This window comes from Salmo salar, chromosome 13, assembly GCF_965601325.2.
Source record: "Salmo salar chromosome 13, fSalSal1, whole genome shotgun sequence".
Taxonomy (NCBI): domain Eukaryota; kingdom Metazoa; phylum Chordata; class Actinopteri; order Salmoniformes; family Salmonidae; genus Salmo; species Salmo salar.
The window spans coordinates 37,988,747-38,059,725 of NC_138303.1; the positions used below are offsets into that span (position 1 = coordinate 37,988,747).

General features: G+C 42.7%; 4 protein-coding genes and 1 pseudogene across 8 annotated transcripts; 4 read left to right on the top strand and 1 right to left on the bottom strand.

The window, feature by feature from the left end:
* The first annotated feature begins 4,957 nt into the window (after positions 1–4,957).
* Positions 4,958–11,546, top strand: LOC106567225 (sterile alpha motif domain-containing protein 10). Its single transcript, XM_014136259.3, has 5 exons — positions 4,958–5,674; positions 8,115–8,293; positions 10,309–10,477; positions 10,758–10,898; positions 10,992–11,546. Exons 1-5 carry the CDS (start codon positions 5,662–5,664, stop codon positions 11,015–11,017), a joined length of 528 nt encoding a protein of 175 aa, XP_013991734.2. The 5' UTR covers positions 4,958–5,661; the 3' UTR covers positions 11,018–11,546.
* Positions 11,547–16,982: 5,436 nt separating this feature from the next.
* Positions 16,983–22,233, top strand: LOC106567311 (uridine-cytidine kinase-like 1; annotated as a pseudogene). Its single transcript, XR_014379939.1, has 11 exons — positions 16,983–17,044; positions 17,317–17,368; positions 17,554–17,677; positions 17,960–18,021; positions 18,354–18,521; positions 18,671–18,764; positions 18,878–18,943; positions 19,066–19,188; positions 19,384–19,491; positions 19,705–19,861; positions 20,009–22,233. The product of XR_014379939.1 is annotated as a uridine-cytidine kinase-like 1 (transcript).
* A 2,340-nt stretch (positions 22,234–24,573) lies between these two features.
* On the bottom strand, positions 24,574–39,384 carry LOC106567221 (uncharacterized). The gene is made up of 7 exons (XM_014136251.3): positions 39,085–39,384; positions 29,125–29,353; positions 28,980–29,037; positions 28,777–28,855; positions 28,057–28,616; positions 26,935–27,072; positions 24,574–26,689 (listed from the first exon to the last, which is right to left on the bottom strand). Exons 2-7 carry the CDS (start codon positions 29,256–29,258, stop codon positions 26,132–26,134), a joined length of 1,527 nt encoding a protein of 508 aa, XP_013991726.3. The 5' UTR covers positions 29,259–29,353; positions 39,085–39,384; the 3' UTR covers positions 24,574–26,131.
* Positions 39,385–39,460: 76 nt separating this feature from the next.
* LOC106567223 (sodium/potassium-transporting ATPase subunit beta-1-interacting protein 3) lies at positions 39,461–47,219 on the top strand. Its single transcript, XM_014136253.3, has 7 exons — positions 39,461–40,284; positions 41,201–41,338; positions 41,860–41,940; positions 42,115–42,312; positions 42,779–42,839; positions 43,414–43,483; positions 43,643–47,219. Exons 1-6 carry the CDS (start codon positions 40,231–40,233, stop codon positions 43,467–43,469), a joined length of 588 nt encoding a protein of 195 aa, XP_013991728.2. The 5' UTR covers positions 39,461–40,230; the 3' UTR covers positions 43,470–43,483; positions 43,643–47,219.
* Positions 47,220–47,888: 669 nt separating this feature from the next.
* Positions 47,889–55,662, top strand: LOC106567220 (YTH domain-containing family protein 1). 4 transcript variants are annotated; one of them, XR_014380068.1, is made up of 7 exons: positions 47,889–48,283; positions 48,836–48,860; positions 49,239–49,333; positions 49,657–51,252; positions 52,481–52,593; positions 53,890–53,934; positions 54,107–55,662. XR_014380068.1 is itself a non-coding variant. In XM_082960048.1 (7 exons), exons 5-7 carry the CDS (start codon positions 49,675–49,677, stop codon positions 54,134–54,136), a joined length of 1,653 nt encoding a protein of 550 aa, XP_082816174.1. In that variant the 5' UTR covers positions 47,889–48,283; positions 48,601–48,637; positions 48,836–48,860; positions 49,239–49,333; positions 49,657–49,674; the 3' UTR covers positions 54,137–55,662. The 4 variants fall into 4 exon arrangements, 2 of the variants coding, with proteins under 2 accessions (XP_082816174.1, XP_013991725.3); XM_082960048.1 differs by lacking the exon at positions 52,481–52,593 and adding an exon at positions 48,601–48,637; XR_014380069.1 differs by lacking the exons at positions 53,890–53,934; positions 54,107–55,662 and adding an exon at positions 53,154–53,307.
* The last annotated feature ends 15,317 nt before the right edge of the window (positions 55,663–70,979 follow it).

Sequence of the window (70,979 nt, forward strand, 5' to 3'; positions counted from 1 at the left end):
ATACCATGGCTCTGTAGTGTCTACACATCTGTAGACAGTCCACACAAGACCTGCCTACACATACAGAACACCTCCTGGTCAATTGGAACAAGCCATTGTCATGAAATGTTCCATTTCATAGCAGGACCTGCTGGGTGTGTAGCAGAGGAGGCTGGTGGGGGGGGGGTAGGACAGCACATTATAATGAGTGGACTGGTATCAAACACATGGAAAACCAGATGTTTGAAACCATGACATTTATTTTGTTCCAGCCATTGCTATGAGCCCATCCTCCCCATTTTTTTTTTTAAAGTGCCACCACTGGTGTACTGTAGCAATGAGTGTTTACCCTTTCCATACACAGTGAGAACCATGTTTGAGGCTGCCCCCTGGTGTAGCCTTCAGTGAAGTCCGTAGAGAGCAGCTTGATAGTGCCAGTGTATTATTTCTTCTTTAGGGAGGAAAAAGTTTGGCCATTCTCATTGTGTTGCTAAGCCTCTATTGGCTGAATGGCTTGCTAGTGGATGAGGTATTTTAATCATGTGCCCTTAATCTACCTATTGTTGGATAATGAATAATTCTCCACTGATACACCATGAGGAAAAATAACTTTTTCTCAGCAGAACCTCGAACTTATTGTTAATTTTCTATGCGCTTTGATGTTCCCTCCAGCAGAAATGTTCTCATTCTAGGGGTTCCTTTCATCTTTTAGCCCTCTAACGAGGCCAAATATGCCCATGCTAATATATCAGCCCCTATGTGCCCCCTAAAGTCTCTGCTGCTCCATAGATAGTTATGTTGTCATAGCAACAATTGTAGGCATACACCCCAGGAAGTGCCCATGCACCAGTAATTAGACCTAAAGGATTTGGCTGTTTGTTGTCACTGGGTCAGCATGTCCCACATGTGGTTTGTGGGACTGATTGATCCAGTATGTATTCTGGGATTTACCATCAAGTACTGCAGCTGATCCAACCACCAGACATGATTTCTATACCCAACTGTGAGAAAATAGGCCTATGGGTGGTACAGACTAAAAAATTCACATGATTTTCTTTGGTGTAACATGAAGCTTTGGTGTAACAGCTTTGAAGCTTTGGTGTAAAGCTATGAATGATTGTATACAGTTGGATAGAAAATTACTGATTAATTCAACTCTTGACACTCAGCAGCCTATTGGGTCAAACTTCTCATTTACAGTAGGCTCACACTCCTTAAAGCCTTAGGTTTCCACAGAGCTTGGGCTTCTGCCCTGGTTGTTTTTGGTCCAGCCCCGAACCTTTTGAGTTTCCATAACCACACATCATGCTATGCAGTATTTAAACCAAATGTTTTTCCTGACAAATTTTGATGACAAAAATAAACAATACAATATATTGCACTAGGAAGTAGTAGGGTAATGCGCTAGGCAGTAGTAGGGTTGTCACTAGTTAACACAGCAACAAAGTCATAATTGTGGTTAAACTTCGCCCATTTCTAAAATGTATCTTCTTAAAATCTGATTTTAAACCAAACCTTAAACACACTGCTAACCCTTCTTAACCCTAACCTTGAATTATGACCAAAAAACTCATTTTGATTTTAGGGAAGCCCCTGAATGAAGTGACGCGGTAGCTACTGGGATTGACCAAGATTTTACAACGCAGTGGACCGTTCACGTCCCCTACAACTATAGCACCGTTTAGATGGCATTAGCTTTCCATCCAATTGGTTACAGATTTACATGCCAATATTATAAAATCCGCATAAAGAAAATATGCGCATTTTCCCACGAGTTGTGTTTCCAAACGGACTTGTTGCAGATAATCAGTGCGTGACGATGAAGTGCAAACAAAAGTGGTCATGTACTACATAATAAGTTACATTTGTTTCCATTGCATTTTCAACTGTACAGATTAGTTTTGTCACAAACTGTTGCTTTTAAATGGCAAATGTGCGTACTCTGGTCTTGGCGCATGCACGCTAGCCAACACCTCGCAGATACAGTGGGGGTAGGCTGTGTGGGTAGACTAGTCTACATGATTAGATTATTATGGATAATATTTACATTTGTCAAACCGCAGTCAATCATCATGTCACCTGAATTTAGACCCTCGATATTTATTGAAAAGGTGCATCAATATCACCGTGCACTTCCACCAGCCAGTGAAGTTCATCATTTATGTCATCTGTAGCCTAATAAACTGCATGGTTTCCGGAGTCGTAGTGGGAGCACCACATGTCATCTCGTGCCTCCAAGTTTACTTCAATATGATGGTTGTTATATCAATATTTGCGCATAAAGGCGTTTCCACCGGCTTTTCTCTATTAATTTTTACCCAAACAAAAAGATCCCACCATGTCGAATGAAAAAATGATCTGTCAGCATTTATAAAATTGTACCGATACTTCCTTTCATCACAGCTTTCTGATTAAAAAAAAAAAAATGTTTTATATGGTATGACTTTACTCGCATAAAAACTGTGGCTGGAAACGTGGTTATTGTCATCATTCAGCAAAACGCCTGTCATTCAGTCAGTCTGCAGTTTAGCACAGCTCAGAGCAAATACGGATATTCTGAGTTTCTCAGGTTGAGCAGGCAGCAGTGAATGAGGTGGAAAGGGCAGAAGAGCCAGAAAGTAAAAGTGCAGCAGCAGAGTTAGCCACAGGTTTGTGCAGAGTTAGTGGTAGCTAACTAGCTAGTCTCCCTCAGAATAAGTGTTGGCAAACGCTAATGAGCTAACGTTTGCGTTAGCGCTCAGCATCAGTTATTTAAGCAACAAGGCCTGAGGGGGTGTGGTAAATGGCCAATATACCACGGCTAAGGGCGGAGTGCTAGAACATAGCGCGTAGCCATATACCACAAACCCCTGAGATGCCTTATTGCTATTATAAACTGGTTATCAATGTAATTAGAGCAGAAAAAATACGTGTTTTGTCATACCCGTGGTGTATTATAAACTGGGTGGTTCGAGCCCTGAATGCTGATTGGTTGAAAGCCATGGTATATCAAACCGTATACCATGGGTATGACAAAACATTTGTATTTTTACTGCTCTAATTACGTTGGTACCCAGTTTATAGCAATAAGGCACCTCAGGGGTTTGTGATATATGGCCAATATACGACGCTTAAGGGCTGTTCTTATGTACGACGCTACGCGGAGTGCTAGGACACAGCCCTTAGCCGTGGTATATTGGCCATATATCACAAACCCCCGCCAATATACCACGGCTAAGGGCTGTGTCCTAGCACTCCGCGTAGCGTCGTACATAAGAACAGCCCTTAACCGTCGTATATTGGCCATATACCACACCCCCTAGAGACATATTGTTTAAATATCCCACGTCTGTCAGCATTCAGAGCTCGACCCATAATTAACAGTATATTTAGTGGGCAAGTTAAGGATGTTATAAGTCATGATATTAGGAAAAGTGTTTATTTCCAGTGAGTGTGTTTCATTTCTGTAGCTACGGTACTTATTTATTTAACCTTTATTTAACCTGGCAAGTCAGTCAAGAACAAATTCTTATTTTCAATGACGGCCTAGGAACAGTGGGTTAACTGCCTTGTTCTGGGGCAGATTTTTACCTTGTCAGCTTGGGGATTCGATCTTGCAACCTTTCAGTTACAAATCCAATGCTCTAACCACTAGGCTACCTGCCGCCCCTTATAGTGTAGCCACGTTGCTAGCTAGCTCAGACTGAAGCGATTCGTTTGTTTTTCTGACTAAATCACATACTGTATCTTGTGACAGTGCCCCGCTGTAGACTGAAGCTGAACGTTACTACAGCTCGAAATAAACGAGGCCAAATCAGGAAGTGCTGTCGCCCTTTAAAACGAACTAGTGACATGTAACTCTACCTTGCAGATGAGCCAAGGAGGAAGACAGATGAGAACAACAGGCCAGTGGAACATTTAGAACAGCAGCAGCCAGGGGCAACTTCTAGGGATGAGGATGATTTAGGTGACCCAGACACCGGCCCAAAACAAGTTAAGCTACCCTAGTATCCCCTTGACCGTTTTGGATTGAAAAACTAAAGAGACACACCAGATACAGAGACAGCAACAGAAGACTAGATGATGGAAAGAGACACCAGACAAGACACAGAGACAGCAACAGAAGATAAGGATATGATGGAGGGACACACCAGATAAGACAAGACATAGACCAGAACAGAAGAATACGTGATGGAGAGACACACAAGACAGAGTAACCAACAGAAGAATATGATGGAGAGAGACAGCAGAAAAACAAAACAGGCCATAACAGAAGAGGATAGACAAAGGAGACACAAACAAACATGAGACAGCAACAGACAAGACGCAGACGGCAACAGACAAGACGCAGACGGCAACAGACAAGTGACGGAAGGGATGGAGAGAGAACAGTGGCGGGTTGAGCACACAGTAGACTGTATCACTTCAAGCTGCTCTATAGATTCTAATTAGTTGAATTTATTTGCACAAATTATAACAGGTGAAATACAGACCGTGAACAAGTAAAACATGGTTTACGAAGAATTTGCAGGTGAGGTGAAAAGGTCTGTAATTACTATTAAAACCATTTTACAACCAGGACAGGATGAGAGAGGAGGGTAGACAAAAGAGACCTCAACATAGAAAATGGGAGTTAAAAGGTATGGAGGCTTTTGGCAATACACTGGATGTATGCGTTTCAGAGTAGATAGTGTTCTGTGGTAGAGAGAACCACCATAGCTACTGTAATTGAGTATTGTCAGTGTCTGCTGTGCCAGGAGGGAAGGTGCAAGTTACCTGAAATATCTAGTCTCGCAATGTTCTCAAAATGCACCAAATTCATGCATTTAGCTGTTTAAATTATTTTTATTTATTTTTTGCAGGGGGAGGATTCCCCAGAACCACCCTATTGGCTTTGGGCTAAGCCCCGAATGTTTTTAAATCCTAGAAATGCCCCTGGGCTTTATAGCTCTGAGGCTCCACCACAGAACATGCCATCTTGGGAGCCCGCAAGCTCTGGCTCCATTGGGCAGGGGGAGTCCTTATGCTGAATGTTCTCGATTTTATTTCTTGGGCTGGCTTTTCATCAGCCCGTTTTCAGTAGCTCTCCACTGGCTGCGCTAATTACAGGGCTCCTGGCAGCACTTTGAGTCAGCTCATTCTGGCTCTTGAGAAAAAGCAGTGCGCCTGATTCTCACGACTAGATAAACCTCACGCATATAGTTCCGCACTGACAGAACCAGTCAGCCAACTTCATTGGGACATTCCGCATCGAAAGAGACATAACGTCACCCGGGACAAAACACTATGAGCAGCACCATCTGATTAGAGGTTGCTCAAGAGCGCATCCCTATTATGGATGTTTTTAAACTTTTTTTTTTACTTAGGCTACAGTCATGCTTCGTGTCAATTTAGGCAGTTGGTAGCCTGTACCATGTGGTTATTCCTCACCTCACCACTGCATATAACCGGGGAACTCACGATATAGTTGTTCACTGGCAGTGGCACCTGTGCGACGGTAAAGAGGAGCTAACTTGCGCTTCTGCAGTTCAAGTAGGCTATAATTGGTTGTCCGTACTGTCAAGTTTGGCGGAAAGGACTATGCTGTAGCAGAACGGAGAGGTGAGGAGAACGCAAACGGGGGATTACCGGTCAGTCAGCGGTTACCGGAGAGGATGGTATACTTTTACTAGTGCATTCACGGGAAAGGAAAGGAGACACGCCATGGCTGTGGACGGTAATAGAGATCCAATAGTTTTGCATGCGGACATGTCAAATATCATCTCCCATCTTCTTTTTGTCGGTAACTAGGCCTATTAACTACAGGCTATTTGGTGTGCAGGCTAAGCTAAACAAGTGTACATAAGTTTTGCTGAATTTGCCTGACCGGTTTTCTATCTTATTTACTTAGGCTTCAGCATTCAGTTGGAATTTTGTAGCCCAATAAGACACCGCTGTTCAGACCTTGTGGTGCTGAAATGGACAGCGACTTTAGGGTGACAGTGACCACTGACCATAGTCCATTTCTTTCCAGTAGTAGCCTATTTTGATCACTTATGACTGTCTTTAAGTGAAATCGAATTACATTAGGTACATTTTCTAAGTAGCATAATTTCTTAGTTGTGGAAATACATGACATGGCCAAAAGTATGTGGACACCTGCTCGTTGAACATCTCATTCCAAAATCATGTCCACTAGATGTTGGAACATTGCTTTGGGGACATTCTTCCATTAGAGCATTAGTGAGGTTGGGCACGCAGTCTGTGTTCCAATTCATCCCAAAGGTGTTCGATGGGGTTGAGGTCATGGCTCTGTGCAGGCCAGTCAAGCTCTTCCACACCGATCTCGACAAACCATTTCTGTATGAACCTCACTTTGTGCGTGGGGGCATTGTCATGCTGAAACAGGAAAGGGCCTTCTCCAAACTGTTGCCACAAAAGTTGGAAGCACAGAATCGTCTAGACTGTAATTGTATGCTGTACTGTTAAGATCTCCCTTAATTCGAACTAAGGAACTAGCCCGAACCATGAAAAACAGCTACAGACCAGTATTCCTCCTCCACAAAATGTTACAGTTGGCATTATGCACTGGGGCAGGTAGCGTTCTCCTGGCGTCTGCCAAAACCCAGATTCGTCCGTCGGACGGAAAGATGGTGAAGAATGATTTATCACTCCAGAGAACGCATTTCCACTGCTCCAGAGTCCAATGTCTGCGAGGTTTACACCACTCCAGCTGACGCTTGGCATTGTACATGGTGATCTTAGGCTTTTGTGCGGCAGCTCGGCCATTGAAACCCATTTCATGAAGCTCCCCATGAACAGTTATTGTGCTGTTGTTGCTTCCAGAGGCAGTTTGGAACTCTGTAATGAGTGTTGAAACCAAGGACAGATGATTTTGTGAGCTTGTGTTCTGTGAGCTTGTATGGCTTACCACTTCGCGGCAGAGTCGTTACGTTTAGACGTTTCCACTTCACATTAACAGCCTTTACAGGCCTATAGGCCTATTATTAAAGTGACTAAGTGTCTTATGAAGACATACACACATGCTCCATGCTGAAGAGGTTTGATATAAAAGGGTTGTGTTCATTATGGCAATGTTCTTCACCAGTGACATTGGTATGGCTTGGGTTGATAACAAGAGCTGCCTTTGCAGAGCCCAGCTCTGTTGGGGGTCTGGGATAAGGGGGATGCTGAATGATGCAGAGGAGGGGTACAAGCAGGGAACCAAAAAACGCACCCTTTCATCTCCTCTGTCTCTTATTCTGTCCTCATTTCAATTAAACCTTCGGTGTCAATTAGAGGAGAGACATTTTAATGAGCATCACGCACATGCACTCACACATGCGCACGCTCTGACACACACTCTGCTCAAAACATTGCCTCCAACACAGCCAGAAAATCAACCCAATCTGGCACAGAATCAGTAATGACCTGTGGCTGGTTGCCAGGTCCGGTTTCAGTAATGATGTGTTTACTCTAGCTAGCACCTTTTCCCTTCATTATGGTACTGAAGAGACACCTGCTGCCTGCAGAGTGGGATAGGGTGTGTGTCTGCCAGTAACTTACCATAATGATGAGCGAATGGCACATCTGTTGTATATACGTCCTATATGATTTCTATGCAGTAGTCAGTCATATGACGTTCCCATAATTACCTGGGAGCTATCTGGGTAAAAGTAGAAATCCCTTTGAACAACAGCTTGTAACGACTCAGTTTACTGGCTCAGTTATTATAACACGTGCCTGGGCTGCCTGGAGAAACACCTAGTAATGATGGCTGAGATCATCTCTCAATGAGAAGGCACCCATTGTAGTCCTTTGGTACACGCAGGGTTGGGTAGGTTACTTTCTAAATGTAATCTGTTACTAGTTACCTGTCAAATTGTAATCATTAACGTAACGTTTGGATTACCCAAACTCAGTAATGTAATCTGGTTACTTTTGGATTACTTACTCTTAAAAGGCATTCGATTTTGGCTGGTAACGTAACTGATTAGTTTTTTTCTTCTTCATGTAATCAGTTACTCCCCAACCCAAGGATATTTTTCCAGATCTCACATGCCTTTTTAGGGCAAATTACAGATGTTGAGGGTGTTTCAAGTAAGAACCACAAGCTTGTGTATTGGCTACTAGCACTGTTCACTCAAATCATTTCTCTCTCGCTTCTTATCTTCTAGCAGCCTCCAGTTTCAGTTTCTGCCGGCCTGCTGTGGAGTATAGGGCACTGCCTGAGGACTTCAAGCACCTGAGTCGACAGACGGGAGGGAACCCGACCTGGCATGACGGGCGTGGTCAGAAAACAGCAGGGGGCCGGACAGTGAAGCTGCTCCAACAGCCTGGGACAGAAAGCTACCAGGTAGAGTACCTCAACTACTCTGGATCTCTGTGATTTTTCTGCATATCATATCATGATCACAGATCAGATGCAAAATCAAATTGTATTGGTTGCGTACACATATTTAGCAGATGCTATTGGGGGTGTAGGGAAATCCATGTTACCCCATTTCTGTATTGCTTTTCAGCCATGATGATAATGGATGCCTTTTTGTGCTTTATCTGCTTCTCGTCATCCACCCCATCTCTCATCATTGTAGGTCTATTCTAGATGCAAATAAGAAAAGGAAAGAGCTTCCTAGGTTTTCATTCATCTCAGATCAGTCAAAGAAAGCCTTTGTTTTCCATTATTAATTGATGTGTACAGTATGTAAGCTTCTCTCTAGCCTTCTGTCATATACCAACATAAAGGCTTCTCTCTTCACAAAGAAAAAATATTTCAATTAGAATCTGACAAATGCAATGCGCTATCTGGTGACCATCCATTGTTCCCACATGAGCAGCACTTTGTTTGTGGAGAATGGAAGATGCTGTTAACCCAGAGGGCTATGAAGCACTCAGCCGGTCCAGCATTTTAGAATGGATTTAAATAGGACTGCTGGCCTTCCTATGTGCAGAAGCACCAGCACTTGTCTGTGGACTAAGAGCTTAAAGGGGCATTATAAACTGGGTGGTTCCAGCCCTGAATACTGATTGGCTGACAGCCGTGGTATATGAGACCGTATACCATGGGTATGACAAAACATTTACTTTTGCTGCTCTAATTACTTTAGTAACCAGTTTATAATAGCAATAAGGCACCTCAGGGGTTTGTGGTATGTGGCCAATATACCATGGCTAATGGCTGTATCTAGGCACTCTGTGATGCGTTGTGCCTAAGAACAGCCCTTAGCTGTGGTATATTGGCCATATACTACACCCTCTTATTGTTTAAATATACTGTATGAAATCTAATGGCTGTCGTGAACCTTACAGTATGTGCTTTTACGGATATGTTTTCTAACAAAGCATGTCTAGCTATTTCAATGAATGGTATCTGATATAATATGGTATCTCCTTCATGTGGTATTACAGCACAGTGCACCTTTTGTGTTCTAAATTTACTTTTAAATCCTGCTATTGCAATTTTGACATGCCTGGTTGTTGACCAATTTATGAAAGATTCTCACCTGTACATTGGGGTTTCCGAGTACCCTGCAAATTTGGGTTGATGACAGAGGTACATCGTTTTTTTGCTACCGTTTTTCAGTCCCCTTGCATGTATGCATGCATAGGCTTCATTCTGTGTCTTTCACGATCACTGCAATATGTTACAGAATTTTGTATCATGAATGTCTGTGCTAAAAAATGCAGGGAGGGCGGGGGCTAGCACTAGCATGTTGCGTTCCAACCTTTTGAACTTTACGTGGGGCTGCTCTACTCTGGAGAAGATCAGAGCAGAGGAGGGAACACTGCATTCATAGATTTTTTTTTTTTTTTAAGTGAATGAATGATCAAAGGCTTCATTTGATTCGTCACCCACATCCTGCTCAGATTCCAAAGGAATGAATTTGGTCTTTGGATAAGACTGACCCACATGCACCCTGGTCTGATGCTGATGCTTATTCCTCACAAAACTATGCTCCCTGGTCTTCAGGTTTCATAGGTATGCTTTGATCTGCAGGGGGACCTTTTTTATATGATAGTCCTTGTTAGTAATGGGTTTAGTGTCTGTGCTTTTGTCAGAAGTGCAGTGGTTGCAGAGAAAGTAGTATGTGACCATAAATAAAGGAAAGTCACTCACATCACTATATTCTTGGCAACTGCATTGACATGCATCACATCTGTGTGGCTAACATCATGAAAGTGGTCCCTGGTGACCTACATAATTAACATTTAAGGAAGGACCTCTGGGTGTCTGAACAGATTCCTTGATGGATGTGCTTATGTCTGACTGGAGTGGTCATCCCTTGGGGTACTCAAGGTTAAAACACTGTGCGTGCAAGCAGTAGTGGGCCATAACGGAAACTTTCTCTGTGTGCGTGCTCATGTTTTCAGCATCGTTCAGGTGACTCCTATGGAATCTACCACACCAGCCCCACCCAGTCCAGTCTGATCCAACCTGTGGTGTTATGGACTCAGCAGGACGTCTGCCGATGGTTGAAGAAACACTGTCCTCACAACTACCTGACCTACGTAGAAGCCTTCTCTCATCACGCCATCACAGGTATCAACCAGGAAAAGTACACTAGCACAAATCATCATTTACAGTCCTAAAATGAGAGTGGAATACAGTTGACGTGAGTGGCTGGCAGAGTAGTGTCAGTTGAATCAATAGGCTTGCTGGGATTTACCCTTCATGCCATCACAGGTATCATCTACTGCACTAGCACACAAAAAACATAATTCATAATATTAAAATGCAAGTAAAATACACAATACAGCGGGTGTGGATGAGTGAATTACTAAGCTTTTAATGGCAGCCTCCTCTCTCTGCTCCGTGTCAGGCCGTGCTCTGTTGCGTCTGAATGGAGATAAGTTGGAGAGGATGGGCTTGGTGCAGGAGTTGCTGAGGCAGGAGCTCCTACATCAGGTGCTTCAACTGCAGGTGCAAGAGGAGGAACGTCATTTGCAGCTCCTTAGCAGAGGTGAAAACTGATTTTATTTTATTTGTACTGTGTTAAGTTTGGATGCAGTTCTAACAGTTACTGTTTTTTCCCCCTCATATTTTATTTTCCTAGGTGGCTCTTTTGGGAACCTGTCGTAACATGGATATTATTTTCCTAACTGGGCTGTTTACACTGAACACTGGAAAAATGTATTCAACGGTGTGCATGCAGGGAGACTACTGTATAATGGTCAGAATTCATATGAACCACATGGAAACCATGAACTTTAAAGAGGACACATGGGATGATCACATGCAGCATCAAACTTGGATGGGACAATCAATAGAGCACAGCCCCAAGTTTACAAATGTGGGTATCTGTTTTCCATCAACCAAATCTGTCTGGACTGAAGTCTATAATCATGATTATAGACTCTGTCAGGATTGGTTGTGTCTTGTAGCCCATTTGTATGTTATTCTATGTTTTACCCTAACAGTTGCAAGGTTGTGAATGATTCCTTTTTGTCTCACTGTTTCTTTAGAAGTATGCTATAGATCCAGTGTCTAATTGTGAATACACTCTAATCTGGATTTTCAAATGGGTTTATTTGAAAAGATTTTTGTGAGATGCATTTTTGGGAAAAGGCTCCTTATTTCTGACAAATAAAATGTATTTTACATTGGTTTACATGGTTTTGGTGTATCATCTGACTGTGGAGGTAAACTACATTACCCACTATCCTCATCTAAGATGACAGTATCCCTACTGAATGCCAGTGGTGGAACCTCGAGAGGAGGAAGGGAAGGACCATCCATCCTCAGTGAATTTCATAAATACAAATAGTGAAACATGAAAGTTATCCTTTTTAGATAAAACTATACTAAATCTATTCACGCCACCAAATAATTAAAACACACTGGTTTGCAATATTCTACAGTAGCCTCAACAGCATTCTGTAGGTTAGCACCATGGTGTAGCCAGAGGACAGCTAGTTTCCATCCTCCTCCAGGTACATTGACTTCAATAAAAAAAAACTAGGAGGCTCATGGTTCTCACCCCCTTTCATAGACTTACACAGTAATTATGACAACTTCCTTAGGATGTCCTCCAACCTATCAGAGCTCTTGCAGTATGAAGTGACATGTTGTCCACCCAATCAAAGGATCAAATAAATCTAGTACTGAAAGCTACAGCTAGCAAGCACTGCAGTGTATAAAATGTAAGCAGTTAACTCAAAGATAAAGACAATAGTTAAACAGTTTAGAACAAATACATTTCTTTAAAAATGAAGGAGAAGCAAGAAAGCTATATTTCAGTGGGGTTTTTTTTCACTTTCACTTAGTGAATATAGTTTAGCCTACTCAAACACCCGGCTCAAAGAGAAAGGGATGCTATGTTGGATAGCCATAGCCAGCTAGCTAACACTGGAACCCTTCCAAGTCAAGGCTATTGGTTTTATTAATTTATTGCCACCGGGGTCCGACAGTGAAACTGCTTTCTGACTGTACACTGTACTGCATGATTGTAGTGGGTTTACTAACACGTTAGTTCTAGTAGCTATGTTGGCTATGACGTTAGCTAATATGATCACAACGAGGTAGGCTGTGTGTAACGGTTAGTGGATATGATATAAAGGTTTGGCTTGTATAATTCCTTCTCGCAGCTACATGCTCTCCTCCTCTCACCTTTTCCTTTGCTTGTGGACTTCAGTGCACAACACATCAGCTGTCTGTGACCAGGATGAAAAATCCTTTCCAACGAGAAAAATGATCATGCTATTGGTATGTGGCTGCTATCCAGGCTGTATCACATCCAGCCGTGATTGGGAGTCCCATAGGGTGTCGCTCAATTGGCCCAGCATCATCTGGGTTTGGCCGAGGTAGGCCATCATTGTAAATAAGAAATCGTTCTTAACTGACTTGCCTAGTTAAATAAAGGTTAAATAAAATAAGGTGAACCGTGTTTGCATGTGATCAGGGGTGTATTCATTCCGTCGATTCTGTTGAAAAACGTTTCGTAAACTGAAGCAAAGTGAACTAAATGAGGATAAACATACCTGAATTGTCCAATAGAAATGTTTGTTTGCAACTGTTGGACTAATGATAACCCATCAGCTAGATGCAAGCAAGAGTGTGCAAGGCGGTATTGAATGTGTGACTGATTACTCAAAATGTTTTCTTGACCTGTGCACCTACATTGTAAACTTTAATTCAAAGGCTAGGTTGAAGCAACCTCATGATGGCTATAGGGAAAATTTGAAAATCATGTAGTAAACTAAACCTATCGATGTTACATCACCCAAATCCAGATAGCTGATGTTCTGAAAGAGCTGCAAAATCTGAACCCTGACAAATCAGCTGGGCTAGACAATCTGGACCCTCTCTTTCTAAAATTATCCGCTGCAATTGTTGCAACCCCTATTACTAGCCTGTTCAATCTCTCTTTCGTATCGTCTGAGATCCCCAAAGATTGGAAAGCTGCTGCGGTCATCCCCCTCTTCAAAGGGGGAGACACTCTAGACCCAAACTGTTACAGACATATATATCTATCCTAACCTGTCTTTCTAAGGTCTTCGAAAACCAAGTTAACAAACAGATCACCGACCATTTCGAATCCCACTGTACCTTCTCCGCTATGCAAACTGGTTTCCGAGCTGGTCATGGGTGCACCTCGGCCACACTCAAGGTCCTAAACTATATCATAACCACCATCGACAAAAGACAATACTGTGCAGCCATATTCATCGACCTGGCTAAGGCTTTCGACTCTGTCAATCACCACATTCTTATCGGCAGACTCAACAGCCTTGGTTTCTCAAATGACTGCCTCGCCTGGTTCACCAACTACTTCTCAGATAGAGTTCAGTGTGTCAAATCGGAGGGCCTGTTATCCAGACCTCTGGCAGTCTCTATGGGGATGCCACAGGGTTCAATTCTCGGGCCGACTCTTTTCTCTGTATACATCAATGATGTCACTCTTGCTGCTGGTGATTCTCTGATCCACCTCTACGCAGACGACACCATTCTGTATACTTCTGGCCCTTCTTTGGACACTGTGTTAACTAACCTCCAGACGAGCTTCAATGCCATACAACTCTCCTTCTGTGGCCTCCAACTGCTCTTAAATGCAAGTAAAACTAAATGCATGCTCTTCAACCGATCGCTGCCCGCACCTGCCCGCCTGCAGAGCATCACTACTCTGGACGGTTCTGACTTAGAATATGTGGACAACTACAAATACCTAGGTGTCTGGTTAGGCTGTAAACTCTCCTTCCAGACTCGTATTAAGCATCTCCAATCCAAAATTAAATTTAGAATCGGCTTCCTATTTCGCAACAAAGCATCCTTCACTCATGCTGCCAAACATACTCTCATAAAACTGACTATCCCACCGATCCTTGACTTCAGCGATGTCATTTACAAAATAGCCTCCAACACCCTACTCAGCAAATTGGATGCAGTCTATTACAGTGCCATCCGTTTTGTCACCAAAGCCCCATATACTACCCACCACTGTGACCTGTATGCTCTCGTTGGCTGGCCCTCGCTTCATATTCGTCGCCAAACCCACTGGCTCCAGGTCATCTATAAGTCTTTGCTAGGTAAAGCCCCGCTGTCATATTCGTCGTAGTGAACAGACCAAGGTGCACCGGGTATAGTGCTCATCTTCTTTTATTATCGTAATTAAGTGAACACTTAAACAAAAATAACAAACCGACAATCAACAGTTCCGTAAGGTTCTCAGACTATACAGGAAACAACCACCCACAAAACCCAAAGAAAAACACCTGCCTCTGATTGGAAACCATACTCGGCCAAACATGGAAAATGAAACATAGAAATAGAAAACTAGAACCAAAATCCCCTAGAACCAAAACACACAAAACAAACACCCCCTGCCACGCCCTGACCTTTCTACAATTACAAATGACGCCTTTACTGGTCAGGACGTGACAGTACCCCCCCCCCCCCCCCCCAGACCCCGACTGCACCTCAAAACCTAAAAAAAAACACAAAAACAACCCCAAACCTAAAGGGAAGGAAGGGAGGGTGGCCACCGTCAACGACGGTTCCTGTGCTACACCCCCCCGTCGCCAATCCTCCCACTACGGAGGTGGCTCTGGCTCTGGGCGTAGCTCCCGTTCAGAAGACTCTGGGCTGCAGACCACCGCAGAAGGCTCTTGGCTGCAGACCACAGCTGAAGGCCCCGGACTGGGAGGCGTCGCCGGAGGCCCCGGGCTGAGAGGCGTCGTTGGAGGCTCCTGACTGGAGAGCGTCGCTGGAGACTCCGGGCTGAGGAGCATCGCTGGTGGCTCCTGCCTGGGGAGCGTCGCTGAATGCTCCGGGCTGAGGAGCGTCGCTGAATGCTCCGGGCTGAGGAGCGTCGCTGGAGGCTCCGGGCTGAGGAGCGTCGCTGGAGGCTCCGGGCTGAGGAGCGTCGCTGGAGGCTCCAGGCTGGGGAGCGTCGCTGGAGGCTCCCCAGCCTGGGCCCGGGTGTGTCCCAGGATAAATAGACCTCTTCCACAGTCATTGGAAAGACTCTCTCCATGCAGACACTTTTGTTGATTTCTGTTGTGGTAGTTTTGTGGGTTTTTGGTTATTTGCTTTGGCACCCTTCAACACCCTGCACTATTACATTCAGGCATGCAAAACACTCACTTACACTACTGATTACACACACCATTGTTCATTGTTTTTAGTTACTTTAGTTAATAAATATATATTTTGATATTCCTTGTCTCCACGTTGTCTTCCTTTTGTTACGAACTCTGAGCCGGTTCGTAACACTGGGGTGAATGAAATATGAATGATAGTCATTCAATATGCTGTAATAGAAATAAGGCCATGCTCATAAAAAAAGTATCCCTGTCTGGCCGGTACCGAGGAGGACGAGATGCTGTGCGAAACGAAGTGCAGCGGAAAGAAAATGTCATTCTGCTCGGACAGGTACAGCTTCTTGCACCATAGAGTATTTCATACTATCCTTTAAATCAACTGAGGTTTAGAATAATACTAAATTATATTACTATTTGCTAACCACAGCAGCATATGCGTCCTTCTACTACGGCATAATTTGACCTCCCCGAGCGCAGTGGGTTTGTTAAATTGATACAAATGCCCACCTGCGCGTAACACACAGTCAAGGTTGGCTATATAAAATAATGTTTGAAGCATTGCACATTTGATTAAATTACCAGGTGGTTACTGAATCAGGTATCAAGTTTGATCATTAACCAATTACCATTTTAATGCGCCTGTGATGTCGTTGCCAATAAAGTCTCCGTCACCAAGCAGACGCGTAATAGGATCCGTCTAATGGACATCTGCCTTATATCTACCACATAACATAATGACATACTATTTATTGCATTGCTCTGCTCTGCTGTCAATATGTATCTGTTGAAATTGTAGCATTTGGGTGTATGTAGTTTTATGCATTACAATAACTAGGTAGAGAATGGTAAGAAATTAAGTAACATCAATTGCCACATGCCACAATGGACACATGCTGAATGAAATGCAGTGCCCTGGCATTGTGCAAGAAAGATGCTGATAAACATGATAATCAGACAAACACTTGCCTTGCAGTACTATGCCTGCCTCCTGCCTGCCTCCTGCCTGCCCTTCTTGGAGCGTTGCACACATTAGCCTCGACTTGCTCCAGCAATTCTAATACCATGTTGAGGTCTGGCTCACTCGAGACTATGAACTTGAAGATGAAGAGCAGCCAAGCAACTCTGTGGTCCTCGTAAACACACTCAGACTACAGAGGAGGGGGGGCAGGTGGCCAAAAAGTAGGGCTAAAAGGAGAGAAAAGGTGACATTTTCCTTTCTTCCCTCTGAGCTGAGATGACGGAAGAGATCTGAGAAGAGGAAAGGAGAGTACGTAGCGGAAACTTAGAGAGAGGCTGGATTCAGTGGGTACAATTGCGACAAAGGTCTGAAGAGACATCCAGAGGTTGTGTCTCAATGTAAAGTGTGTCAGGTGGATTGTACCTGTGTTTTTGTGGGGGTTAACTTTAACTACTCAGCAAGCGTTAGCCTGTGTGAGTGCTACTGTGTGAGTACTGTACCGGTTGGGCCTGAGCTGGCGGACAGCCAGCCGTCCCTGTCCAAGGCAAATATGACTCTGCCTGCGTACACTGGCGCCAGAATCTCAGGCTGCTGGTCCATGAGGGCCCGAAGGTAAGTGTGTCTGTTTACTCAGTGTTGTCCATGCTTATTGGATTGTATGCTATCTGTCTGTTTGAACACTGAGCAACCACAGACAGGGCTGTGGAATTAATTTTGCCTGTGTGTGTGTTGAGGGTGTTGTCCCATACCATGTCAGTTGAGACATGCTGATGATGAGAGGTGCAGGGAAATGGAGGATCTATCTATGCTCAGAGCTGTTGCAGTTCTGAGCATTTCTGTTGTCTCTGTCTCTCCCCTCTTTAGAAAACTGTGTATGGTGCCAGTGTGGTCATCTTTGAGGGGATCATGTCCTTTGCAGACAAAGAGCTTTTGGAGGTAAGGCTGAATGATCATCACATGTTTAGGGTTTCTGATCTCTTCACTGAATCAGTTGAGTCCTCTGTGACTGCAAGGTACAGGAACATAGTGCTCTATTGTTGCGCTGTCTGTCTCCAGCTCCTAGACATGAAGATCTTGGTGGACACTGACTCAGACATCCGGCTCGTACGTCGGCTGCGCAGGGACATCACAGAGCGCGGCGGGACATCGAGGGGGTCATCAAGCAGTACAACAAGTTTGTGAAGCCTGCGCTTGAGCAGTACATCGAACCCTACATTCAGCTGGCAGACATCGTTGTGCCACGAGGTGAGTGATTTAGCACTGACCATTAGAAATGTCAAAAGTGCAATATTTTGGGATCTTCCCGTCTCTATTTAATATTTGTTAGCCATTAGGAGCTAATACCCATATGACGGCATATTTATCCTGCAGATATACTATTATTTCGTAGCAAATCTTCTGTGCAGATATTTTATAATGTTAAAATATGAGCTAGCGAAATGTTTCTGGCCAAATGAAAATATGTTTTTTCCAAGTGAAAATATGTTGTTTCCAAGTGAAAATATGTTGAACGTGTACCTCTGCCAGTTAGTGGTAACATGGTGGCCATTTACCTGATAGTCCAACATGTTCACAAGCAGATGGAGGAGGTGAGTGAGCCACAGAACACTGTGCATGAGAAGATGGCGCCACACAGTGGCAGAATGCTGAAGTGTCTGTAGAGGCATAGTGAAGGGATGAGTGGCTGACATCTCTTTGCCTCTTTCTCTCTTTCTTTCTGTTTCTTTCACCCTTTACTACATTCCCGCTCTCTATCTATTTCTCTCTCTCTCTTTGTGCAGCTCGAGCTCAGTGTCAGGTAGGCGTACACATCTCCAACAGCTCCTCCCTCGTTTCACGCCTCTCTTCCTGGTGTTATTCACAATAACCCCCACCAGGTGTCTCAGTGTGACTACATGGTTGACTTTTACTGAAGAACTAGTGGGAGAGCAGAACAGTCTATTGTCATTGTCACCTATTCAAATGTATTCTCCTTTGTGTTGTTTCATCCAGGGCAGTCCTGGCCTCGGCCCAGCAGACTCAGCCCCTCCCCCAGACACACAGTGTTGGAGAGTACGCCCCAGGTCAAAGGCCTGCATACCATCATCAGGTCAGATCACAGTCTATGGGTCTAGAGCCAAACTGACGTCCACAGACACTTCTGTCTTCCAGACGGTATTTGCCGGGTCATAGAGCTTAGCAATGAGAGGCATTCAGGTCTTTTCTCATTCTCCTCTCCAACTCATTTGTGTAATCCAGGAATCAGGAGACCAGTCGAGAAAAGTTCATCTTCTACTCCAAGAGGTTGTTGCGCCTCCTTATTGAACATGCTCTAACATTCCTGCCCTCTCAGGTATGTGGACATTTTTCACCATATTATAGTGTATTTAATTGTAATATGATATTTGGTTTGATAGTGATTTGACATAATGCAACTGACTTTATCCCTATTGTATCATGCCACAGCCCAGAACGATACAGACCCCACAGGGCCATGAGTATGAGGGGAAGAGAAGCCTCAGTGGATAAGGGGTGGGTACTATACAGTCATTGGTAATACTCCTATTTTGCTCCACTGTGTGTGTTTGGTGTTCCTTTCTAATAGTGCAGAGTTTGTTTGTAACCATGCTGAAGCTGGATCCTCCTCCGTCCAGATCACTGGTGTGTCCATCCTGCGGGCAGGGGAGACCATGGAGTCTTCCCTGAGGGTGGTGTGTAAGGATGTCCTTATCGGCAAGATCCTCATCCAGACCAACCTGGATTCAGGAGAACCAGATGTACTTTAGAATGTAACAGAATAGAATAGATCTTTATTGGCTGAAGAGAGAAGTGGTCTTGTTTAGAATAGTCACACTTATATCCACCTCACTGGGTGTCTCCTTAGTAACCAGATCTGCCTCCTCCACCTCCTGATCATATCTCCGTGGTAACCCTGTTTCTCCTTCCTCCTCTCTCTGCCCATCCCTTTCCAGCTGCATTACCTGCGTCTGCCCAAAGACATCAGTGAGGAACATGTCATTCTAATGGACAGCACTGTGTCTACAGGTGCTGCAACCACGATGGCTGTGAGAGCCCTACTGGTAAAGTAGCAATTGACATCCCTATCCCATAATAACTGATAGTCCCCCCACTTCATGATTAATCATTATAGTAACCATAGAATTATAATTAGTATTTCTGTTTCTATGGAAGTAACCCCCATTACCCACCATACTAAATGGCTGGGTTTTAAAAAGATGGCATAGCATTGATTGTGTGTTGTGTTAAATGAGTGTTGTGATGTATCTGTGCAGGACCACGAGGTGCAGGAGGAGAAGATAGCGTTGGTCTCTCTGCTGATGGCAGGGTTGGGGGTGCACTCGGTGGCCTACGCCTTCCCCAAGGTCAAAATCATCACCACCGCTGTGGACAAGGGTGTTGATGACTTCCTCCAAGTCATTTCTGGGATTGGTGGGTTTGGCTCTGCTGTAGCACTCCGGTTATGTGTTATGGACAGTGGTGGAAGTCAGTGATGTACGTATTCTGTACTCTGTGTAATGTAAGTTAACTCTGTGTCATACAACTCAAACTTTGTATCTGTGTGTTCTGTTGATACAGGGGACTTTGGGGACCGCTACTTTGGGACAGATCGTGGAACATCAGGCTGGAATTATGATGAGGAACAGGAGTGACCGAAACAACATACAAAGAACTTGATTCTGTGAAACACAAGGTTAAAGACTAGCCTTGTGAAACCAGACTGTGTGCTTGCCAGATCAGGCTGGTTTAACAAGGCTAGTTAAGGGCAGGACTTCCTGGCAACACCAGTCACATTCCATTAAGCTGCTATACAGTAGATGGACCCAACAAAGGTTCTCTATAAACAAGTCAATACTCAAATGTATATACAACAATACATGTTGTATTCTATTATATGGTTTATATTAGATTTTAATGGGTCATTATTCTATTTATACAGTTGGATTTTTCAGTTCTTTACTGCTCAAGTAAGCTAATGTTAATAATGTATATGGTGCTACATGAAACTGAATCAGTTTCATCCCCTCTCAATACACTATCTTGAAATCACCTAGCTATTTGTTTTTTATTGTCAGATGATAATTGGCAATAGTATATTAAATATAACATTATTGAAAGTTTATGTATGTTTTATTAGGTAGAGAAGCTTTGTAGCCTGTAGGGGGGAGCATTGTTCAATTATAGTTGCTGTGTTGCCATGTTGCGTGTGCTCCCAGATACTCAAAGTACACTAGAAACCATATGACGGCCTGTAATTGGTGCATTTCATTCAACTCATTTCATTGAGTGAATTGACAAATCATGTACAGGGAAATTGCCCATTATTTTCAAGTATTTGAAAAGGTTTTGAAATTTGAAAGGTAGTGAGTGGAAATGGCATTGAATCCTCTCCACCCATGATAGAGATGTTCGAAAACAGTCACTAGAAATTTGTTGAGGATGCTCTTCACCTGAACAAAGAGATCATGACATGTCCTGATGCTAAATACCAAATATTAGATATCTTTGTATCTTTCTTACCCCGTTTTTTAAGGGATGTGACATCCATTTGTACATCACGTTTATTGTATTCATTTTTACCTAACATAGTATACACACATGTATGAGTGTTGAATGTATTTTATCTTTGCCTCTATGATTGACAAGCATAGCCTACATTTAGTCATGAGAGAACACTGTTTTGGGGGAATCTCTTTTTCTCTGTGATAACCCTTCCAGAGTGGGTGACTGTGATCATGGATGTCATGCTGTATTCTCCAAGACAGCACAAGACCCAGCCTGCCCATGTGACTACTGCCTCAAGGTTAACCTGTTACTATGGAGACAAGCCCACCAATGAAAATTCAGCAGACAGTTGCGATGTTGACTGCAAGCTTTTTGTTTTAAGGGTGACCTATTTTGTTCTACAGCTAGTCAGACACACACACACACACACACATAAACAAGGATACTCACACACATTGAGATGTATAGACTGTAGGAGGTTATAAGGATACACAAAATAAACACACTCAAAGATAAACAAAAAAGCTTTTTCATTCATTTTAAGATTACAGTTTCTTGCTTGAGCACATTTGTCTAAACAGATTTCACTTTTTCAAAATAATTACCACGCAGCCCAAAACAGGTTGGCCAAAATGACACATTTAATTAGCAAAATGCATTAAGGCTCTCAAAACATGAAATACATTACGCCAAATCAACTACCTCCATCAAAACATACAACTTGTTATCTAATGAAAAGTTATTTCAATCAATCGTTGCACAATGGCCCAATAAATACTACCTACAACTCTCAATATTGTCTAACAGGGTTAACCCTGCCCTTTGTTGATACTATAATTATAAAAGACAGCAAAACATAATCACAGCATAGGCTGTATTCTTTTTTTCCTAAAATGATTTTACCAAAGATGATGAATGCAGAAAGAATGTCACTCAAACATTTTTACAAAATTAAAAAATAGATAAAAAAATAAATAAAAAAGGAATGTCACTCAATGTCACGCCCTGACCTGAGAGAGCCGTTTCTCTCTGTTTGGTTAGGTCAGGGTGTGACATGGGGTGGGCATTCTATGTCATATATTTCTTTGTGTTTGGCCGAGTATGGTTCCTAATCAGAGGCAGCTGTCTATCGTTGTCTCTGATTGGGAATCATACTTAGGCAGCCCTTTTTCCCACCTTCAGTTGTGGGATCTTGTTTTTGTACAGCTCAGTGTAAGCCTGCATAACGTAACATTTGTTTTCCTTTGCGTTATTTTGTTTAGTGTTCTGAGTTAAATAAAAGTAAACATGAGCACTTACCACACTGCACCTTGGTCTCCTCCTTACGACGATCATTACACTCAAACATCTTTACAAAATTAAAAAATAGATATAAAAAATACGAATAAATAAAAAAGGAATGCCACTCAAGAGCATGAATATCCAGAAACAAAGACTTTATTTTAAAACATTTCATTTTAATTGAGAGAGCTGAACAATCTTCCATTACGGACCCCTCTACCCCTCCTTTGTCTTTGCCCTCGGCCTCTAACTTTGTCCATTCTTGCAAACAACTCAGAGGTGACCTTTTTTATGCATGAATAAGGACTGATTGCTGATTGAACAACCGTGCAGACAAGTTTTGCACACATGCAGAAGAGGTTCACATTCCTGGGAGTAATTTGTATCAGCTGTGACCAAATGTTAGAATTTGGTTTTGTCACGATTTACTCAACTGAGTTTTGCATCTTTTATAGAGTTGTGTTAACTGTTTTTCAAAAATGTGCTTAGCATTTGCATCGTGTGTGAAAGCAATGAGAAATGATTTACTGTTTCGCAAAAATAATACTGTTGTGCTCATTAGGTTATGATGGAGATCAAGTGTAATATTTTGACATGGCAAATTTGAACATTTATCTCTGGGAAATGCATGAGAGTGTAATTATAGAATAAAGTGAATGGCTGATTATCATGTGAGGAAACAATCCCCCATACATCTACTTGAAAGAATCTGACTTTCTCAATGCCTTAATAGCCAATTAAATCATGTTTTCCTGTGATAAATCTATAGCACTATTGCAGAATCTTTGTCTTCCATTAGTCATCCCAGTGTTTTTCAGAGTTGCCTTTGGTTTCAGGATCAGTTTGATATTGCTATATGTTTGGCCTACAATGAGGGTTAAAGGCAACCGTGTGTTGGATTTGCGAGTTTGATCTATGTCAATGCTTTGATCAAATCAAATTGTGTTTGTCACATGCTGCGTAGACAACGGGTGTAAACTAAAAGTGAAATGCTTACAGGTCCTTTTCCAACAATACAGAGTTAAAGATAAAATATCAAATAAGAAACAGTGACATGAGGAACACAGTGAATAATGATAACAAGTAAAAAATAACATGGCTATATACAGGGAGTACCAGTACCAAGTCGATGTGCAGGGGTACGGGGTAAGTGAGGTAGCTATGTACATATAGGTAGTGGTAAAGTGACTACGCTGCAGGATAGATAAGACAGTACCAGCAGCGTATGTGGTGAGTGTGAAAGTGTGGGTGTGTGAGTGTGTGGCGTCAGTATGCACGTGTGCGCATGTTATGTGTGTGGGTGTGTGTTGGGGTGTCAGTGTAAGTATGTATGAGTGTGTGGGTAGAGTCCAGTGTGTGTGCATAGAGTCAGTGCAAGAGAGTTGGTGCAACAAAGGGTCAATGCAGGAAGTCCGGGTGGCCATTTGATTAGCTATTAAGCAGACTTGTTTAGCAGTCTTATGGTTTGGTGGTAGAATCTTTTCATGGTCCTGTTGGATCCAGACTTGGTGCACTGGTACCGCTTGCCATGAGGTAGCCAAGAGAACAGTCTATGGCTTGGGTGGCTGGAGTCTTTTACATTTTTTTGTGCCTTCCGGTCATGTGCTTTGCAGTTGCCGTACCAAGCGGTGATGCAGCCCGTCAAAATGCTCTCAATTGTGCAGCTGTAGAACTTTTTGAGGATCTGAGGGCTCATGCCATCTTTTCAGCCTCCTAAGGGGGAAGAGGTGCTGTCGTGCCCTATTCACAACTGTATGGGTATGTCTGGACCATGTTAATTCCTTAGATCATGATGTTATAAAAGACATAATGATGATAATAATAATAATAGCTTATCAGATCATGAACAGTGCATATGGAAAAGGGTCAAATGGAAAGACTGCTTTCGACTGTGCTGTGTTTTAGTGAAGTTAGCTGGCATGGTTGGACAAATAATTTTTACCTTCTGGTAAAGGTAATCCTATCTAATAAATGGCATATGAGGTAAATGTTTAGATTTTTTTTAAAGTGAAGCTTAGAGAAAACCCATTTTTCAAAGTGCCACTTTATTACAAAAGTATAAACTTGACCGACATTTTCATGAATATTAATCTTGATATAAAACATTACAATCTTTTTTCATTTTTAGCACTTAATTACAAGCTTCGAGTACAAGACCCCGTAGTCTGATTAGCAAACACACAACATCAGCTGCCACATAAAACTTAGCTGGGCTTTTCAATGAACACATCACAGCTTAAGTGGCTTGGAAAAATGTAACAAAAGCACATCAAAATTCACATTGTAAATTCTTTGCAAATTTGCCACCAGAGAAGTCATTCCAAAAACACAACCAAACATAAATAGTAAAAGATAGATTTCTTGACACCAATTATATATTTATTATTATTTCTCTTTTCGTAACATACACACGCGCACATTGCGTCAACATACATAATAATAATAACCACATTGTGTGCTGGTATATTTGGTCAAATGAAGTTTTCTTCTTTAGTATCCAGGTTGAGCTGACGTTTTGGGTTCTACTTTTTATACGCTCCTTTCCCAATATCTGTGTTGGATCGTTGGCATTTATTGCACCGTTGTCTTTTTTCTGTATATTTAAGATGTCACTGGGGATCGAGAGGAGATCAGAATGTTCACCAGTGGCGTGATGAGACACAGCTATAGAGGTTTGTTGATGGTTTGTTGGTGGATGTCAGTTCCACCATGCGTTCAGAGTTGAGGATGGTGAAATCACCATCATCAGTGATCAGGATTGTGAGGCAGAAGCAGTATCTTGGCTGATCCACAGTTTTGAGAGTGAGGACGGAGCTATTCAATTTGTGTAGACTCCACCAGCATGCCCCCTTGACTAGATATGGCCCCTGTAGTTCAGATAGTAGTATCCTATCCTCTCTGTGGTGAAGACGAAGGCAGTGACCAACTTGACAGTAACAATTACCAGAGATTCCCAGTGACCAAAGCTATCCTGAATCAGAATGACATTTTGCTCTCTAAGAGAAACAAGGCAACATAATAACTAAACAATCAACAACATTATCAAAAAAGAAACCGTTCTTAGGTACCACATGACAGTGCTTGATTTGAGTTTTTTTTAGCATGCAACATTAAGCAGGCAAAGTGCAAGAAAAAGATCGACAAAATAAAACACTTCATTTACAGATGGCATTGGAGACAGTTGTCATGTGACGTGATATGTAACAAATGAAAAGGGAAAAATATCTGCTATCATCTGAGAATATGGTCAAAATTATTTGTCTTTGGGGGGGGAAGAAAACAACAATGTGTGCAATTTAGTTAATTATTCTCTCATAATTTGACTCTTGGTCCCTGAGCTTTCAAGTCTTTTGATTAATATTTAATTTCTTTACTTTTAATACTTTTAATTCCTTCCTGAATCACACCTCGACCAACTTGGGGGAAAGGTCTGCCGTACACAGACTAAGTGCTACATAGGGAGTAAACTGAAAGTTGTGCTCGTTCCTAAACTAGGGCTCCAGGATTGCCAGTACAATAACACTGTTTTAACCATAGAAATGAATTATATTTCAATGGTTAGACCTGCAAAAATTGGGACGAATTTTCCAAATGTTCCCTCTAATTGTGCTCTGCACATTGTTCAAATAGTGCTGCCATCCTACAGGTTTTTCTGTAATAGTTTTGTGCTCATTTCTCATCACTACCTTTGGATTCAAGGTAGGGGTTTGACCCAGCCAAGGGCTTTCTCTTCAGCCCAGGTCGTTAACCACTGACCAACACTGTTGCCCTAGGCTCTGAAAGGCAGGAAGTTATGACTGTAATGTAAACATGTGAGTGAGCATGAGAGGGGCTCAACCAGCTCTCCTCGACCGTGATCTTCTTTTTAAATGCTAGGAAGGAGGTGAGAGGTCACAGGTCACAGAGGGAGCAGCCTTAGAGCCCAGTGACATACATCTCCATGCCGTCGTTGAAGGTGAAGATGGTGGTGGTGCTGGAAGTGGCAGTTCCGCCCTGCTTCATGTCCCCTATACTCTCGTACAGGTTCTCCCCGGGCAGCAGCAGGGCTTTGGCTGGAAGGTGCTGTAACTTGGGGGTCTGCTGTGTGGGTGGTGGCGGGGGAGGCTGCTGCTGCTGCAAGGGCTGCTGGGACTTCTTCCTCCTGGGCCTGAGGGTGGCGCAGGTGTTGGGAGGCCGTTCGGTTCCTCCAACTCGCTTCCAACCACCACCACCTTCCATAGGCTCATAGGCAGGGTTGCATTCCTCCCCCGTCCCGATGGACTCGTAACAGTGGTCCTCCAGAGTTGCAGAGGCTCCTCCGACAGGCTTCCCTTCCTGCGGGGCCCAGTTCTGGGGCTTGACCACCACACTGAACCCTCCGTCTCGGTCCCGGTCCCGGTCACCGCGCCCCAAGGTACGGAAGCCAATGTTTGCTGGGGGAGACCCAGGAACAGTTCTCTTCTTCTTGACTGGTTTGGAGTACATCTCTGCAGCCTGGAAACCACACAGCATTGGACAACCCTCAGTGCTAATCAGTCTGATAAACACAATGAACAAAACTTTGTAATGACATACATACTCACCAGAGGAGGCTGTTGGGAGAAGCTATAGGACAATGGGCTCATTGTAATGGCTGGAATGGAACCCACGTTTGACTCTGTTCCATTAATTCCATTCCAGCCATTACAATGAACCCGTCCTCCTATACTTTCCACCCACCAACCTCCACTGATACTCACCATAGCAGTAGATGGCTGTATGTTCTCCCCACTGTGAGGACTCAGAGGGCCTAAGGGTTTGTTTTGGAGCATGATGATGTCATCATCCTCTGGAGGCTTCCATATGTACTGCTCTCCATTACCCATGAACACTGCCTCCTGCCAGCCAATCAGAGAACGGGAAGAATGGGTTGTCAACACATCACATATGATTGAGATGAAACACAGCAATAAAACAAACAAAACATAGTGCTTTCGTATAATACTTGGGAGAGTGTAATGAAAAGTTCAGTTACAGGCTTATTGTTTAAAATGCCTTTACTCTCCTCTGCTAAGGACCATACAAGTCATTCCTTAAAATGGGGCATGAGAGAGAAAATGTGTGCAAACATACATATAAATGCATTACATTTGCACTCTAAACATTACAGTGAAATGTTTAGCTCTCAACAGAATTACTTGAGCTGCAGAGGCATCAGAAGAAACTGACTAAGATTCAATGCTCTCTAGGGGCTGCCTAGGGACCCAGCATCCATGACAGATCCTAAAGAAGATGCATGCTCATTCATAACACCTCAAACAGCCTTGCAGGCATAAATGTAGGAAGCATCTAGATTCTAGACCATTACAGTTGATTCATGCAAGCTGTACAACTCTACATTACTGGAGCACAGGGGATACTAACCAAATCAAGAATACATTATGTATATTAAAACTAGGATTAGAGTCTTGACTTAAAGTACCACATCTTGTGGATTTTAACTGAAAGGTGCAGCTTGCTGTTTGAATGACAGAACAGTCAAGCAGCACCATTGTCTTTCTGCAGGGATAATGATCTGTGTTTCAATGCATTGCGTCATCTATATGGCATTGAGCCCGAGAGAGCAGCGCTGTGAAGAATGCTAAGTACAAAACGTAATCTTATACAAAACACACAAACATACACACACACAGTCTGTGAGTAATACATGTAGTGAACTGCAAGTACATAAAGAGACATGTATAAACAGGCAGGAAAATGCAGTGAAATGAATCACCATTTCTGCACACATGGCCTTCGTCAAGGTCTGACTTTCAGACTTCCCTAACGAACAGAAATCTGTATCTGTATAATTCTGTATTATCAGCCTTTTCTCTACCAACCTTGGGGAAGGTGGGCAGGTTGAAGGCCTCCGCGTTTTTCCGGGGCATCTTCACGCTGTGAGGGTGTGGCGGAAGCGGGGCAGGATGTGAAGGTGGGGCGTGGCGAGGAGGCGGCACCGGTGCCTCCCCCATATCCGTCCCACTATCTCTCTTTTGGGGGACAGCCTTGTCCACCTTCAGGAGCTTCCGGACGCAGGCGTACTCTGAAGTAGTCTCCGGGGGGTGTGGAGGAGCCATAGCCTGGAGGATGGGATCTGGCTCGGGGAGCGGTTCATTCAACCCATCCCCGTCTGGGTCAGGGGGGGCAGGGGTGTTGGCTGGGACGGCCGGAGGGGCTGGGGTGTCTGTCTCTCCAGCCCGGCCCACTATGGCGTAGAGGTTGTTATCAGGGCCACGCTTTGGGGAGGAGCGTTGACCTACCTCAGAGTAGGTGTGCTCCTCTCCCGTACCAGAGGGTACCTGGGGTAGCGTCCGTCCCCCGGAGCGCAGGTCAGAGTTGGACCGGCGGCTGGGCAGCAGCAGGAGATCCATGCTGGCCGGACGGTTCTTTTTGGATGACTCTGCAGGACACATGGAAACCAGAAAGGTTAGCATTCTATCACACCTAAATAAAAGAAGGCTTTGTAAAAGGTGTAAATATCATTGTTTGTTATGTAGTGAAGATTTCTCGAAATGGAGCTCAACATTTGTGATAGTCTTATACCTAAGAGTTCTACTCACTCTTGCCATTGCAGTTTAGCTTGTTCATCTCACCGTCCGACTTGCTGATGGAACGCAGCCTTGACTGCTTGAGTATACTCTGAAAACACACAAACAAATTATAGTTTTTCTCAATCGCTTGAATGCATAATGTATCCATGCTTTACCTAAAATGATGCTCACAGCTGAGGTAAATGTGGTAATATGAGGGATTCTCTGCTCACCATGTCCATTAGCCTGTGTTTCCCACCTTCACTGGAGACATTATGTGTCTTTCCCTTCCTGTAATAAACACAACATTTCATGTACTATAAAGACGCAAATAGCTGTGTGCGCGTGCACATGGTCATAGTCATTAACTCGTCTCACCTCTGGCAGCCCACACAGAGCACCACGATGAGGATGGTGACGACGAAGGCTGAGGCAGCAGCGATAGCACCCAGCAGCAGGACTTTGCCGTAGGAAGGAGACGTGAAGTTCAGCCCGTCCTGCATGGAGGCCATGTGGGAGCGCTGGCGCTCGCTCTCTCACAACCACACACACACACTCACCACACACATGCACACCGCACACGTAGGCACCACGACCTCCCTGGGATCTGCAGAGATGGAGAAGGAGAGGAAAGAACTGTGTGTTTGTCATACAGATCAGCTGCTCTTATTTAAGCCCACGGAATTGTACGGGGAATGGGGAACTTGGGCAAACATACAATTCAAATAAAAGGAGAACATATCATGAAAAACAGTTGCTTGAATTGCTCCATTTGTTCCATTGCTCCAACGACCAACAAAAGAAAGACATAGGAATAACCAAGAGATCAACCACAGCATTTCTGACCTCCTTTTCTTTGTCCTCTTTTCCTTTCCACTGACTGTCATTTACCCTGTGGCATCTTTATCTTCCTTGGCTCGTTAAGGATTTGGGGAATTTCTGACATATCCACAAACGTCAGGTACCTAACCTGTTGTGTCCAAAGAGCCCATAGTACTACAATCAACATCAGTGGAATTAATATCCAGATTCATATGTGTGCTGGACTTTATCTTTGAAACTACACTTAATCTTTAGTCTTCAGGGACCACCCTCACCAGGACCTTTCCTCTACACACACATACACTGTACCAATAATCCCTGAGAGAAACCAGTTGAAGATATGCTGATATATGTGTTTGTTTAAGTGTAATGTAATTCACCCCTGTAACTATCATGATTTGCCCCATGTTTGAATCAATCCTGCACAACAGTGTAAATATGAACAGGGTCAATGAGTCACATGGAAGCTAAAAATACTGTAACACAGACACAGGAACAGAGAGAGGCACACATCATTATCTTATTCCAAAACCAAAGAGAAGACAGAGAACAGAGGAAACCATATTTTCTTTGATTATATTGTCCTCCAAGCTTTTTCCTTTCTCAGTGAAAGAGAAGTTTAAGGTGGACGGTTTGATTGAAACAAAGAGGAAAAGTCCTTATCGGGATTATTTCATGATGCCCTCCAAATCTCCAAGCGACAGCAAATATGTTTCTGATATAACTGTCCTGGCTGACTAACCAGTCACATACTTATTGAACTACATGATTACAGCAGAAAACATATTCCCCAGCAAGTATTTTGAACCAGCAACCCCCAAGGTGCTAGCCTATTTTGAAACAGGTTCCCAAATGTCTTCTCACAGATATATTCATTGGTGAATATACTGTAACACTCTTTATACATTACGATTCATATGACTCACTTCACTCTGATCTATAGTCTAAAGTCTCTATACCTTCAACTTTATGACTTCTCCAGAGTTTATCATAGCCTCTTGTTGACTAACAGTTGAAGTTGAGTCGGGATGGTCTCAATTAGTACAGAAGGAAAGAGTTATATAGCTTAACTTTGTCTCTGCATGTGACTATGGTTGGACATCTGTGCTTCTCAATATATTTATGCTAACTATGGAGTGCCATAACCTGGCATGAAAAACATTTGACATTTAAATCCTCAGGTCACACAGCATGCTGAGGTACAGTATAATGTGTTCTTTATGTCCTTGTTAACAGTAGAACATTGTTTTCTGCGCTACTACCCCCACCTCCTCCCAAACACTAGTTCAGACCAGCTGCTAGATAATTAGGAGGTACTGTGATGTTATGTCCAGTTTCACAGGTGCTTTTCCCCTCTTCAATTAACTCCTATTAGGTTCCTCCTATATTTTTATCTCTCGCACACAAAAACAAACCCTTATCTCCCATGACTGTCTGACATCCCTATCGCTCAACCATTTCTTCAGTTAGACATAATAGTAAATTGGCTCCTACACACTGAAACAGAGAGCTCTGCACTGAATCCTGTTCCGGTATAGCAAAAATGGGTTGGGGTGTGTTTAGGGGGTTCTGGGCAGGTGGGGGAGTTTTGGGCTGTGAGCCTTTGTGCCTGCATCATCCATTCTATAGAAATAGATGAGGTTGTGAATAATGTAGCACTGATTTGCAACATATGGAAATTCCACACAGGGAATTTCAACACCAACAGATATGCATGTTTCTGCCAAGTGTTGATATCTTTAAAGCATTTATCTTATGTCCTCCTTGGGATTGGGAGTAAATAATTGGTGGAATGCACACACATTATTTTTTGGTTTTAGCCAAAAGAGTGTCTATGGTCAGATCAATTCAGTGGCTATGGGACCAATGTGCCAATTTGGTATGCACTTACATGGTTAGTATTGTAGCTCATTAGCATACTAGTGTGGTGATCCAAAATGGCTGAAGCAGCTCAGATAAATTAGCCTTAGCCTTACCATTGCAGTGGGTTGTGGTGGTGGTCTGTACAGTGCTAGTAGGGCACATGTTTACATTGTAAATTATATGGGAGAGAAAGTTCTGATTCTTCCAAAAAATATGGTTTCATCCAAACGGCCTTCAGCTGTTCTCGTAAGTATGATGCAGAGTGCTCTCAACAGGGCACAAACACAAACTGTGCTCTTTCTTGGCTCGCAAATTAGTCCCTGCTTGATAAATATGAATACAATTGATTAATAAATTACATTTCGCTACAGTAGAGAGCCAACCACTACATACCTGTACAGATCTTTTGGCAATGACTGTACAATACATTGAGGCAGGAAACATGCTTAATAACACCTCTGTATTACCTTACAACTTAACCGACATACCTATATATTGTATACTGTGTGTAAAGCATGTCATAAAAGTGTTAAATACAGGGGAAGTATAAACAGGAGAGGTGAACAAACCTTTAACTTTACATAATTTTAAAAATTCTAATGTCTTTAACTGCTTTCCAACTCCCTCCCCAGAGTTGACCCAGAATATATATTTTGTAACACGCTCACAAGAATATCCTGAATATTCAGAAATACCCAAATGGATCCAGAAAGACATATTCTATTCATTCATAAATCTGACAGTGTATCTAAATCACCTTGAGAACAGAACACAGATGTTTTGAGCAAGGGTAAGGCAAGAGGAAGTGGAGCAGAGTAAGGCTGAAAGGAGGGTGAGGAAGGAAGAGAGAGGCAGGCACATCAGTGTGTGCGTGGGAGTTCCGTGACAGGTGTTTGAGGAAGCTGAAAAGCTGATGATGAGAGGAGACTGTCACATTTCCAGAGCCAGGTTCCCAGAGCTGCTGCCATGTTGTCTCTGTCGGTCCAGCTCCTCCTCCTCCTCCTCCCCCCAACATATTCTACTCTACTCTCTCTCTCTCTCTATCCCCTGCCTTACCCCTTGGCTCATAGTCAGAGTGACGCCTCAGCACTGCAGTGTAATCTCTGGCCCTGGAGCAGCTTTCTCTAAGCCAACCAATTGGATGTTGCGCTCCGAGCAGAGCAAAGCAGTCAAATGGCACTCCACCAGAGGCTCCTCTGCTAAACAAAGCCCCTCTCCCCAGCCACAGAGAAAACCCCCTCATCCTATGGCACTCTACTATGCGCTTAAACCTCAAACTGTAAATGTTCATTCTTCTTCTAACCCTTGTGTTGCCCTACCTGTCTGTGTGTTACTGGGGTGACAGGAGGCTGGTCATGTCAGGGTATAAGGGAGCTAAGAACAGGACATGTGGTGTGGGTCCTTGAGAGGCCATAGATACAAGTTTTAGAGCATGTTGATGCACCTCTTTATGCCTACATTATGTCTTTAAGCCTGTATCTGCATGCACATCTGTTTTGTGGAGAAGGGATCTGCATGTGTATTTCATTTGTATAGTCTGGAAAGGGTACTGGGTTGGAAATCGTAAAAAAGGGTAAAGGCTGGCTGACAACTCAATGAGCGTACAGAACGCCTTCCAGAACCTGCACGAGAACTGAGCACCCCGGTCGGAGACCATGTCCCCTGGGAATCCGTGGATCTGGAAGACGTGCAGCACTATAAGGTGGGCCGTCTCCTTGGCCGAGGGTAGTTTGGGGAGAGGAATGAAGTGGGCGGCATTGGAAAACCGGTCGACCACAGCCAGGATGGCAGTGTTGCCCTCAGACGGGGGGAGACCCATGACGAAATCCAGGGATATATGGGACCAGGGACGGTGAGGGACAGGCAGTGGTTGAAGCAGACCAGCCAGAGCTTGCCGAGGAGTCTTGTTCTGTGCACAGACTGTGCAGGCGGCGACAAACAAGGCAACATCCGGAACCATAGTAAGCCACCAAAAGCGTTGTCCGACGGGAGCCCGGGTGGTAGGCAAGCCTGGAGGAATGCGCCCACTCCAGGACCGTGGATCGGACTGCGTCAGGCACAAACATCCGGTTATCTGAGCCCCCCCCCACCTGTTTCCCTACACCCTAGCTGAGTGCCGTCGCCAGGCACGAGGTGGGAAGGATGGTCTCGGGCTCCGGGGTGGTAACTGTGGAGTTATAGTGGCGAGACATGGCATTCGGCTTGACGTTCTTGGACCCCGGCCGGTAGGAGAGGGAAAAGTTGAACCAGGTAAACAGCAGGGCCCATCTCGCCTACCTGGAGGTGAGGCGCTTGGCGGTGTGGAGATACTCCATGTTTTTGTGGTCGGTCCACACAATGAACGGATGTTCCGCCCTTTCTAGCCAATGCCTCCATTCCTCCAACGCCATTTTCACAGCAAGAAGCTCCCAATTCCCCACATCATAGTTCCTCTACGTGGCGTTGAGGCGGTGGGAGAAGAAGGCACAGGGATGCAGCTTAAGGTCCAGGGCAGAACGTTGGGACAGGACAGCCCCCACTCTGACATCCGAAGCATCGGCCTTCACTACGAACTGACGGGAAGGGTCAGGATGAACCAAGATAGGAACAGTGGTGAAGCGGTGTTTGAGGTCCCAGGACGCCCAGTCAGCGACAGAGGACCACGTGAACGGAACCTTGGTAGAGGTGAGTGCAGACAGGGGGAGGCCAGGGTGCTGTAACCCCGGATAAAGCGGTGTAAAAATTGGCAAACCTCAGGAAGCATTGCAGCTGCACCCTGGATGTAGGCTGGGCCAATCCACCCCAGCTTACACCTTCCTGGGAGCAGAGATGATGTAGCCCAGAAAGGGAATGGGGGAGCGATAGAACTTGCACTTTCCGCCTTAACAAACAGCTGGTTCTCCAGAAGGTGCTGGAGAACCTGTCTGATGTGGAACACGTGTTCTTGGGGGGAGCGGGAGAAGACGAGGATGTCATCAATGTAGACGAAGACGAACCGGTTCAACATGTCACGGAGAACATCATTCACCAGAGCCTGGAACACAGCAGGGGCGTTGGTGTGGCCAAAGGGCATGACCAGATATTCGTAGTGGCCGCTGGCCATGTTGAAGGCGGTCTTCCACTCATCCCCCTCTCGTATCCACACCAGGTGGTAGGCATTTCGTAGATCCAGCTTGGAGAAAACAGTGGCCCCCTGGAGTGGCTCGAAGGCAGAGGAAATAAGTGGTAGCGGATAACGGTTCTTCACAGTAATGGCATTGAGTCCCCGGTAGTCAATGCACGGGCACAAGGTCTTGTCCTTTTTCTCCACGAAGAAGAACCCTGTGCCAGTGGGAGAGGAAGAGGGACGGAAAATCTTGCAGCTAGGGAGTCCCCAATGTAGGTCTCCATAGCCTTGGTCTCTGGTCCCGACAGAGAGTACAGATTTCCCCGGGCGGCTGGTGCTAGGGAGAAGGTCAATCCCGCAGTCATAGGGATGGTGCGGCGGAAGGGAAGTAGCCCGGGACTTGCTGAATACCTCCCGGAGGTCCTGGTACTCCGCGGGAATGGTGGAGAGGTCTGGAGCAGCTTCTGAGCCCCCAGGAAGACGTCCCGGGCTAGGTTGCGCCAACTTCAGACAATGGGCGTGGCAGAACGGACTCCAGCCCATGATAGCACCCGTAGACCAGTTGATGAGGGGATTGTGTCGCTGGAGCCAGAAGAATCCCAAAACCACGGCAATCTGGGGAGACTTGATGAGCAGTGGTGTTATGGGTGACCCGACCTATAGAGTGCCGTCTAGCACTCTTCCATCCATGGGAATGGAGAGGGGCTGAGTGGGGATGTTCAGCTCGGAAGCCAGTGTGGCTTCCAAAAAGCTCTCATCGGCCCCAGAGTCAATGAGGACACGGAGAGATTTGGACTGGTTTCCCCACAGCAGAATGGCATGAAAAGGGGTGCGAGTAAGGGAAGCAGAAAAGTTCTCCATATGGTCCACCAGAGTACTCGCTGCTACCGGTGAGCCTGGTCTTTTAATGGACAAGAGGACACAAAATGACCAAAAGTCCGACAATACAGACAGCTCTTTGTGTTGATCCTGTATTGCCGTTCCACTGGTAACAGCTCAGCTCTACCTAGTTGCATAGGCTCGGGAAACAGTGCCTCAGCCATCTTCGGCAACTCTTGAGGGAGGAAACCTCGGGTGCTCTCGGCAACGGGACCGTCGGGGACTTCCGGGATGACTTGGAGGCGAGTTGGAATTCCTGGACGTGTGAGCGAAATTGAATTTCCTCTCCATCCGTCATTCCCGTAATCGCCCATCGATGTGGATGGTCAAAGCGATGAGGGACTCAAGATCTGTGGGTAACTCCCGAGCTGCAAGCTTGCGGAAATCCACCGCATAGTCGACCACACTGTGGGCGTCCTGCCGGAGCTGGATTAGCTTCCGGGCAGTTTCTCTCTGGGCATCAAAAACCTTCCTCACCTCTCCCACGAACCCCTCCAGACTCACACACATGGCTGGCTGTTGTTCCCATACGGCGGTAGCCCAGGTGAGAGCCCTACCGGACAGCAGCGTGATGAGGTAGGCTATTTTGGAGTGATCTGAGGGGAAGGAGGAGAGCTGAAGCTCGAAAATGAGGGCACACTGAGCTAGAAACGCCCGACAGGTGCTGGGCTCCCCATTAAAGCGTTCCGGGGGAGGTAAACGGAATTTCCACATGTTGATCAAAAACGAGGGCACTGTCAGCCGTCAGTGTAGCTAGCTAGCATGCTAACTTTATCTAGCTAGCTAATGTTATCTGTTGTTGCTGTTTTTTTTTTTTAACTACACCGCATTCAAAAGATTTGCCAGCTGACTATGGCTTCTAGCCCTGGATTTGTCATAAGCACTAATTTAGGGTAAACTTTGCCACAGATGGAAACCACTGGCCTATCTTTGACTTGTAGTTATGCAAAACTTTAGTGGTCAAAACCATTCATCTTGGGGGCGACCGTGGGAGCGGGTTTTCAAAATGCTATCATATCACGCAATTATATATTTGACCATTTATAAAATGGTCATATATAAAAAATAAATAAAAAATACAGACTAACTCAAAAATAAGTGAAAATGTACAAATTATCCAATGGATATGATCATTTTCTGGTAAAAAAACAACAACTAAAAAGTGGAGGTGCAAAAACATACGTTTGTGCCCCTTATTTTAATTTGCTCCATGGCTCAGGTGGCCAAGTGGACATAGGGCTGTTTGACTCATCTCAGTCACGAAGAGGAAAAACTTTGCAGCTGTTTGTAATTAATAAACAACGCCATGCTGGTGGGTGGTAACATTTAAAAAAAAACAGCACTGAAACGAAACGTAGGCTAAAAATCATTTGTATGGCTTGGGAAAAGACAACGCATTCACATGGATTTGAACGAAGTGGGCAGTTCGGATTTGTCAATTCAAGCCAAAATATATCATACTTTGACTAAAACGATGACTTATTGACTTAAATCATTGTGCAACATCATGGGTAATATTTGGCCTTGGTTTCTCATTTCGAAAAAGTAGATTTCTACTGGTGTGGGCCTTTAAATTTTGTTCAATATGGCAGAAATAAATACTACATTTCACAGAAAGCATTAGTTAAACCCTCAAGTTGACCCTGAGGACTTCAAAAAGAAGCCAAATAAATGAAATGGTTGTTGGAAATATAATTGGCTATTGTAAGCGCTTTATATAAAAGAGTATACGAACATTGTTTCTAGAGAACAGTTATATATTCTTTGGTATCTGGAAATGTGACCTGTCAGATTCAATGGAACTCTCATGTTCTATGGCTGAGTGGAATTTCTTTGAATTGCACTGAATTGAATTCTACATCATGTCACTCAAGCTGAAATTCAAATTCTACATCCTGTGGGGTGTGGCCAATTCAATTTGAATTTCAACTCATGAGTTGATTGGGAGTCAATTCCACATTCTGAATTGAGCACAACCCTGACACACACACACACACACACACACACACACACACACACACACACACACACACACACACACACACACACACACACACACACACACACACACACACACACACACACACACACACACACACACAGATACATTGTCTCTATTCTCTCTATGTCCTGAACTCACCCTGGCCACAGCAAGCATAGCACTTAAGTCCTGATCAATCAATTGGGAGATGATGTGGAGAGCAGCCCCACCTTTTATCTGTGAGTCATTCCAGCCACACACATACAGACACACACACACAGACAGACACCATGAGCACATTGAGCCACAATTCAATCTGTGTGTGTGTGTTTGCGCGCGCAAGTGCGTGCGTGTGTGTGCGAGAGAGAGAGAGAGAGACAGAGAGGGAGAGAAAGGGAGAGAAAGGGAGAGAGAGAGAGAGAGAGGGAGAAAGAGAGAGAGAGGGAGAGGGAGAGAAAGGGAGAGAGAGGGAGAGAGAGAGAGAGAGAGGGGGAGAAAGAGGGTAAAAGAGACATGATGATGATGTGAATGAGGTCAGATGCTTGCTTGCAATAACATTAACCATTTTAGCCTTGAGTGAGGGAGAATATTGTCTGTGAGAGGATTCTCAGTTGCATGTATTCATCCATGCATTTAAGTGTGCACTGAATGCTAAATAGATCTATAAAGGCTTAGGCTACTACAGGGAGCTGGTTCATACACTGGCCCTGTGCTTCTTCTCTCCCTGGCTCTGAGCTCCAACTGAGATTAATTTGTCTGCACCCTTTGCTGCTGACAAAAGCAAATCCCAAACAACCTTCTCCTTTGATACATTTATCCTGTAGCAAACTCAAATGTATTTCGTCTTCTCCACAAATAGGCTACACACAATGTTTCCTATTCAACCTCTTCATTACGCATCAGTAGAGTAGCCTGCTATGCGAGCCTAATGATTTGCGCCCTTGCCTGCGCTGCACACCGCGACTCTCTCATAGGTTGAATGGGTTTTAACATCTCATCGAGAATCCCGACAGCTCAAACTGCAGTGATTCCGGAGACAACAGGTTAAAGACCAAACACGGAGCAGGCATGGCTGGCACAACATGACTCTAGCCATGACAGAGAAGACTGGGTGTGAACACGCGAGGTGAATTTGGCAGTGCCAAGGCATTTGAGAGAATCACCAAAAAGGTTCAGAGACACACGCACACATGAGAATCGATGTAGTGATTGTCATGTGTGCGTGTTCTCATTCACTGACCAAGCTTGGTGATCTCTTATCAAACACAAATAGGTCTAATATGAATTATCTTTATTATTCAAAGAAGCCTCTCGAATACTAAGCATGCGATCTAAACGTAGTCTAGCCTATACATAACGTTTCCATAATGCCCGCATGCAATTCCATTAAGGTTCTCTGACGAATCGGTTAATCAGACGTCTAATCACAAAAGCCAGGCAATGAAGTGACATTGTGGCTGTTGCACACGTGTCTGCTCTATTAAATGCATGACCCATTGGAAATAAAGGTAACGGAGCCTGTGAACACAAAGGAAAAATATCGCGAGGAGAAATGCATTTAGGTTACCAATCAATTATCAAATTGAAAAATATTAATAAGCTAATCAAATTTATGTCAGCAGAAAATCTATAATACAATTATGGGGGTATATGAAAACCCCACATGCTCTAGGCAGAGCATTGCGCCAGGAGCTGATCTCATACTCACTCAGCTCAGAGATTCCGGAGGCGCGACGGCGCGCAGCGTCCACTTTGGTCTGTTCCTTCAATTTCTGCGTCCACTCAGACCATCCACTCCCCGCTAGCATAATCAATTACAGCGACAACTGGAGCCTCTTGTGTGAGAAAACATGACCCTAATGCAGCATTGCATACGGCATTTTTGGACACCTCCGCGAAAAGCAGCAGACAGATTAACTATTTTCCTCTGTTGTATCGAACCCTCAGATGTTCCTCCACAGTTTCTCAAGCACCTTCCATCTCTACACTATTCCTCAGCTCCGTGTTAGAGCCATGTGACAGGGGGAACTGGAGAACCCCAATTATTAATTTGTGATTTGCTTCTAGCGTCATCTCTCGGAAGGATGGAGAAGTGCCGTGAATGGAGTGCGTGGAGATTGGAATAACATTTCAATCTAAACCATCACACGGATGTGGACGTCTGAGGTGAAGTAGATGACCATGTGTAGGCTTATACATGTGTAATAATAATGTGGTAAGTGGTAGCCTGATGCTTTGTAATCACCAACGATGGGTCATAATTTGGTTGATCAGGCTGTGTTATCACATCACTGGATGAAAACAAATAATTATTATGATGTGTTTTACTGTGTCACAGTCATAGAACTTCCGTTTGACAAAAGTGCTGACAAACCATCACCACGATTCCAACCTGGCCTATTGACTGGCGCTGCCCTTCAGCTCCACCCAAACACGTGCACAATGGTGTGTGCGGGTTTTTCTGTTCCCGCGTTTTGCTGCTTGGGTTATAGACTTCAATATGGGTTGAACTTATCTTTTTAGTACTTCCATGGCCCACAGTATAGGAACCAACTACTGGCGTGTTACACTAGTTGGTCCACTAGTGCAGTGTAGCGCGTCCTTAGCGCCACACCTAGCAGAGCATCGGAGTAGGGGAATTACTATGCCCCCTACCCTCCCCCTCGTTGTAACAGCCTTATGTGTTTTCCTTTTCAGCTCGTTTTGTTCCACCACTGCAAACCACGACACGTCCCCCAGACCGGAGAGCTTGTTTGGATATGGGAAGGACTATTCAACTTGCCCCTATGAATTTATAAAAAGTTGCTTTGCTGTTTCGATTCGCCTATTTGGAAGCCATTTATGCAGATAGAGAATGGGGTGCTGTTCAGGACGTTGTATGCTGATCTTCCTCTGCACTCTCCAAGTGGTGAGATCATTCTTCTGCGATGATGCTATCTCTATACAGACTTTCAAAACACACCTGCTCTACCATAGCCTTGATTTACTTCTCTTCAATCATTACTGCCACTTCTGCTGGCTGATGTTGTTGAAATTGTTTTTGGAATGACAAAACGAATTAGGCAAATTTTGCGCGTTTGAGATAAACGGGTAAATTAGAGTTCCCACGACACACCAAAGTCTTTCCATTTCCATATCTAACTAAATTGAATATATATTTGTGTGCTGAGAAAAACAAATGTAAGTTTATTTTAATAATATAAATATTTCACATCAAATAAAACATCAATCAAACATAAATTAATATTTCTCTCTAACATATTTTTTTTTAATTAAGATTTTTGTATTCATGCTCACCATAACTACAAGCTATGGGTCAACACTGAAAAGGAAATAATTGATTGTGTGCTTTTAGAATACAAAAATATGCATGTTTATCTTGCTTGCATGAGTTGCCTAAGGGGAAAGGGAGCCAACCCCCACTTTGCCTGAACCTTAGTCCCACTTTGTCCCGCTCTTTCTTCCAACCCTACTCCCCTTTTGAGTGATTGAGAAGGCGAGTCAGAGGACAGAATTCATATCCCTGCTCTGCCCCTCTCCCTGAAACATGCTTTGTCCCAGTGACTCAGTTACCTTGACAACCCAGAGAGAGCAGTCAGCATGGGAAAAAAATGAGTCTAGTGAATGCTTTGTAGGAGAGATGACCGTTTAACACCACCATCCATCACTTCAGAACCAACTGTTTAGATGAGAATTTCTGAAGAGTCTGGAAGCAGTGAGTGGATGACTTGATAAGATGCTTCCTCATGCATAATTCAGGTAATAGAGATTCTTAACCCACCATCCCTTTCTGCCCCTCCTACTCTCTCCCTCTGACATCCCAGATGACAGCATTGGAGAGGCAGGCTTTTGACTTCCTTGGGTACCAGTGGGCTCCCATCATGGTCAACTTCCTGCAAATAATCATGGTTATCCTCAGCCTCTTTGGCACCATTCAGTACAGACCACGCTACGTTGTTCTAGTAAGTCACATCTAGACCACACTACTTTTGTGTTAATCTGCCCCAGGCTACCCTACAATGGCCCCAGGCTACCCTACAATGGCCCCAGGCTACCCTACAATGGCCCTGGGCTACCCTACAATGGATAATGTTGTGTTTTTGTCTACGATAAATAAAAGCAGTCCTCCCGGGTAATATTACTGTTAATCCATAATCTAATCTATAATAGCTTTAAGGGATCACATGTAGTGTAAGAATGTTCATGTGCTGCAAATATAAATATTGATCCCACGTTATATTAAACATAGAGAAAGTTGTGTAATTAAATGGTTATTACATAGGCAAGTTTAAATTGCATGACACGTGCCTATTCTTCATAGAAGAAAGGTACTGTACTTGTTGAAGGCAAAGTCATTTGTGTAACTATTGTGGAAAAGCATTGGCCACTGTTACAATTCTGTCATGTATAGAGGTTTGCCTCCATACAAATAGATAGACATTATGTGTCTAAAATGATCATCAAATATATTTTCATCCCTCAGTACCTGCTGTGGACATTACTGTGGGTGGCCTGGAATGTCTTTGTGAGCTGTCTCTACTTGGACCTGGGAGGCCTTTCCAAGGTATTGGTCACTAATATTCAGACCCGCTATCAACTAATATATTTGCTTTGCCTTGAATTGTGTCTTATTTTGGCACTGGATCAATCAGTCTTTCTTTTCCCAAACAATTACAGACCGTAACTACATAAACATGCTATTATGAACATGAACAATCCATATGCTGTGTCACGGCAGGAGAGCGACCTGCTATCCCTGGGTGTATCCCCACACCGTTCATGGTGGAAAGACAACGGGCCAGGCTGTGACGACAGGGACCTTCCTGCCACTAGATGGCAGAGTCTGGAGAGCCCAAAACTCATCTATGCTCTGGGATGCTGGCTGGAATACCAATACATAGAGGTCCTACATTGTATCATACAACTCCTAATCTCTGTGAGTACTCTCTCTCTCTCTCTCTCTCTCTCTCTCTCTCTCTCTCTCTCTCTCTCTCTCTCTCTCTCTCTCTCTCTCTCTCTCTCTCTCTCTCTCTCTCTCTCTCTCTCTCTCTCTCTCTCTCTCTCTCTCTCTCTCTCTCTCTCTCTCTCTCTCTCTCTCTCTCTCTCTCTCTCTCTCTCTCTCTCTCTCTCACACACACACAAACACACAATGAAATAAATTCTGAATGTACCCATGTGGTGGTATTCATTGGAATGTAATGTCACATGTTGCCCACACACTCACACATACATACACTGACACTCCAATACACACACACACACACAAACACTACATATGCTCACACACACAAAATAGGGCTCGTAAGTAAGCATTTCACAGTAAAGTTGTTGTATTTGGCGCATGTGACAAATCAAATTTGATTTGAACGTTGAACTGGTGGTCTCTGTGTTTGTGCCTACAGCTCTTGGGATTCGTCTATGCCTGCTATATGGTCAGCACCTTCACTGAGGAGGAGGACAGCTGTATGTGAATTTAAAGTGCATTTTACACATGGTCACAACACACTTTACAAAGAAAACACATACACAATTTAATACACATACTAGAACAGATAGTAAGGCATAAGGTCACAGCCACATGTAATACTGTCAAGTAGGGCCGGGACAATACCAGTATCGCGATACTTGTTAGTATAGTGGCAAGGAAACAAAACACGGATCGGATATAACTTCTTTAGAAAAAAGGCCATGAAGTTGGAAACAAACATAATTATGTTGTCATCCAGAGTCACATTCATTTATTTCCCAAGCTATAGCACACAATATTTTACATGAAGCAGGTTTTTAAAGGACTAAAGAGTTAGGTCTGCTTCATGTTTTCATTTTTGCCATGGAAAACAATTTGTGATACTGGTATCATCACTGCCCTACTGTCAAGGCCTCTTCTTTCCTTTTTTTATTTTTATGTTTCACTTGTTTTAATCATTTAGACCCTTTTATTTAAGAGTTGGTTTTAACTGTCTATAGCTAAAAAAAAACATGAAATTAGTGTTGCATTATTTTATATTTATTAATATAATTGTGTTTTCTTTTTCAGTTAATTTCATTGGTGGGGTCCATTATCCATCTAAACCATCGCCGCTGTATTTATAGTGTACAATTGGGCTGTAAGTACCATTACTTTCTCAGGGGGAACAAAATCTTACATATTCGGCCCACACGTGTGTGTGTGTGTGTGTGTGCACATATTTAATATTGCAACATGTATTCAGTATGTTTCTGTCTGAGACTGTGCAGTTACTTTACCATCATGTTTTGATTTACAGACTATAAGTAAAGGCTTGCAAGTGGGTTGAAAATGACTGACAAGCAAGGAGGGCAGAAGAGGAACGAGTGAGTGAAATACCTACTTTGGAAGAGTGAAATCACATCTCCAGTCACTGAAACAGAAGACATTCCCACACTGCTCAAAAACATAATTCCTCAGCCTCCCGGCACTCTTAATGCATTCTAGCCTACACCAACAGTTCAGTGCAGTTATGGTCAATACTAGCCTGGTCCCAGGTCAGTTTGTGCTTTTGTCTACTCCATTGTCATTGTCAAGCTGTTTGGCATGACAATTCCATAAGTAGTTGGCAAGAGAGGAGAAACAACAGAGTGGCACCCTGCAGGCTATACAGTAGGTCAGTACAGGTACAATCAGAAAACTACTGATACTTCTGACATAACATGTATCAGTATACTGGGAATGGTATTTGTTGTATTTTTGGTATTTTAAACTTTATTAGGATCCCCATTAGCTGTTGCAAAAGCAGCAGCTACTCTTCCTGGGGTCCACACAAAACATGAAATATAATACAGAATGGCATAATACAGAACATCATTAGACAAGAACAGCTCAAAGACAACTACATACATTTTTTAAAAAGGCACACGTAGCCTACATATCAATGCATACACACCAACTATCTAGGTCAAATAGGGGAGAGGCGTTGTGCCACGAGGTGTTGCTTTATCTGTTTTTTGAAACCAGGTTTGCTGTTTATTTTAGCAATATGAGTGGTAGCCTAATACTTTGTAATCACCACCCAAACACGTGCACAATGGCGTGCGCGGGTTTTTCTGTGCCCGCGTTTTCCTGTTTGGGTTATATACTTCAATATGAGTTTGGACTTATCTTTTTAGTACTTCCATGGTCCACAATATGGGAACCAGTTGTTTTAGGTCCTGTGGGCCTATGCAATGTTTGTGTTTGACCCCAGGTGAGGGTTGCTTGAAAGTGAACAATTTTGGTGGAAAGAATGGACAAATATTTGTTTTTGAGAAAATATCACTGAGCCCAAAAATGTTCTTGGTCCTGTGCACATATAGGCTACTAAACATTTATGCATTGTCCCTTCCACCAGCACCACCAACTACTGGCGCCACACCTACCAGAGCATCGGAGTAGGGGAATTACTATGCCCTACTCCGGCAATGGAGTAGGCAAAAGCACAGCTGAAGGAAGTTCCATGCAATTAGGGGTCTATATAATACTGTACACTTTCTTGAATTTGTTCTGGATTTGGGGACTGAAAAGACCCCTGGTGGCATGTCTGGTGGGATAAGTGTGTGTGTCAGAGCTGTGTGTAACAATTTGGGATTTTCAACACATTGTTTCTTATAAAAAAGAAAAAGTTATGCAGTCAGTCTCTCCTCAACTCGTAGCCAAGAGAGACTGGCATACATAGTAAACTCAGGAAAAAAAGAAACATACTCTCACTGTCAACTGCGTTTATTTTCTGCAAACTTAACATGTGTAAATATTTGTATGAACATAACAAGATTCAACAACTGAGACATAAACTGAACAAGTTCCACAGACATGTGACTAACATAAATGGAATAATGTGTCCCTGAACAAAGGGGGGGTCAAAATCAAAAGTAACAGTCCGTATCTGGTGTGGCCACCAGCTGCACTAAGTATTGCAGTGCATCTCCTCCTCGTGGACTGCACCCGAATTTCCAGTTCTTTCTGTGAGATGTTACCCCACTCTTCCACCAAGGCACCTGCAAGTTCCCGGACATTTATGGGGGGAATGGCCCTAGCCCTTACCCTCCGATCCAACAGGTCCCAGACATGTTCAATAGGATTGAGATCAGGGCTCTTCGCTGGCCATGGCCGAACACTGACATTCCTGTCTTGCAGGAAATCACGCACAGAACGAGCAGTATAACTGGTGGCATTGTCATGCTGGAGGGTCATGTCAGGATGAGCCTGCAGGAAGGGTACCACATTAGGGAGGAGGATGTCTTCCCTGTAACACTCAGCGTTGAGATTGCCTGCAATGACAACAAGCTCAGTCCGATGATGCTGTGACACACCGCCCCAGACCATGACGGACCCTCCACCTCCAAATCGATCCCGCTGCAGAGTACAGGCCTCGGTGTAACGCTCATTCCTTCGATGATAAATGTGAATCCGACCATCACCCCTGGTGAGACAAAACCGCGACTCATCAGTGAAGAGCACTTTTTGCCAGTCCTGTCTGGTCCAGCGACGGTGGGTTTGTGCCCATAGGTGACGTTGTTGCCGGTGATGTCTGGTGAGGACCTGCCTTACAACAGGCCTACAAGCCCTCAGTCCAGCCTATTGCGGACAGTCTGAGCACTGATGGAGGGATTGTGCGTTCCTGGTGTAACTCGGGCAGTTGTTGTTGCCATCATGTACCTGTCTCGCAGGTGTGATGTTCGGATGTACCGATCCTGTGCAGGTTACACGTGGTCTGCCACTGCGAGGACGATCAGCTGTCCGTCCTGTCTCCCTGTAGCACTGTTTTAGGCGTCTCACAGTACGGACATTGCAATGTATTGCCCTGGCCACATCTGCAGTCCTCATGCCTCCTTGCAGCATGCTTAAGGCACATTCACGCAGATGAGCAGGGTCCCTGGGCATCTTTCTTTTGGTGTTTTCCAGAGTCAGTAGAAAGGCCTCTTTAGTGTCCTAAGTTTTCATAACTGGGACCTTATTTTCCTACCATCTGTAAGCTGTTAGTGTCTTAACGACCGTTCCACAGGTGCATGTTCATTAATTGTTTATGGTTCATTGAACACGCATGGGAAACAGTGTTTAAACCCTTTACAATGAAGATCTGTGAAGTTATTTGGATTTTTACGAATTATCTTTGAAAGACAGGGTCCTGAAAAAGGGACGTTTCTTTTTTTGCTGAGTTTATTTATATTAGCCCTCTGATTACAATTAAGAGCAAAACGTGCTGCTCTGTTTTGAGCCAGCTGCAGGTTAGCTATGTCTTTCCTTGCAGCACTGGACCACACGACTGAACAATAATCAATATTAGACAAAACTAGAGCCTGCAGAACTTGCTTTTTGGAGTCTGGTGTCAGAAAAGCAGAGCATCTCTTTATTACGGCCAGACTTCTCCCCATCTTTCCAACGATTGAATCTATATGTTTGATGACATACAGTAGTGTCACTCTGTAAAAATATGCATTTACGCATACTGTTGAAAATGGACCAAACCCTATAATTGTGTGTCCTACATTGATGTTAATGGAAGATTTGCATGAACATTTTAGTCATGTGCAAATTATCAAAGTTATGTATACAGATTTATAGTTAGGATTTGGACCTATGTGAAGGTATGAGTGTGCCTGTGTGTGTGCGTGTGTGTGCAGTTCATACATTAAATTCCAGATAGCAGAGGAAAATAAAGACATTTTATTAATAATCTTCAATATTGTGATAGAAATTAGCTAAAGACAGTGGTTGTCATGTAAAAAGCATCTTCTAATTTTTTAGGCCTACCTCTGAATTTTGTTTGAATTTGCGTGCCACTGATTGAAAAAAGACCCTGACTGTATCTTTAAGTGAATTTTGTTTGAATAAACTGTGCTTTTCTGTTAGCCAATGTGTGCAGGTATGTTTTGACTCATATTCCTCATTTACTTGCCTTACTATTGATTTGTTTTAAATTACATGTTAACCACTGAGTATCATTGAGTATCACTGGCTATTATTCAAGTCCCGACTGAAGAGTCCAGTCCATCAAATCTGAATATTATAAAATGATTGCAGGTCTACTTGGAGCCTATAATAAATACATACAGCTTTACATTCTCTATATGAAACACTTCTAACCAAGATATAACGTAATGTTTGTGAGAAACACAACAGAATAATTATCTTTAAAAAGTGTGAGTGGAAGAAAAAAAAATCACTAAATGGCTTCAGTGCAATGTTTTATACAGAATATTTGTAGTAACAGTCGTCAAGATAATGTACATGATATCTAAATTGCTATTGCGAGTATTTTCTCTAGTGTGAAGGTTTTAAATGTTTTTATCAAAGCCTTACCTTAATTCTAGTAGATTGTGCCCCAAATAAATCGTCCCCTTTCAGAATGTCCCCATCACTCTTCCGTTGGATTGGTTAGCGCGCTGACTCGTCATCGCGGCAGAGCATTAAAGATCACAAGTGATATTTGTGAAACGCGATTACCGCAGTCCTCCTATTGAAGATGCATGACTTCCGACGTTTTGTCGTTGAGGCACCGCGCCTGGTGTGCCGCTGACGTCAATCCCCTTCATTTAGACCCCGGATGAACCTGCTATTGGGGGAAGTGAACAGGGCCATCAGCACAATAACTGCAATTTGGTGGATAAGGGGGAAAAAGCAAAAATACATTGGATTAATCCTAACAGTGGACCCTTTGAAACCACCAGGACTATCTCCAAATTGGATTTACGTAAACAAAGGGGGACTGGCAGAATTGAGCCTTGGAACAGTAGTTTGAGTTAGCTTGCTGCTGACTGTAACGAAGGAAAACATCTTGCTGATTAGCTTGCTAGCTACTGTACTGAGATACGAATAAAACGCAGGTTTTGAGGGAACCGTCTAATTGAAACGCTCTACACATATCCAGTGGCTTGCTTCATGAATTATGTCTGCTACAAGTATTGACCCTCAGGTAGGCAGACTGTATTTTCCGGAAAAAATCCACTCAGCGTCGACTCAAGGCCTTGCATTGAGGAAAGGTGGTTGGTTGTGCGCCCAATCCACCTATTGCTGAGATGTGATTCCTTCTAGCTAGCTAACTCCAGTTTAGTTAGCAGGTTAGCCGCTAGCTAACACGTAATAAATCAGACTTTTTATACCAATAATAATATGAAGCCATCGCCACGTTTCGTTCCTAGCACTTAGCTAGTTAACGTTAGCTAGCTATGTGGTTTGCTAAAAACCTAACTTAATGTATTTCACATGTATTCTCCTTATTAATATTGTCAGGAACAGTTTCAGCTGTTGCAGTGGTTTACCAGCTCTAGTAAGTTGTGGTTCTGTGCTAACGCAATGTGTTTACTTAGCTAGTTAGCTAGGAAACTGGTTGTTGGCTAGCTAGTAAAGTTAGGTAACAAACGTTAATGTAAACTTCTGATTTTCAGCGAGTGTGTTGGATGTTAATTAGACAGCTAAAACACAGATTTATCTCTTTTACATGTTAACCAATTACACGGGAATGAAGAATTCAAAAGGACAAGACGCTAAAGGTAAGATCACTGTAGTTAATGTTAGGTAGATCATTTTTGACTAGTTAGGTAGACTGCGATTGCTCAGCTGGTTGCCGGTAGCAAGCACTGACCATGCACGGACTAGTTATAAACAATGCACCTGCGGTGTAAATACAATGCTGTCTTGTTATGTCAGTGATGCATGTCTTGTTATGCATTTTATGTCTTGCAGCTTTTACACACCCAAGTGTTAATCAGTACTGACTGCAGAACAACATAGCTAACATCAGATTTCTATGGTCTTCTCAGGCAGGCATACACTAAGCATGCATATATTTTTATTGAATGAAGGAGAAAGACATGTACATGTGTTTGTCTGTTTATTTGACACACATTGATAAATAACCCTACTATCAGTCTTTCCGGTTTCAGTGCAAAATGGCTCACTCCACCAGAAGGAAACTGTACATGATAATGACTTTGAGCCCTATCTCACTGGCCAATCCAATCAGGTGAGTGTCTTTTGAAATGTGTGTATCTGTGTCTGAATTAGAAAATAAAAAAAGTGTCTTGACTGCAGGGAGGCCCACAACTCAATATTGTCTCACAGGAGGACAGGCCGTTTGCTTGGCTACATTGTTAGCTGATATTGTTAGACATTTGCATAATTAAAGATGATGCCTTAAGTACTGCACGCATGGCCTTTTGGTCCTAAAATCTGAGTTTTGGGGGTATAAGCTAACGGTCATTGGAGTTTGGTGCTAGGTCATGTTGATATTTAGTTTGATGTATCAGGATTTCAAAATGTGTATTTACACTCCCTTTTTTTCTCTAGAACAACAGCTACCAATCCATGACTGACCCTTACCTGTCCAGCTACTATGCCCCCTCCATTGGATTCCCCTACCCCCTGAGCGAGGCCCCTTGGTCCACCGGTGGCGACCCCCCGATCCCTTACCTGACCCCCTATGCGCCCCTTAGCAATGGAGACCACCACTTCATGCATGACACCGTTTTTGGCCAGCCTGGAGGGCTTGGCAGCAGCATCTACCCACATAGGTTTAACTTTTTCCCTGAGAACCCAGCCTTCTCCACCTGGGGTACCAGTGGGTCTCAAGGCCAGCAGACTCAGAGTTCAGCCTATGGGGGCAGCTACAGCTACCCTCCCAGCTCCCTGGGGGGCACACTAGTCCCTGATGGTCAGACAGGGTTCCACAGTGACACTCTGAGCAAGGCACCAGGCATGAACAGCCTGGAGCAGGGGATGCTGGGGCTGAAGATAGGTGGGGATGTGTCGGGCAATGGCTCAGGCGTGAAGAGTGTGGGCTCTGTGATCGGAGGTGGTGCTGTGGCTCAGGCTGTTTCTACAGGCAATGGTGGAACACCAATTGGCATGCCCCCTCCTAAGCCCACGTCCTGGGCTGCTATCGCCAGCAAACCAGCCAAGCCACAGCAGCTGAAGGCCAAGCCAGGCATGCCCATGGGGGGAGCCCTGCCACCACCACCCATCAAACACAACATGGACATTGGGACATGGGATAACAAAGGGTCTATAAGCAAAGTGGCCCCTCCACTGTCCCACCACCAGCAGCAGCTCCACTCTCATGGCCATGCCCACCTCCCCCATGGGCTCCCCCCTCCCCCTCAGCAGTCCGTTCAATCTGCCCAGTCCCTTGTGCAGCAGATGACCATGGGCCCGCCCCCCCTGCAGTCATACCAGAACCACAACTCAGCCCCACCCCCTCAGACCCGCTGGGTTGCTCCACGCAACCGTAACCCGGGCTACGGTGGAGGCAGCATGGACAGCAGCGGTTCCTCTAGTGTTGGGGGTGGAGGTGTGCCTCCAGGTTCTGGCCCAGGTCTAGAGAACCACCCTGTTCTGGAGAATCTGCGGGCTGCCCACAGCTACAACCCTAAGGAGTTTGACTGGAACCTGAAGAACGGCCGCGTGTTCATCATCAAGAGCTACTCTGAGGACGACATCCACCGCTCCATCAAGTACTCCATCTGGTGCAGCACAGAGCACGGTAACAAGCGTCTGGACTCAGCCTTCCGTGCCATCAATGCCAAAGGCCCTGTCTATTTGCTGTTCAGCGTCAATGGCAGCGGCCACTTCTGTGGCGTGGCAGAGATGCTCTCGCCCGTGGACTACGGCACCAGTGCTGGCGTTTGGGCGCAGGACAAGTGGAAAGGCAAGTTTGACGTGGACTGGCTGTTTGTGAAAGACGTGCCTAATAGCCAGCTGAGGCACATCAGGCTGGAAAACAACGACAACAAGCCGGTGACCAACTCTAGGGACACACAAGAGGTCCCTCTAGAGAAGGCTAAGCAGGTGCTCAAGATCATCGCCACTTACAAACACACCACCTCCATCTTTGATGACTTCTCCCACTATGAGAAGAGACAGGAAGAAGAGGAGGTTGTCAGAAAGGTAATCATAATTACTGTCTCTTGTTGATCACAAAGATCCTAAACCAACTGATCATGGATAGGTTTCATCCTTTTTTGTAAAGACCCCCCCCAAAAAAATGTATTCAGAACCATTAACTTTTTCCACATTTTGTTACAGTACAGTTACAGTTATTCTAAAATTGATCAAATTGTTGTTTTTTTACTCATCAATCTACACACTACCTCATTATGACAAAGCAAAACCAGTTTTTGGGGGGAATTTTAGCAAATGTATAAAAATAACAAAAAATCAAATATCACATTTACAAAAGTATTCAGACCCTTTACTCAGTACTTTGTTGAAGTATATTTTGGTAGTGATTACAGTCTCAAGTCTTGGGTATGATGCTACAAGCTTGGCACACCTGTATTTGGGGAGTTTCTCCCATTGTTCGCAACAGATCCTCTCAAGCTCTGTCAGGTTGGATGGGGAGCATCGCTGCACAGCTATTTTCAGGTCTCTCCAGAGATGTTAGCTCGGGTTCAAGTCCGGGCTCTGGCTGGGCCACTCAAGAACATTCAGTGACTTGTCCTGAAGCCACTCCTGCATTGTCTTGGCTGTGTGCTTAGGGTTGTTGTAGTGTTGGAAGGTGAACCTTTGCCCCATTCTGAGGTCCTGAGCTCTCTGGAGCAGGTTTTCATCAAGGATCTCTCTGTACTTTCCGGCTGCTGAAAAACATCCCCACAACATGATGCTGCCACCACCATGCTTCACTGTAGGGATGGTGCCAGGTTTCTTTCAGATGTGGCGCTTGGCAATTAGGGTGAAGAGTTCAATCTTGTTTCTCGTTGTCTGAGCATCCTTTAGGTGCCTTTGGCAAACTCCAAGCGGCTGTCATGTGCCTTTTACTCAGAAGTGGCTTCCATCTGGCCACTCCACCATCAAGGCCTGATTGGTGGAGTGCTGCAAAGATGGTTGTCCTTCTGGAAGGTTCTCCCATCTCCACAGAGGAACTCTGGAGCTCTGTCAGAGTGACCCGGGCTACGGTGGAGGTTCCAAACTTCTTCCATTTAAGAATGATGGAGGCCACTGTGTTCTTGGGTACCTACAATGCTGCAGAAATGTTTTGGTACCATCCCCAGATCTGTGCCTCCACACAATCCTGTCTCGGACCTCTACAGACAATTCCTTTGACATCTTGGCTTGGTTTTTGCTCTGACATGCACTGTCTTCCCAAATCATGTCCAATAATTTTAATTTACCACAGGTGGACTCCAATCAAGTTGTAGAAACATCTCAAAGATGATCAATGGAAACAGGATGCACCTGAGCTCAATTTCAAGTCTCATAGCAAAGGGTCTGAATACTTTTGTAAATAAGGTATGTATAAAAATATATATACACTACCGTTCAAAAGTTTGGGGTCACTTAGAAATGTCCTTGTTTTTGAAAGAAAAGCAAAAAAAAAATGGCCATTAAAATAACATCAAATTGATCAGAAATACATTGTTAATGTTTTAAATGACTATTGTTGCTGAAAACGGCAGATTTTTTTTTTTAATGGAGTATCTACATAGGCGTATAGAGGCCCATTATCAGCAACCATCACTCCTGTGTTCCAATGCCATGTTGTGTTAGCTAATTCAAGTTTATCATTTTAAAATGATAATTGATCATTGGAAAACCCTCTTTGCAATTATGTTAGCAAAGCTGAAAACTGTTGTTCTTATTAAAGAAGCAATAAAACAGGCCTTTAGACTACTTGAGTATCTGGAGCATCAGCATTTGTGGGTTCGATTACAGGCTCAAAATGGCCAGAAACAAAGACCTTCTGAAACTCGTCAGTCTATTCTTGTTCTGAGAAATGAAGGCTATTCCATGCGAGAAATTGCCAAGAAACTGAAGATCTCGTACAACGCTGTGTACTACTCCCTTCACAGAACAGCGCAAACTGGATCTAACCAGAATAGAAAGAGGAGTGGGAGGCCCCGGTGCACAACTGAGCAAGAGGACAAGTACATTAGTGTCTAGTTTGAGAAACGGATGCCTCACAAGTCCTCAACTGGCAGCTTCATCATTTAATAGTACCCGCAAAACTCCAGTCTCAACGTCAACAGTGAAGAGGTGACTCTGGGATGTTGGCCTTCTAGGCAGACTTGCCAATAAAAAGAAAGATTAAGATGGGCAAAAGAACACACACTGGACAGAGGAACTCTGCCTAGAAGGCCAGCATCCCGGAGTCGCCTCTTCATTGATGACGTTGAGGCTGGTGTGTTGCAGGTACTATTTCATGAAGCTGCCAGTTGAAGACTTGTGAGGCATCTGTTTCTCTAACTAGACACTCAACTTTTGAATGGTAGTATATATTCGACTTCAAAAAACCTTTGCTTTGTCATTATGGGGTATTCCATGTTGATTGAGGAAAATGTTTTATTTAATTTTAGAATAAGGCTGTAACATAACAAAATGTGGAAAAGGGGAAGGGGTCTGAATACTTTCCATATGCAGTGTATATCTCCTTTACTGTTTTAAAAATATTGGGACAACCTGAGTTTTGTATTACTTGATTTGTCCCATCACAGACCAAATGTCTACCGTTTTGTATTTGTTTGCTGTTTTTATTGTTTTGTGCAGGAGGTGTAACCATCCCTAAATGCCTCTTACTTCTTTCAACAGACCTATGAGCCAGCTCCAATACAGAGAGGGTCCCGACTTGATCAGGTAAAGAACCTTTTCTGAGTGTTTCACCTTTTATTTGGCTTCTGCCCATCAAGACATTGTTCCCTATGTCTCCAAGGAAATAATAAACCATTGTAGGGGGGGTGGAAGATTTGATTTAGTGTAGTTTTTCTAATGGTAACACTTTCGTTATTTCTTCCCCTCCCCACCCAAGGAACGCCAAAACCGAAGTAAACCACAATAGAAGAATGCTCCTTATAGCTTGATCAACGGTTATACTTGGATGGACATAATGGAATTTAGATCATGAAAAAAGAGGACATAAAGAAATTGTCAACTCCTATTTATTTTGGCCCACATCAAACTTTGAGCCACACTGCTTCTGGTCCGGTTCCCAGTCTCCAAGTCGTGCGCAGGGATGAAGTCGGTTTCCATTAATCAAATTGCTTCATCCTTTTTTGTTTTCTTTCTTTCTGTATTTTTAGCCTGGCAGGTCTTTATTTGCTATACTCCCACACTCACATCCTTAACTATGAGTAACAAATATCTGCACTTCTTTAAAAAAATCTAACATGCTGCTGATATTCAGTGACTGTTCAACTTGTGGTGGTGTGAGTGTTGGAGAAACGTTAAGTGCTTGTATTGGTTGTTCTGATTTAGGAAGAGTGAATGCGACAATTAACTGAATCTTGACAAATGTTTGATAACTGTACTTGGCCAGTTTTATTTTGCATAATCAAAATAAACTGTTCTATTATGCCCTTCTTGTCCATGTGAGAGTGGTCTTGTGGCTTGGTAGAAGATGTGAAAAGCTTCTGCAAATGATGCATATAATGGATAATGTGAAAGGCTGTGACATTAGAAAATGTTCATGTTTAAGAAAAGAAATATTTTTGAAATAATGTATCACTTGGCTTAACACTTGTGACAACAAATTGTTGAAGAAGAGATACAAGATGTTTTATTTTCGTTTCTTTTTTTCAGAGTGGAGCCTTAACACTTTATTTCTGACAACAGTGTCAATGAAACTCTATTTGCTGTACTGTAACTCAAGTGTGTCAGCAAAAAGATTCAGGGGAAAGATGTCTAGAACATCCGCTCTCAAAGGAGGTCCCTTTCTTTTTTCTTGATGGGGAGGAAATGTAAACTGTCTTGAGTTCAAATTCTTAGCCGGACAATACTATGATGTTGTCTTTTTCCTTGTTATTTTAAATCACAGCTGTTACTTTTCTCTGTTCCCCATCATTCCAACAACAGGGGTCTCTAAGTCATTTTGGTGAAAAATGTAGCATGTACTGCTTTTAAAATCAAGATAGCCCTGTCACTCTGTTTCTTATCCTTGTCCTTTCTTAACAGAATTAAAGCATTGATATAACCCTTCCACTTCATCCTCAGAAATGTTAAGCTTTAATGTACTGGCAATGCTAACTGAGAACGCCTCAAATGTGTAATCTTAAAATTAATTTGACTGATTTAATGTCAAGTGTATGAAAACCCAGAGAATAGTATATATGGTATCTGTGTGTTATTTCTTTTTCCCGGGACCTGCTTGCTGTACTGTGTATGTCTGTATGTGAAAGACAGAGGGGAGTGGGATTATTGAGGGAATCAGATTTATGTATTGGAAATTATTCATTCATGAGAATATATAAAATTTAAGAAAACAAATGTTTAAGTCACCCCTGAATTTAATATGCGTTGTATCAAAGGTCACTATCACATTCTTAGATTTGATCATGGTCATTATTAAAGGTATACTATCTATTGTAAGTGTTTTTGGTTTGTTCCGTTGTGAGTGAAAAGTAGCAATGTCTGCATCTACAGTAGCCTGTTTCCCTGTGTGGGGGGGGGGGGGGGTGATGACAACCCACATTGTTTGTTAGATGAGAGAGTGGTGCCTGAAGTATGGATGTTGACATTTCAGACCTGGGTCAAAAACATGTAAGATACTTGTACTCTCTCTGATGAAACCAATGGTATAGTCTCAAAAGCCCCAAACCCAAAACACCTTTTATTTAGTTTTAATTCCATGATCCATAAAAACAAACTGAACTGTAGGCCTACATAATTCACAGCACATCAAACCAAGGCTAATGGATTACATAAAATAATGTGTCCATATACTTTTACCGTGTTTGGTCACCAGAGCTCATAGCCTACAACTATGTTTCTTACCCCTGAAGTAACTATGTTGATATGTTTTGTTTGATTGCCTAAAATACAATCACTTCAATTATTTGGATCGACGTTAACGTGATTCCTCTCTTGGCATTCACCGCGTGCCTTAATTGTATTGCTATTAAATCAAGGTCCGCCGTGAACACGAAAAGCGGTAATCCTAACCCCCAAAATACTCGCGCAGTTTACCTATAAATTGTCCTAGATTGCAGGTGGATTGCTTCATTAGATTAATGCCAATAAACACTACTCCAGTGTTCGGGAGTAGTGAACTAAATTCAAATTGAGGTAGTGTTTTCAGTAGTTAATTACTTTTTTGCCATTTAGTGGTGTAGCTAACTGCTGCAACCTGGTCTCGAGAATTTTTAATATTTTGTCCGTAAATCCAAGACTTTCCATTTAGTGTGATAGAGTACGTTTTTCATATGTATTAATTTGTGGATATCCATAATCCATTTTGTATGATGTGTTAGATTTTGCAAAACGTATATGTTACAGATTCCAATTTGTTATGGCTAATGTTAACTAGGTGGCTAAGGCAAACGTTAGCTAGCTGGCTAACATTATTTAGGCTAGGGGTTAAGGTTAGGATTTAGGTTAATGGGTTAGGCAGGGATGCAAACTAGAACTAATGTTTTCCCTCTACAGTATGTAGTTAATTTTCAGAATGAGAGAATTAGGGGAAAATGAGGCGTTGCTTGTTGAATAAGTGCATTCAGCGATCAAGTGTAGCTGGGCCTGGCTTAAGCTGGATGCCACCATAGAGGTGAAAGGAACACCACACACTTTTTCAATACAGTGGATAAAAAGGGCTATGCCAGGTGTACTCTGCCTGAAAGAGATCAATTATGCCAACAAAGGGTATCATGCTCTGCTGGCACATGGTAGAACAGATGTCCACAGGCAGAAAAGTGTACAATTGTAATAATGTGCAGTGTAGCCCAAAGATTTTGCTTATGTTGTGTTGAACTTGACAGTAACACTTGTGAGTGAGGGGGATAATACACATTTTTACACAGTGAACATTATTTTTTCACACATGTAGTCTTGTGCACTTGAACAATGTCTACTATAGTGGCCACTATAATAGAGCGAAAATAGAAGGCCTGTTGTTTCATTCTATTTCTACTTTGAGATGTTTTTTCCCCAAGTGCAATACTTAGATGTGTGTGGTCACAAGTGTTCTATTATAAAGGCTGTCATGGCTAACTGCAATATTAGTGTATTGTTTTTCTCAAAACTTGACTGTAATTTGCAGTCAAGTCTTGGCAACAAATAACATTGGATTGCTCTCTTAATTTTTTTTTAGGTTAGGTTCACATGAACCACTTTTTATTTTACACACAGACTGATCATGTAGATCATATTCTTTGTTGTTTAATTAGCTAAAAACCTGCATTTCCCACTAGCAGGGATTTTTTGCATGTTTCAGTGCAACAACAAAAAAAGTGTCACCTTTCTGCATCCCTGGTTAAGGGAAGGGTTAGCTAAAAGGGTTAAGGGAAGGTTTAGCTAAAAGGGTTAAGGGAAGGTTTAGCTAAAAGGGTTAAGGGAAGGTTTAGCTAAAAGGGTTAAGGGAAGGTTTAGCTAAAAGGGTTAAGGGACGGTTTAGCTAAAAGGGTTAAGGGAAGGTTTAGCTAAAAGGGTTAAGGGAAGGTTTAGCTAAAAGGGTTAAGGGAAGGTTTAGCTAAAAGGGTTAAGGGAAGGTTTAGCTAAAAGGGTTAAGGGACGGTTTAGCTAAAAGGGTTAAGGGACGGTTTAGCTAAAAGGGTTAAGGGAAGGTTTAGCTAAAAGGGTTAAGGGACGGTTTAGCTAAAAGGGTTAAGGGAAGGGTTAGCTAAAAGGGTTAAGGGAAGGTTTAGCTAAAAGGGTTAAGGGACGGTTTAGCTAAAAGGGTTAAGGGACGGTTTAGCTAAAAGGGTTAAGGGAAGGTTTAGCTAAAAGGGTTAAGGGACGGGTTAGCTAAAAGGGTTAAGGGAAGGTTTAGCTAAAAGGGTTAAGGGACGGTTTAGCTAAAAGGGTTAAGGGAAGGTTTAGCTAAAAGGGTTAAGGGACGGTTTAGCTAAAAGGGTTAAGGGAAGGTTTAGCTAAAAGGGTTAAGGATAGGGTTAGCTAAAAGGGTTAAGTGAAGAGATAGCTAAAAGGGTTAATGGAAGGGATAGCTAACATGCAAAGTAGCAAAAAAATATGATGTAGTTGAAAAGTTGCTAAAATGCTAAAGTTGGGGGCAACGCTGTTACATCCAATACCTGTTTGCCTGAGGCTGATGCCGTGCAGGTGCTTGTAATGAGATTCTAACACTCAACCTTTGGGTTGCTAGACGTCTGCGTTACTGTCTTATGTACCATGCTAAACTGTTTATTTATTTTTACATATTAAAACATACAATCTACCTGCAGTGAAGCCGCTCAAAATTTACGTTGCATTCGGTAATCTAGCAGACTCCCATCCAAAGCGACCCACAGGAGCAACCAGGGTCAAGCGCCCCGCCCAAGGGCACGTCGACAGATCTCCCACCAAGTCAAATCGGGGACCCGAACCGGTGACCTATTGGCTACCGGCCCAATCTCCCAACCGCTAGGCCACCAACCATCCAAGATCCCCCGCCCACCCCGCAATTCCTTGAGACCTGCCCCTCAACCATCCGAGAACCCCCAAACCCCCACCCCAAGCCACCGTCCCCCAATGCACCAACAAAATGGAAAAAAGAGAAAAACAAAGGAAAACAACAATTAAAAAACAAAAGACAAGGACTTCAAAAATCAAAACAGCAAGGTGTTTGAGTGCATGTGTGGCACTATTTACGTGTGTGTGTGTGTGTGTGTGTGTGTGTGTGTGTGGTGTGCACGTACGTACATGTGTGCGTTTGAATGCGAGTGCATGTTTACGCGCGTACAAGCACCTGCATGGCATCAGCCTCAGGCAAACAGGTATTGGATGTAACAGCGTTGCCCCTCAAGTGTCATTGATTTTTGTTGTTGTTGATTTTGACTTTATTTTTGACTTTTATCTTGGACTGTCATTCTATCCCCCACCCAGAAACTCCACTCCCACTTGTCTTCAGTTCCAAATCCCAACCCTCTGTTTCCCTCAGCCCATCCCATCTATCTCTGCTGACCACCCTCTTCGGATTTCTATGCGCCATATAGCTTTCAACTATGCTGTGATGTTTAACATACAATTTGAATCTATCTAATCAAATAGAATCCACAGTTTGCAAGTTGAAGATAAATACTCTTACTAAGAGTATTAGTATATTAGTAATTGACTGACCAGGTCTCTCCAGATCTCCCAACAATGCTATTTCTAGGGTCAATTTTAGATGAATGGCTTTTTCAGCCATTCCTGAACCTGAGACCAGAAGAAATGGTCTATTGATTCTGTATCGTCACAACAAAATCGTCAGAGCTGTGACGTTTGTATGCCCCAAATATTCAACATTTTGTTGGTGGCAAGAATTCAGTACAATCATTTTAGCTGAAAAGCACAAAGTCTTCACTTAATCTTGTGTTGTTTTATATATCAACTCATACACCCTGTACCATGGAATTGGTACATCAAAAATCTCTTCCCAGCTATTTTGGAATCTGTATGGCACAGATGTCAACATCCTCGTCCTCAAATGAAAGTGGTATACTTTCCTATTTATGCTATTTTTGTTCCTCCGCCAGTTTTGATCCATTATATTGGGCAGACAGACCAGTTCCCTACCTCCTCCCGCTGCCACCCGTCTCCTCCATTTTTGGGGTAATGTAATCAATTGGTTGTAATCTTGGATTAAGCAGAATTTCCCATACAATTTTGATAGCTCCATGAAAGACATAACTCTAACATTCCAATTTACAATATCATTTAAAAACAAAATACCCTTTTCAAACATTTCCATAAATACAGGTATTTTATCAACCAGCACATTTGAGTTCAACCATAATATTTGTTCTATCTTTTTCGAGGGGATGACATTGTAACCAGCTCTGCAATGATTGTTCGAAAAAGAGAGACACTTTCAACAATGTTTCATTTTCAATTAATCGAAAATGAGACATGGCAATCTGCACAAATGCAAAAAGGTCATTTTTAAACAATGGATGAGCATTTCTCAGTGATCTACTTGAGAATAATTTTTGTATAAGTGAAGCTTTCAGAGAGAGGTTTAGTGCTTTTATAATCTCAAACCACCCAGATCAAATTCATTATATAGATAGGCACACTTCATCTTGTCTGGTTTTGCATCCCAGATAAAGTGAAATATTCTTTGCTCATATGATTTGAAAAACTAAACATCAGGTGTAGGCAGCACCATAAGTGAGTAAACTGAGATATGACTAAGGAGTTAATCAGAGTAATTCTTCCATAAATATTTACCCCTCCATGGTTGCAGGATCTTGTCTATTTTTACTAGTTTTCTATTTCTATAAAACGTTGTGCTCACATCTTTTGTGATATATAGATCTTCAATGATAAATTGCAGGGATCTAGCTTGCAGACTGAATATAAAACTTGAGTCATCGTCATACATGGACACCTTTGTTTTTAAACCTTCTAATCCTCTAATATTATTTTAATAGCTAGCATTTCGATGGCCATAACAAATAGATATGGTGACAGGGGGACAGCCTTGGGGACAGTCTTGTTTAACTCCTCTTGATAGTTCAAAACTCTCTGAGAAGTAGCCATAGTTTACTATTTTACTCCTTGGGTTGCTATACATTACTGTTACCCGTTAAATAACAGACTCACCAAAATGAAAATAATCGATTTATATGTATAATCCAGTTTTACTTTATCAAAGGCATTTTCAAAATCCGCTATGAAGGTAAAACTATGCATTTCGGCTAGTATTTTTGCATCACAACATTGAAGTGTAAGAGGCCTCCAGTTTTTTAGATGGACTGAATCTTTATATTTGCCATCTGGGTCGTGTTTTAATAATAGGCAAATCCGGCCTTCCTGCTGAGTACCTGACAGACTACCATTTCTAAAGGAGTAGTTCAAACAAGCTAATAATGGAGCTTTGAGTATATAAAAAAGGCTTGCCATCAAGCCCTGGGGTTTTTCCAGACTGAAAGGATTTAATAGCCTCAAAAGGTTATTCCTCTGTAATTTGGCATTTGCACTGATCTTTTTGTGTCTTTGTTAATTTTCCATTTTTGTTATTATTTGGAAATAATTCCTTACAGTAATCGTCATTCAGAGGGTGAGGATGAGACACAAAATAAAATATATGCTTAAAATATTTAGCTTCCTCTTTTAAAATATAATTTGAAGAATCATGGATGACTCTGTCTTTAGTAACAGGTTTCTGCTAATTATTTTTGGTAGCATTCCATGCCAAAGGTAACATGTAATAATTGGAATGTCCCTGATTTACATTTACTATGTTACTTCTACGTTTATGAGACCAGGCTGAACGGCTGGAACTACAGTAGGCCTAGTTGGTATTTTTGCATGAATAACATATGGGTGAAGTAGGCAATTTCCTTTCTTTTTCGGCATTAGACCTGCCTAATTCTCACTTGAAACATTGTTTTTATGTTTAACAGGCCAAATTACACTTTCTGTTAACATATGACCCCGGAGTGATCTGTTCTTGCAATTTGTAGTCTATGACATTTCAGATTTACATATAGCTAATTTTTCACGAAATAGTTTGGATGTACTGAACTATGCTTGATCAAAGTAACTTTTGTTAAGGAAGATCCATTTTTCTTAAGTGCAGTTTTAGTGTAGCTTAAATTCTCCCAGTGTGACGTAACTGGTAAACTATTTTTTGAGTACCTTCCCCGACACTGACCGTTTCCAAATCACCATTACCTCACACCTGTTTTTATTCAGGCATGTAAAGTTGACAAAGATCACAAGGGGCATAGTACTACACACAAACAACGGATAGTGCCAGGCAGCAATACCGGAGAAGGAGCATTTGGCGCAGGCTATTCAAATTAATTTGATGTAGCCTAGCATCCTATATCTCGTGAATCCGTAGCGTCAGACAAAACACCAGTCAGTGTCCAATGTACATACCACATTGGTCCAGTTACATCAGGGTGCCACTATAATTCTAGAAACATTATGCACCAGAAGCATAACTGTGTTTACATATCTGATGCACCACGGACTCCAATATGCGCGAGTGATTTTAGCAAACGAGACCTCGATGTCGATGTTAACTACACTCTTGTTGTACAACCTTGGATCCGGAGAATGATGTAGTGGCGTAGCCTACTAGGCCTATGGAATATGGTCTATATTCGGCTATCGAATACATAGAATAAGCTAAGCCTAAAACAATGGTCCAGGCATCCGCAGCCCCAGCACCACTCCAGCCGTGATAACTCATAACCGGAGAGAGGACATCGCTTCTAATACATTTGCCCTATATATTAACCTTGATTGTCCGAAACAATAGTTGCGTAGTCCACTTGTTTTGTTTTCATCATCTCTGACCCAGTCTAGCAGGATTTGCGTCTCTTCTCATCCCAGACTCTTGTCCTCTTCCGCCGAATTGAATGCCATGCTTGACGATTAGAAGCAACTGACATCAAGAACGGGTCAAACTCCCCCACCATAAACCATCCGCGAAATGTTCTTGAGATGAGCGGTTGACATTTTGCAGAACAGTTTACTGTTCATTTCCAGTGTGCATAATAACCATATTATCCGATTATTATGTAATTTTCTGACTTTCTTAAACCTACCTGAATGATAGATAGACACCTTGTGGGGCAAATAGTGCATCGACAATAACACCTCCCCAACCAACCTGGTCTCAGAGCATTTTGTGTTATTCTGTATGTAAATCCGAGTCACTCCATTTAGTATATGTTATGTTTCGTATGGTATGTATTCATTTGTGGATGTCCATCACCCATTTCGTATATATGTGTTACAAATTAAAATTCACATTATCTGTTACAAATTTGCAAAATGTACAATACCTTATGAATTTGCAAATGTACAATATGTTACAAATGTACAAAACATATATATTCTAGCTAGGTGGCTAACATTAACTAGCTGGCTAACATTAGCTAGGCTAGGGGTTAGGAGTTAAGACTAGGGTTAAGTTTAGGAGTTAGGCTAAAGGATTAAGGTTAGGGTTAGGGGAAGGATTAGCTAAAAGGGATACGGTTAGGGGAAGCATCAGCTAAGATGCTAAGTAGTTGCAAAGTAGCTAAAAAGTAGTAAGTAGTTGAAATGTTGCAAATTAGCTAAAATGCTAAAGTTGTCCGTGATGATATTCAAACTCGCAATATTTGGATTGCTAGACGTTTGCGTTATTGCCTTAAGTAGCTTGTCTTATGTAACCATACCAAACTTAACATATCATACTCATTTGAGAGTCCCTGATTTACATTTACTGTGTTACTTATAGTTTATGAGACCAGGCTGAACTACTGGAACTACAGTAGTTAGTCTTTTAGCAAAAATAAAATAAAATATGGGTGAAGTAGGCAATAATTTCCTTTCTTTTTCAGCATCAGGCATGCTTAATTTTCACTTGAAACATAGTTATTGTGTTTAATAGGCTAGATTACACATTCTGTTAACATACTGTATGACCAAAAATGATCTAGCATTTTGGCAATATAATGTTTTCAAAGTTCTATCAAGTTAAACTATTTAAGTGTACATGTTTTAAACCCTTAATTTTGCAATTTGTAGTCTATGACATTTCAGATTTACATACTGATATTTTTTCACTAAGTAGTTTGGATGTACTGAACTACCTTATCAATGTAACTTTAGTTTAGTAAAATATATTTTTCTTAAGTGTAGCTTTAGTGTAGCTTAGATCACAAGGGCATATTACTACACACAAACAACGGATAGTGACAGCCTGCAACAGTGGAGAAGGAGCATTCTTCGCAGGCTAGTACAATTCATTTGATATAGCCTCCTATAGCCTATTTCCTGATTCCGGAGTGTTAGAAAAAACACCAGTCAGTGTCCATTGTCCATACCAACATAATTATAGACGCATTATCCAACAGAAGCATCAATTCATTTACATATCTGATGCACCACTGACTCCTACAGTACATGTGCAAGGGATTTTAGCAAACGTAAACTCGCTGTCGAAGTCAACTACACCCTTGTTGTACAACTTTGGATCCGGAGAATGATTGATGTAGTAGCCTACTAGGCCTTTGGAATGTGGTCTGTATTCCACTATCGAATAGATAGAATAGGCTAAGCCTATTCATCAGGCGTCCGCTGCACGTCTATAAGCTATGAGACCAGGCTGCACCAACACCACCACTGTCCACTGGCTATGGTGCTGAAACTGCACTAATTCTCTGTGGCTTTTCCTCCCCAAGGCTGTGTGTGCCAACCCGCACATAAAGTTGCTTTCTACTAGGTCTTTATTTCTCTATTCAATTTCAGAGAACGAACATGCATTTTTGACAATATAATGTTTTCAAAGTTCTACCAAGTTAAACAACATTTAACTATACATGTTTTAAACCCTTATTTATGTAACAACAAACATGCTTGGGGAAAGTGGGTTCAATTGCTAAATCTATTTTGTAATGACAGTTAGTTCCATTGTATCCCAACATGATCTTATTCTCAGACCTGGTGCTAGAGGGCATAATATAAAACATGCCAGAAACAAGTCACTTTTTCATAGGCCTAATGTATTTACAATCCTTTTTACAAATAATTTTGTTAGACAGACATTTGTCCTACACAAACATATAAAACAAAACAAAATACAATTGTGTACATTTTTACAAAATCATACCCCTGAAAAAATGCTAACCTCCCCTGTTATTTGTAATGGTGAGAGTTTGGCATGTCTTGGGGGTATGATCTTTGTGCCTCTGTAACTAACCATTTATGATGATTTGTACTCATGGCAGCGTCCACATTAATGTAGAAGTGATCGGAAACATTATATTCTTATTTACAATAAAAGTGACTTCAAAATGACACAATACATTAGTTACCATTCAATTTATATAGGGCACAACATAATCTGAAACAAAACCAAAACAAACTGCAAATACATCCAACAAATTTGTAGAGTCACAAGCTTGATGTAGTCATTGGTTGCTCGGAATATCGGACCAAACACTAAACTTTTGGCTACTTTAATACACATATAAGGGAATTTCAAATAGAAGGAGACATTCTGTACTGTCACCTCATATGAAACATTTGATCTCAAATCCATGCTGGAGTATTCCCATATGGACTCAGGAGAGGTGAAGGTCGAGAGCCGTGTGTCATCCAAAACACGACCCACCCAAGCCGCACTGCTTCTTGACACAATGCCCGTTTAACCCAGCCATACCAATGTGTTGGAGGAAACACCGTACACCTGGCGGCCGTGTTAGCATGCATGCACCCGGCCTGCCACAGGAGTCGCTAGAGCGCGATGGGACAAGGAAATCTCGGCCTGGCAAACCCTCTCCGAACCTGGACGACGCTGGGCCAATTGTACACCGCCTCATGGGTCTCCCAGTCACAGCCAGCTGTGACACAGCCTGGGATCGAACCCAGGTCTGTAGTGATGCCTCAAGCACTGTGATGCAGTTCCCTAGACTGCAGCGCCCCCCGAGAGGCCCCTGCAAATTGATTTTAACAAACAATTGGTCCCCTAAAAAATGCATCCCTCCGTTGAATTTCAAAATCCCGATATGGCCCTCGAGCCAAAAAGTTTGCCCACCCTTGCTTTTATATCCACCAACCAATGGCATTTCTTAAAATAGTTCAACTTGGCCACCAGAGGGATATTTTAAACCTCCAAATTCAAGGTTTAATTTTGTTTTCCGCTCTGGAACAAGTGTAGTGTGCCAGTATTGCATGACATTTTTGACTAGGCTACAAGCTACTAACGTTAGACAAAATTCAAAAGCCATGTTTTCACATACATAACAAAATCCCACGTTTTTGCTTATCCGTTTCACACACATCCATGTGCTTTTACAGAAAAAGATCAAGGAGGTCTATACATTTAAGTTTATCTTAAATTGCTAAATCTGCAATATGTAACTTTTTGGGCGACCCGACCAAATTCACATAGAAATGTGAGTTATAGATCTGTCACTCTGCTGTAGATCTGTTCCATGTGCACTATTTCTATGCTTCCTGTGGTTAAATTTAGTTTTTTCTTCCTTTACGTTCGGTTTTGTACACCAGTTTCAAACAGCTGAAAATACAATATTTTTGCTATGGAAAATATATTTCACAGCGGTTTAGATGGTACAATGATTCTCTACACTATACTTGCTTGTTTTGTCACATAAACTGAAATTAGGCAAGCTATTTTAACATTTTAGCAACCAGGAAATGGAGGCGCGATTTCTGCATAGTGCATCGTCAAACAAGTCGAAGAGCTTTATGGTCTTGTCAAATACCTGTCATCTACCTCTATTACCATCGCTGCTAGATTGCACACACACACCGCTTAAGCAGTTAACTCGCATCAAACTTTTTTGTGAAGGAAAAAACAAAACTGCTCATTGCTGGTCCTTGATGCTCGATTCAAATAACGCAATTGTAATGAAGTGGATGATTATAAAAATGCATATAAAAGTACTGAGTGCAGACATTTTCATACTGGTCCCCCGTGGGAATCGAACCCACAACCTTGTCACACCTGCTCCCGCTCCCCCTCTCTGGTACTCAAGGTCACCAGGCGGCCCATCATTACACACACCTCTCACCACCGTTACGCGCATCAGCACTTCATGGGACTCACCTGGACTCTGTTACCTTATTGATTGCTTCCCCTATATCTGTCACTTCCTCAGTTTCTTCCGCGTGTCTACATTGATGTCGTTATGGTTTCCCCTGTCCAGACGCTGGCCTTCTTTGTTATCCATTAAATGTTCGCTCCCTGTACTTGCTTCTCGTCTCCCTGAGTCTGTTCTCACAACCCTAGCATTGCACACTCTTCCAACTGAGCCATCACATCATCACAAACCACTTGATGTCTCAATGTACTCAATTACTGTATTGTGCGTTGTTTTTCTTCATGGCGATGGAAAATCTACAGGTACGTAGAGCCAGCCTATGTGCAATACAGTAATGTACATTAGCTTTAAGTGGTTTGTAAGGACGTTAAACTAATACTGCACAAAATGTGGTTGTTTTCCATGTTATTTGATCAAGAAATATATTTAATTTGACGTGGATGTTTTGTGTCTTTGCCCATGACTTTGCACCTTTCGATATAAATGTTTGAGGACAGGGTTTTGTTCTTTCTGGATTCCATTAGAATGACAATTGCAGAGAAAGGGACAGGGCAACAACTGTTACACTTCCAATGATTGAATCCTACAAGATACTGTTCTTAATTATACAACTACCAGAGATGTATATTTATCATTCAGGAAATTTGAAGCAGAGCAGAAATCTTCATGCCTTCTGCCAAACCTGGTCTGATATCACTGTGTTCTCTTTTGGTGATATCACTATTGTGCATGCCCTTGGTGACAGTCTGTTCAACTACAGCCAAAAGCTGTTTTGTGGGGGTTGTCTCTTCTGGAATGTCTGATCAATCTGAGTACTTCAGTCTTACAGACCGTGTAGACGTGTACAGTAACAGCGCCTCCCTTGTCCACTGGGAGGATGACTAGAGATGTGTCATTCTGGAGATTGTTTCTCAGAGCAGGTAAAGTTATTCCTGACATGTCCTATTGCCTCTAGCTTGGATATGTCTTTATGCTCCAGTCTGTGGTACGTATCCAGAACTGGGTCAATAGGCCCAGGTGGAATGAAGGTAGATGCACTCTAAAAAGAAAAGGTTCCTGGAGTATCCTTTAGGGATTATTCAAATTGAAAATGTGGGGGAACCACTATAAGTTATTCGAAGAACCCTTTAAAAGGGTCCTTCAAAGAACCCCTTTTAATGGATCCTCAAAATACCTTTTGAAGAACGTTTTTTATCTACCCTCCCTCCCCTGTTATTATCATTAATATTAATAATATGCTTACTGTAACAATAACAACAATATCACAATATTTTAGTTCTCAGTGTTTATTATGATTTTAGTGGCAAAGCAGAATAAAACAATCCAAATATGAGGTAAACTCGCAGCAGAGCCCCAAGTCCAGTGGGTTTATCCTCTGCCATGTTGATGTTAATGTGTTGATGTTCTCCGTATCCATAGCCAGAATGATTTTGCAGTGCATGGTTATCGAACAGATTTCCTGTTATATTCATCAGAGGTGTAGGGAGGGGGAAGTCTGTGAATCCAATTTTTTTTAATTATACAGATGATTAACCAAACATTGACACAACAGTATTCATACCTTGGTTTTTGTGGTGAATGTGAATGAAAAAAACTGTTTTGATAATGGTTTTCATACACATACCTTGTCCATAATGTAGAGGCCTATGGGATATTCACTGACGAGGTAAGGAAGGAGGATGGTAAATGTGATCTGCATAACATACCAATACCAATTTACATATGTATGCCTCCTTGTCTGTATACCTGCAGACACAGACACAAAAGTGATCAGTTCAGTCACCTGCACCCAATACAGTTAACCTGCAATATATTCTTATAGCCTACATATTCTTACCTCGTTGTTGATTGATACCCATTGAATTGTGTCCATTTTCTGTTTTAGAAAGATTTGCACAAATATGAAAAGATAGACGTTATCATCATAAAACAATATCAATTTAGATCATACAATGGACAAATCTTACCTTAAATTGAGGAGATCTTTACATTTTTACAGTCCAGTGCCTGCACCTGCTGTCCTTTCAAATTAAAATCCAAATGTTTCAGTTGGGCAGTTAGGTTCCTGCAAGAACCCCCACCAACTAAGGAGGTTCCTCGTTGAACCCTACCTCCTATGGGGTTCTTGGAAGAATCTTTTGGGAGCCATTTTCAGTGCCAAGAACCCAAAGGTTCTTCGAACATCTTTGAGGATCTTAGAAGAACCCTTGTTGAACCCCTAATTTGTGCAGAGTGTGGAGCCCTAAAAACACTTTTAGTGAGGACAGAAGGGTTGCAATCTCTAAATAATAGTTTCAGATGCAATGTGCGTATGAATTAGTAGTTCAAACGCACTTCAGTTGTTAGCCCTGATATTTGCTCGTATGTGTTTTATTTTGTATGTATTTTCTGTATATATTTCCCACGCTCAATGCACATGTGAAGCTTGTTGGGGCTTACTTCTGTGTGCAAATCGTTCCACGGCTGCAGTTTGAGCTTATATATGACCTTTTACTTATGAAAAGAAGCTGATAATGGCCTTGATTATTTACCATTTACTTAGGATATTTTAGCCTGTTTAAATTGATTTACAGAATAGTATGGTGTTTCCATTCCAATAAAAACTAAAATACATTTTACAGTAGCCTATGTATTCCCATACCTAAAACATCCGTTAATACATTTGAAGTCCTTCAAAATAGAACCTACACATCCTAATGTTAGAAAGTAGAATATAAACTAGATACTGTTGTTGGGGTAGGCTAAATAATTACAACTGAATAGGCCTAATTAAAAGAATAATGAAAAAGGAAACAAATTATTCTAGGCAGAGCCTGCCCAAAACTTGTGGCTGAACAGTACTAGAGCGAAATTGGAGCCGGAGAGAAGGCTGGCAACATTCAAAAATCTGCTCTATTACACTCTGCTCCTCACTCCACACTCACCCACTTACATGCTCTGGCATTCAAAAGCAGCCATTCTTTAGGCTATCAAAGAACTGTCAATCATATCAATGGATAGAATCAGTGAATGAACAATTGCAGCAACCATTACATCGTCTGACAAGCTGCATAACAAATGAGGCCTAATTAGACAGAAGAACAATTATCTTTGAAGGACTACGTATCTCTTTTCAACTACTTTTTTTTTTACTAAGTAGTTAAAGAGATTATAAGTCGTTTGAAAGAGTTATTAAGTCGTTCAAACAAGATAATAAGTCGTTTAAAGGAGATAGTCAACATTTAAAAAAATATATAATTGCCTTGGGCTTTAGGGCTTCCATATACAGTATAGTCTATATTGTAGCGACGATTATGTATATAGCAGTAGCTTATGTGTAGGTCTCTTATAATATTAAACTAGGAAAAGAGACCCTTAATCTTATACTTGGGACCACACAGCCACTCCACTGAATAGCAGGCTAACGCTTGCAGTTAGCCACTGATTCCAACCAAACCACTCATTGTTGAATTTGCGATTTCCAACTTGCTGTGTAATGTTTATGTCCAATGGTCAATGAGCATGGATACGTATTATCTATAATTTCTCTTAATTATTTCTCTTCATATGACAAGGATTAAAAAGGATTTGCCAGTACATTGTTGACTTGATTGATGATGATGACTGCTAGCTAAGATTTTAAAAATATGATGTTGACAGTCCAATCAAAGCTACTGTAGATATAATGTGATTTGACATCATTTTATCTGTGGTCAATGACCTTGAGCCTTGTTGGATGGGCACTTCTAATGTAACTCTATGGCAGTACCAAATGGGCTTACATTTTCTAGCTCTACCCTTAGATTTGGTGGTGACGTTGTGTCCCCATAAGTGACAGATTGCCGAGCCAATCACGGCGCAACGCTCCGTATTTTCTGCTCGCTTGCCCCACCACCACAGAAAGCACTGAGCTAGGAAACACCTGCATTTTGGAGCTGCCTTACTCAAGAAAACAAAAAAGAGACCATGTTTCTATGTGGCTTTATTAACTCAATGATATATATTTTTTTACATTGTTTGCAAACTGATATGTGACATGTATTAATGCCAAAATTACATGCAAAAAAAACATGCTCAAAATGTGGGGCTCAAAATAGGTGGGGCCCCACCTGCCCTGAATGACAGCTCGCCACTGAATTGGATGATGCACAATTTATTACAAGAAAGAATCATGCGCAGCTGGTGTTATAAGCATAGAGCTAAGTGTGCCAGGTTATCCAATGG

Excerpts from the sequence above, each read along its gene's own strand:
- LOC106567225 (XM_014136259.3), top strand. Across the intron at positions 10,478-10,757 it reads CTCTCATCACGCCATCACAG|GCCGTGCTCTGTTGCGTCTG; the intron begins GTATCAACCAGG and ends GCTCCGTGTCAG. Across the intron at positions 10,899-10,991 it reads TTTGCAGCTCCTTAGCAGAG|GTGGCTCTTTTGGGAACCTG; the intron begins GTGAAAACTGAT and ends TTATTTTCCTAG.
- LOC106567223 (XM_014136253.3), top strand. The coding sequence starts at position 40,231 with ATGGGGTGCTGTTCAGGACGTTGTATGCTGATCTTCCTCTGCACTCTC. Across the intron at positions 40,285-41,200 it reads TCCTCTGCACTCTCCAAGTG|ATGACAGCATTGGAGAGGCA; the intron begins GTGAGATCATTC and ends CTGACATCCCAG. Across the intron at positions 41,941-42,114 it reads ACCTGGGAGGCCTTTCCAAG|GAGAGCGACCTGCTATCCCT; the intron begins GTATTGGTCACT and ends GTGTCACGGCAG.
- LOC106567221 (XM_014136251.3), bottom strand. The coding sequence starts at position 29,258 with ATGGCCTCCATGCAGGACGGGCTGAACTTCACGTCTCCTTCCTACGGC. Across the intron at positions 28,856-28,979 it reads AACACAGGCTAATGGACATG|AGTATACTCAAGCAGTCAAG; the intron begins GTGAGCAGAGAA and ends GTGTGTTTTCAG. Across the intron at positions 27,073-28,056 it reads ACCTGCCCACCTTCCCCAAG|GAGGCAGTGTTCATGGGTAA; the intron begins GTTGGTAGAGAA and ends ATTGGCTGGCAG.
- LOC106567220 (XM_014136250.3), top strand. The coding sequence starts at position 48,257 with ATGTCTGCTACAAGTATTGACCCTCAG. Across the intron at positions 48,861-49,238 it reads AAAAGGACAAGACGCTAAAG|TCTTTCCGGTTTCAGTGCAA; the intron begins GTAAGATCACTG and ends CCCTACTATCAG. Across the intron at positions 51,253-53,889 it reads AAGAGGAGGTTGTCAGAAAG|ACCTATGAGCCAGCTCCAAT; the intron begins GTAATCATAATT and ends TTCTTTCAACAG.